This window comes from Petromyzon marinus, chromosome 42 (genome assembly GCF_048934315.1).
Source record: "Petromyzon marinus isolate PM22_M1 ecotype Great Lakes invasive population chromosome 42, UKy_Petmar_22M1.pri1.0, whole genome shotgun sequence".
Taxonomy (NCBI): domain Eukaryota; kingdom Metazoa; phylum Chordata; class Hyperoartia; order Petromyzontiformes; family Petromyzontidae; genus Petromyzon; species Petromyzon marinus.
Genome location: NC_133708.1, coordinates 3,680,360 through 3,734,579, shown reverse-complemented (window position 1 = coordinate 3,734,579; position 54,220 = coordinate 3,680,360). Strand labels below are relative to the sequence as shown.

The following is a 54,220-nucleotide window of genomic DNA, read 5'->3' as shown; positions in this document are numbered from 1 at the left end:
TGACGTGATAGTGTTCAGTAGGCCCCTGTCTGTACACTGGTCCGGGTTGCGGGAGGTGTTCCAACGACTTCGAGCAGCCCATCTCAAGCTCAAACTGCGTAAGTGTTATATTGTGCAGTGCGAGGTGGGGTACCTCGGACACCGCGGTAGCGAGGCAGGGGTGCGTACCAACCTGGAAAAGGTCGGTACGCACCCTTGTAAGTGGAATGGCTGCAGCCGAAGAACCTAATGGAGATCATCTCATTTCTGGGGCTAGCCACTTATTACCATCGATTTGTGAAGGGATTCAGCGAGAATGCACGTCCCCTAACCCAGCTCACTTACCCTAAGAAGCCTTACCATTGGACGGAGGCCTATCAGACAGCCTTCACCACCCTCAAGGACCACCTCACCCATACCCCCACCCTGGTTTTCCCTGACTTTTCCACACATTTTATCTTGGACACCGATGCATGCAGCAGTGGGATGGGCGCTGTGTTGTCACAGGTGCAAGATGGGGTGGAGCGGGTCATCGCATACGCCAGCCGGACCCTGAGCGGGGCCAAATTGAACTATTGTGTGACCCGTCAGGAACTGTATGCCGTGATTTTCGCGTGAAAGCAGTTCCGGCAGTATCTGTATGGCCGACGATGTTGCGTGTGCACTGTGCGACGCTGTGAGTACAGCTACGAGGTACATGGTAGGGCGTTTGAGTATCTGGGAACTTGGGCAGCAGTAGGCTAGGCTCTTCTTGCGCCGAGAATAAAAGTTAGCACAGAGCATCGGCGTGGTGTCTGTGATTTCTGTGTGGAGCGACTGCGTGGGGGAATGCGCGGCGAAAGTGAACGCGGAGCCACAGCGTGTGCGCGCGTAAAGAGGTAATCGCCCGCAGGTGCGAGCGCGTTCGTACCCCCCCCCCCCCCCCTGCGTTAACGATAGCTGTGTGTGTGGTTTAACTCCGTGTGGCTACGAGCCAGCAGCACAAGTATGTCCCTCAGAGAGGGGCGCTAGTGCGGGGGGCCCGATCACTCGGTCGGCGGGGGCCAGGAGGGAGCCAACCGACGCGGTGGAGGAGGGAGTGGAAGGGCGGACGTCGCGCCCCATGCATTTATAGTGACTACTGGGTCAAGGGAATGCATATTTGTTTAGCCGTGTTTTGGTTGAAAAACTCAAACGTTTATGTTGTTAATGTTAAACAGTGGCAGCCCGCGTGACACTGGGTGTGGTGCATTGGAGCTGATTGGCGTGTGATGGAGAGAGCACGTGTGTGGCGGCGTGGCGCACACCGGGAGGCTCGTCTGTCCGTGTTCATTTGCTGTGCGCACCGCTGGCCTGGCAATGGGAAGACATTACCGGGGGAACTCATAAATTATCCCCCCCCCCCCCCCCACTAGATCGGAGGAGGGGGAGGAGGGAACAGGAGCATCACTCCGTGCGTGGGTCTCTGTGCTCATATGTGGGTATCTGCGTGTCTGTGGATCTCTGAGCGTGTCTGTGGGTAACTGTGTGTGTCTCTGAGCATGTCTGTGGGTAACTGTGTTTCTGTGGGTAACTGTGTGTGTATGAGGGTCTCTCTGTTCACCTCGGGGTCTATCTGTGAGTCAAATAAAGACAAAGATGAAACCTTAATTCCTTCCGGAACACAGTTGGGTTCACATTCCCACTCCCACCATGGTGTTCCAGGATTTTCCGGGGTATTCCAGTCCATTTTCACCAATGCACCTCTGATTAGCATGGTTGGCTACGTACGGTGCGAAAAAAGTTCAACATACTGCGTAGGGCTCGTGCTGAAGGTCGCACATACAGATCCCCCACTCCTGTGGACGTCATCACGTGCTGTCACAGTGCTTTCCCCGGCGCCATCCGGGAACATTTTAAAATATATTAAATAAATGTGCGACCACTGGACCTTGGACCCTGCCACATCAATCTAGAAGTGCTACTGCACTTGCATTGTTGAGGAACACTCGGATAAAAGCGAAATATAACTACACAGCTTGTATTTTAACGAACACTGCCCGTTTATTTGCGCAGGATGTAACTTAAGTGAATCGCACGCGATTGGATATACAGAGTGCCTAAAAAAAAGTTAACACTTCTGAGAATTTGCAATAATATCGCAAGAAATGTGCCTCTGGGCTCTGGAGACCACCTGGAGAAGATTCCAGGCATCAGTTGACAATGATGGCGAACAGGGGCGGAGTCACAGTCTAAGCCCCCCCTGAAATTTTGAGAAAGTCGTTAATCGGGATAACCGGATGTCCGGCTGCTGCAAAATGCTGGCTGCCACCTTGTGCTACCCTGCAGGCTGCTTGAGTGGCAGCCTTTTGAACTTATCGAACTTATTAGCCACATCAGTGGCTCCGACCTATTTATAAACTCCACGTTCAAATCCAATAAAATTAGTTTTATACATTTGTGGCGCCCATTGGAAAACATTACACTGGATATCTCAGAATATTGAAGTCAGCCCCCCCCAAAGACAAAATCCTGGCTCCACCCCTGATGGCAAACAAGTGGAGACTCTTGGACTTTTTGAAGCCATTAACATTACATTTGTTATCATGTTACAGTGTATTATCCGTTCTTATTCCATCAAAAACGATAGTTCCATATAAGTGTAATGAGACGACGCCTTGTGTAGCGTGAAAAGCAGTTGAAAATCTTTTCCGTAATATGCAAACTGTAAGTAAGGTCTGTTCTGTAACGTGCATTGTATTCATAACGCGAATTGGATATAACGCGATGAATGTATTAGGGAACACATTTTTTTCCTTTACAACGCACATGCGAATTGAATATAACGCAATCGAGTAGGAATAATATGCGGTTGTAACGGCTGCCTTGGCGTAGCATCACACAAGGCGGGATGCTACTGAATGCTTCCAGATGCAACCCACGCGCCTAAGTGTTTGTTAAGCCTGCGTAGGCATCTCAGGCGTTATCGCGGACTGTGCTTTACCCTGCATTATTCATGATAACGCGCTTTTTTCCCCCAACCCGGTGTTCTTCAGGAACGCAAAAACTGCTACCGCATTATAGGAGAACAGACTGTACAGTAAAGCAGACAAAAATACAATTGCAAAGTTACGGGGAACTGTTATGTCATGAAATTTTATATCGCCGAAAATTATATCACCGCAACCATACATCCCACTTATATATCTGCCCACCAAAAGAGGTTCAAGAAAAATGCATTCAAATGACATTACCAATTGCTTTGAGATGTAACTTAGATACCAATTTCAAATTATGTAATGCAATGACATACTTCAATTAGATATAATTTAGTTGTCATTAAACATAATTTGTGCTATTGTGTCCCAAGAGCCAGATAGTTGTGTCGGTGATGCAACACTGTACTCCGAATGACACGTTTTTTTTACATCAGCATCAACTGAAGATACGTTTTGTAATCAGTTATTACTGTGAGTGTATTAACAGGTCATCATGGTGGCCAGATGTTAACTACCTCGCCTGGTGACATTAACCAAGCAATCCTGTGACATTAACCAAACAAGAGTAAGCCACGTGTTCCGGTGCCATGGTCCGAATTTTCCAAATTTGCAAATGACTCAACATAATTACTTAATTGGATGAAACCACACGGCAACATCACATCTGTGAATAGGACGGAGGTGATGGTGGGTGGTGGGGTGGGCGGAGAGCGGGGCCCAGTTTTCTGGGGGCCTTTGGGCCACTAGACCAACGAGTTGAGAACTATTGTGGCTTTATGTCACGGGGTTGGTGGGATTGGAGGTCGTCTGCAGTATGGCCTGCAGGCTGGCCCAGAAGATGGCCCGCTTGCTCTCCTCCGCTGGCCACTCCAGGTAGGTTTTTCTGTTGAGGAGCCGACGCAGCCTGCAGAACTTGTTCGGCAACGAGCTTTTGGGCAGCGACTCGAGCAGGACCAGCACGAGCGAGTCCTGGCGCTGCTCCAGCATGCGGTGCTGCGCAAAGTAGAGCTCGTAGTGGCACCACTCGCTCTTCACAAAGTTCGTGGAGAGGACGAAAAGTGTCTTGGAGGACCCCTCGATGCAGCGAATGATATTGTCCACGACCCACTCCCCCGGGGTGAAGTCCCGTTCGTGCATGCACAGCTTCAGGTTCGAGCCCGACCTCTCGAGCTTCGGCACCAGAGTTCCCTCCACCCAGTCCGAGTCCATGTGGCTGTAGGAGATGAACGCGTTGTACTCAAAGGGGGGTGCTTCCCCACTAGTTACGCGATTGTAGCCCCTCCGCTTGGCTCCCACCCATATCCAGCCCATCTTTATGTACCAGAGGGCGTCGCAGTAATAACCCAGGCCCAAAATCAACGCTACGACCATTGCCGTGATTACGACGCTGAGCCCGATCGTGATCCTTTTGTCGCAGGAAACAATGCTCGGGTTGAAACAATCCATAGTCTTCTCTGCCAGATTCTCTGGATAACTGCAGACGTAATCTTTAGGCCAATCCACCAGGAGAGATTTATCAAACGTCTGGCGGAACCAGTAAAGGTCGCACATGCAATAAAAGAGGTTGTTTCCCAATTTGAGGGCCCTGATTTTCGGAAGGAGTTGAAATGTCCCCTTAGTTATGATTCCCAGTGTGTTGTAGTTAATGTGCAGGACCTGCAGGGATGAGGACTGTATTTCTGGCTGGATGTAGTGGATGTTATTGCCCGTCAGGTACAGCTCTCTCAAGGACTTTGCATCATCGAGGATGTAATAGGGCACAGACTCCATCCGCGTGTAAGAAAGATCTAGCACCTTCAGCTGCGGTGATGTGCAGATGCGGGAATCTTTGCTGATGTCATTGTTCCGCAGGATCAGTGTTTCGAGAGTTGGAGGCCAACTGCAGTCGTCAATGTCAGTGATATAATTGTAACCAACGTCCAGCAACTTAATGCTTGGCATTAGAGACACCATGCTGGATATGATTTGAAGATCCGTGAACTTGTTATTGCTGATATAAAGTTCAGTGGCACGTGGAAGGATGATTGTATATTTGCAGTTTGTCCACCAGAGGCCTTCCTCGTCGAGGAGGTTGCTTGAGAAGTCGAGCCAAGTGATAAATTTGAGTTTCATGAAAAAACACTCCACTTTGTTCATGCCAGTGTGGGATATTTTAAGTTTGGAAAAGGATGGAAAAAGTGTGAAATTGATAGCAAACTTTGGGTAGGTCATGTTCAGGTGAAAAATCTGATTGATTGTTACTTTCTCAAGAGGCGATAGTTTGGTCACATTCTCAACGTTGAAGAATACGACGACGTTTTTATCCGTGTACGACGAGTTTGTTATCTCGACAGACGTGATCTGAGACAAGTAGATGTTTTTCAGTAGGCTCGTTATTTCGTGGTCTGTGAGATTGGCAGCCACGAGTGTGAAGTTTCTGAGCAGAGAGCACTTTTCAAGGCCATAAAATAAATCGATGGACGTATTTTTCACAGGATTCAGCAGCACTCGGTCTGTCTGAAACTCGGAAACCTTCGTTTTATTTAAATCGAGGAGAACCTTGGAAAATATGACCGGGTCATCATCGACGGTAAAGTTCATTCGGAAGCTCTGGAGCATCTTAAACGGGGCGAGCACTCCTGGTTCGAACTTAATGAGCGGGGAGCCTGTGTGGACATTCAGATGCGTCACGCTGACGTTCTGCAGTGCCATGAAGTCCGACGTGTTGAGGACGTCCGTGCGAGTGGTGCCGATAGTAAGCGACCTGAGGCTGTGCAGATTTGCAAATGCTCCGCCCAGAGAGAAAGACGTGTAGTTGTTCATGGAGATATTGAGGACCTGCAGCAGGCGGAGGTTGCCCACGGCTTCCGCAGGAATCTCAAGCAGCTCATTGTGATAGAGGTCCAAGTGCTGGAGAAGAGCGGTGTGCGCCAGAGCCCCGGGATGTATGTCGCGAATGCAGTTGAAGGCCAGGTTGAGGACGCGAAGCAACGGCACGTGAGAAAAGTCGTTGGCTGACAGCGATTCAATGCGGTTGTGAGACAGGTCCAGCTGGGCGATGGAGGGCGGTAGTCTGGCCGGCACGGCCGTGAGGCCACGTCGCGAGCAATCGGCCACGTCGCCGACGACGCTGCACTGGTGGAAGGCCTCTCCGCGTACCCAGGGGCCCGGGTGCATGAGGCAGAGCAAGACCGCGGCGGCAATGAACATCCCCGGCCAGCCCGCCATCCCAAAAGCTCCTCTGGAGATCTGTGAGGTTTAACAAGGTGGTACATGAGACATGGGTTTCACATGAATGAATAACAGAAGCCTCAAGTAATTCAGGATCAGAATCAGAAGTTTATTTTCCGAGTAATGCCCATTGAGCTGTGACGCTCTTTGCCAGGGTGACTTGGCCGGTTGACAACTTAATTCTGCATGGCTTTTTAATTTGTAATCTTTCGGATTGTGTTGTTTTGGTGGGGAAATGCTTGACAGATTTCCAATCCAGGGGTCACCGATTCGATCTCCTGGCGCGACAGCTGAAGATACAATGTGGTGCAACATTTCTTAAACCCCCCGCCCCATTGCCCCCTCTCTCCAAACTCCGCCCCATGAACACAATGGATTTGATACACGTGGGTGGACTAATTCTCGTTTTGCTCAAATTTATGGCAAAAATCACACCATTGTCTCCATTACCAAAAGAAACTGGTGGTAAAGTGCCGAGGTTTGGCAGGTTGCATTGAAATGAAACGATGTGAATGGGGACCTCGGTCCATACAGCGGTGCAAATCGGGGACAACCACAGATTGTCGATCGGCAGGAAAGTCGTGTGTGGTTGGGTAAAGTGTGGGTACCCCAGAAAAAGTGTGGGATTGTTCCAAAAATATAGATGTAACTTCTATTAATGAGAATAGGTTTTCCCTTTTTTTCTGGCAACAAAACAGGTGTTAAGATATTAAAATACCAAACTAAAACCTTTTACAAGGAATCATGTATTTATTAACCACGATACTTGTGGTCAGAATGCAAACAAAAAAATTACTCTGATAATGTATGCATTGTCTTTGAAACTGATTGGTCCACACCAGAGACAGCTTTCTTTGGAGCCTAGTCCTCTGGTCTAACGCCGTTTTGAGACTAGGCTCAAAAGAAAGCTGTCTCTGGTGTGGACCAATCAGTTTCAAAGACAATGCATATATTATCAGAGTACGTTTTTTTGTTTGCATTCTGACCACAAGTATCGTGGTTGATGCAGACATGATTCCTTGTAAAAGGTTTTAGTTTGGTGTTTTAATATCTTAACACCTGTTTTGTTGCCAGAAAAAAGGGGACAACCTATTCTCATATTTTGGTACTGGCAAAGGAGGTCCCATGATGTAAAACTTATCTTCATGTTCTTAATTTTATTTTTTTTAACATGTTAAAACTGTTTAAATTTCGATTTAAAGCTTTCGTGACTGCAATGATTCATCTTCTTTGGTTCTTTCGGTAAAGTCACGTAGAATGAGAATAAAATAATAAATTGATAAAATAAAATAACACAATAATATTCTCACGACGTTTCGGCCACAACACAAGCGGCCTTCATCAGGTGAAGGGGGCGAGACTGTCTGGTAGGACAGCGCTGGAGTGAGAGAGCCACGTTCAGATCACGGCTTTTAAGCTGTGTGAGAGGAACAAAGAGCCTTGACAAAGGAATTAGCATAAAATTTAGCATTGAAATGGCTGAATGATTAGCTTGTGACTGGTCACAGAAATAGCTATGTTAAAAGTTAAAGCATACACATCCGCAGAGGCACCCATTGTTAAAAGGAATTAGCATAGAATTTAGCATTGAAATAGCTAAGTTAAGGCATACACATCCGCAGAGGCACCCCTTGACAATGGGATTAGCATAGAATTTAGCATTGAAATGGCTGAGTGATTCGCTTGTAACTGCTACAGAAATAGCTACGTTGAAGTCAGAGCATACACATTCACCGAGGCACTTAGTACAAATCAAACAGGAGAATTTAGCATTGAAATAACTAGGCGAATTTAGCATTGAAATAACTGGGTGATTTGCTAGTGACTGGTCACAGAAATGACTACACATCTCGTCCGTCTGAACGGGGCCCGTAGCTATCCGTGGTACGGAAATTTGAGGGTAAGAATCTACCCATTTTTTCGCCATATAGCATTGTGATATATAACGACTTATGGTTGGTAGCTTAGCTGATTGGAGAATATAGAGTTTATTGATAACATGAAGGTAATTTATATTTTAGTTTTTATTGGTTCACTATATAGTACTGTGAATAGCTCAGATGTGTAGTCATTTCTGTGACCAGTCACTAGCAAATCACCCAGTTATTTCAATGCTAAATTCGCCTAGTTATTTCAATGCTAAATTCTCCTGTTTGATTTGTACTAAGTGCCTCGGTGAATGTGTATCCTCTGACTTCAACGTAGCTATTTCTGTAGCAGTTACAAGCGAATCACTCAGCCATTTCAATGCTAAATTCTATGCTAATCCCATTGTCAAGGGGTGCCTCTGCGGATGTGTATGCCTTAACTTAGCTATTTCAATGCTAAATTCTATGCTAATTCCTTTTAACAATGGGTGCCTCTGCGGATGTGTATGCTTTAACTTTTAACATAGCTATTTCTGTGACCAGTCACAAGCTAATCATTCAGCCATTTCAATGCTAAATTTTATGCTAATTCCTTTGTCAAGGCTCTTTGTTCCTCTCACACAGCTTAAAAGCCGTGATCTGAACGTGGCTCTCTCACTCCAGCGCTGTCCTACCAGACAGTCTCGCCCCCTTCACCTGATGAAGGCCGCTTGTGTTGTGGCCGAAACGTCGTGAGAATATTATTGTGTTATTTTATTTTATCAATTTATTATTTTATTCTCATTCTACGTGACTTTAAAACTGTTTGTTTAATGAATATTTCAATGATACATTTTCATCCTTAGAAGGGTTACCAATTAGTTTATAAACAATTCAAGTTATTAAACCGTAACACTTTAGTTACATTTTTCAATGAAAATATTCAATTAAATCCTAAATTGAGCCTTAAAAAAATCTGTGATATCCAAACAAATTATAAATCTGAAACTAGTTGCCAGTTCAGAGCAATGAGCGCAGGGCCAATGCTGAATGATCATACGACACGTCTCAGAGCGCAGGGTTGTTTTTTCTCTCTCTGAAGCCGAGGATACGTCCCCTCATGACAGGCAGCTCGTCCCGGCGTGGCACGGGACGTGAACACCGCAGCGGTCTGCAGGTGGAGCATTTATCTGCCGGTAGGAGGGCGATACTAAAGCCAAAGGCCACGAATATGGTCCATGTAGCACGGCGAGCTATACCGATCTATCTGTTCGCACATTTTGAGTGCTAGTCCTCTCGTTTGATTTCAATGAAACCTACCAAACCTCGGCACTTTACCACCGTTTTTTTGTTATTGAGACAATGGTGTGATTTTTGCCATAAATTGGACCAAAGGGAGAATTTGCCACACACGTGTATCAAATTCGTTGTGTTCATGGGGTGAAGTTTAGAGGGAGCGGGCACGGGCAGGTAATACCCCCACCAAATAGGACACCTTCATTTAGTTTCAGTAGTTGCCGATTAATAGCATGAAGTTATGATTAATAGAGTTTTTTGGGGGGTTAGATCGCGCAAAAAAAACTCTATTATGGATGATATCGGTCGCGAAAACCTACGTGTTAAATTAATTAATTATATGCACCCGCGATTCGTAATGTGAGGGACAAAGCGAACCCCCCCCCCCGCGCTAAATATAGAAGTCAAAATGCGCCTCTAGGTTGTGTTCGTTCAGCGCCAACGTTTCTGCATAATATTTTCAATGCTGGTATTCCAGTGGCAGCAGAATGTGCTCGTCACAGCAAAGACAAAGATCCCCCCTATAACCTGCACAGACTGTTCGGGCAAGTGCTGTTAGCGAGCACCTATGAAGGCCGGCATGGTACACGGGGGAGTGGGTGGCCAGCACCAGTGCAGGATTAAGCTCGTGCGGGGCCTGTCGCATATGTTATAAAGGGTCCCTAAAAAACATTAAAATACGTACATTTTTAAATGGCATAGTAAAGTAATTGTATTTTTTTATTTGCTATTCAGCCAGATAATACAAGAAATCGCTAACCTTAAAACAGCCAGTCGTTAATAAAAGCTGAAGGCAGTATAGTACTATAGTAATAGACAGTGCCGGATTCAGCTAGTGCGGGGCCTGTAGCATATGTTATAAAGGGGCCCTAAATAAAAGAAAAAACATAAATATTAAAACACACTTTTTTACTTGCATAGTAAAGTAATTGTATTGTTTCACTTGCTATACAGCTAGATAATACGACAAATCGCTAACCTTAAACACTCAGTCGTTCATAAAAGTTGAAGGCGGTATAGTACTATAGTAATAGAGCAAGTGCGGAATCACTCAACCGGAGTTGATAGCTTGAAAGCATTTAGCGCAGGGTCCTTGAAAGTGCGGGACACGTAGCATCTACTACTTTTACTATTAGAATACTCAGGCACTGGTTAGTACCACGCCCGGCCGCCTTTGTTTCCCTAGTCACGATGTTTACACACCACACCCAGGGGAGGCCCAGGACCTGTCCAGATATTCGTCACCGGGGTTGGTCGTGAGCAGGAATCGAACTCGGGTCACCGGATTACGTAGCCCAGGGCGCTAATCGATACACTACCGCTCCCCTACACACGCCCACACAACCGGTCAGTATTACATCGCGGGACTTTCAGAACGAGCAAAATTTGCATGTCATTTCTTGTTTAAGCCACTTGTACCGGTTAGTTTGGTTTAGTCGCATTCCACGTGACCTGGGGCATCATGTGTGTCTGGAATGTGTCCAAAGCCGGCGGGGGTTGGGGGATTGTTGCAGCCAAATTGCCATTTCGAATGGACTTTTGTCGTTCGGAGAATTCAAGAATGGTTAAAAAGAAAAATGTCAATTGCCCACTGCTACGATGTATGTATCATTTATAACTGCGGCAGATTGAGCAATCATTGGAAATATGTCATCAGCGCCACATTAAATACGCACTACAATAACAATAGTTTAAAGCGATTTGAAGCATGTTATATTTTTTTGTGGGGGGGGGGGGGAACTTTGTGACGTCATATTTGAGGGGGGGTCTGACTTTTTGTGACGACCGTGTGACAATGGTGGGGGGGGGGTCAAAAATCGTCCAAAATTGCGTGACGTCATTTATGGACGGCCCCTTAGTGCACTGCGCTATAAACCTGGTGACCCACGTTCGATTCCCATGCATGGTTCACATCAGAGGCAAGTGATATCTGAACTGGTCCTGGCTCATCCTCACCAACTGCGCTGACCGATGTCGATACGTCTAGTCAAGCATGGCATAGGGAGGTAATCATCCAGCAGTGGATTGACAGAGGGCTATACGTGATTATATTATCTCTTCTGCTTCCTATTGGAAACGCAGGTTAGACTTATGACCCGAGAAATGTGGTCATTCTTGGAGACTTTGCAGGACGTGTGTTGACTACGACGGCCGTTGGATGTGACAGAACTGAAGGAGGCGAAGGCAAGACGTGGTGGTATCAACGATACTCTTTGGTTCTGTTCGGTAACTTTACCGAATAGAACCAAAGAGTATGGATCCTTGCAGTCACGAAAGCTTTAAATCTAGGTATCAACGATGTTGGGCATGGGGGCTAAGAGGGGGGGGGTTTGGGTGAATGGGTGAAAGAGGTGTGGGACAACTAATGGTCAAGAGTCGACACATGGGCTCCCCCAGGCTTCCCCGTAGCATCATCACTACTACTGCGATAAGGGGCCGTCCATAAATGACGTCACGCACCTAGGGGGGTGGAGGGATCAGACATTTGTGACGATGTGTGACGAGGGGGGGGAGGGTTGAAAAATGTGACGTCACATCAAAATGCGCAACTTTAAATAAGTATAAAATTATATTCTTAGCTCTTTCGGTAAAGTCAGAGCTAAAATATGAATTACTGCAGTCACGAAAGCTTTAAATCAAAAATATAGAATTGTTATAACAATACTAATTGTTATAACAACACTCCTACAACATCAAAGTGCAGTGCCACATTAAATACGCACTACAATGACAATAGTTTAAAGCGATTTGAAGCATGTTTTATTTTAAAAATGGAAATATGCTTTGGGGGGGAGGGGGGGCCGAGCTTTGTGACGTCATATTTGAGGGAGGGTCAGACTTTTGTGACGCTGTGTGATAAGGGGGGGGGGGGGGGGAATGGGGACTGCGTCCTAGGTTTCACAGCGGAAAATGGGTGATTAAATTAGTTAATTTGCAAGAGTCAGATGGCGTTCGTCCAGAAGTGGATCGACCATGGCTGACTCTTTGCTGTCGTGTGAGTTGCCCACGACACTGCAGTACTGCAATATGAGTATACATACCTGAGGAGCAAACGGCAACGTGTTTACATGTCGTCGCGGAGTTTAAATTACATCAACGCACTCAAGTTACCCCCCACAATTCCTTAGCAACATACAGTACAGTGCTGTAATATGGAACCTTTCTTGCCAGCATCAAAATATAAGAATACGTTTTACCCTTTCTGGCAATAAAACAGTTGTGGTAAGATGTTAAAACACCAAACAGATAACCTTTTGCAAGGAATCCTGTTATTGTCAGAAATGGTAAAACCTATTCTTATATACAGTGATGTGTATAAGCAATCCTGCAGTGTCTCCACTGTCAGTTACCGGGGACAGTTCAGTTTTATTCAGTTCAGTTTATTTATTAGGTATAGCCCTGTAAGCCATTCGGCTCTTGAATCGGGTGCAACCGCAACAAACAAAAACGTGAACAAGAAAACATCTTAAAATGACGACGCGCAACAGAAAAATCCAGGAAAAAACAGCGAAGTCTTCCAGAAAAAAACACCGTATATCAACGCTGTGTGCAAAAATCCCAGTGGGATGCAAGTCAAACAATAACAACCATAAGACAATTTAGATTAAAGTTATCAGTCTAACTCTGTACTTCAACAAAGAGGCATCGCGAGCGTGCTTGGCCTAGAGCAGTGGTTCTCAGCCAGGTGGCACGCGGCCCATGTGGGTTCGTGGGAATGTCCCAAGGGGGTAATGTGAGGTGATTTATAAACGTGTGAAATTATATCGTGCGTGAGAGTCATTGGTGAATAATTATGTATGAATTTGCCAATATAAAAAAAATAACTACGATAAAATTGAAATCCACATGGTAGCTTCGAACGATATAATAGGCTTTTATAAACTCGTTGATCATAAACAATGTGGGTTTTTAAGATTATTCAGCGGAGGGGGGGTATTGTAATTATATAATTACAATACCCCCCCCCCTCCGCCTCTAATCACTGCACCTGATATGAGTTAAGTGAGGACGTCACCCTGCTGCTCTATATAAAACCGGGAGCAAGCGAGGGCTTTACCATTCTGGCGAATTGCCCGATGATGCTGGATGTATTTACCAGCGAAACGTCATACTCAAACTGTAAATGTGGATTCACTCTTCAACACACCGGTGGGCTAAAGTAGTGAATTATTTGTCTTTTGTCAACGTGACACTTTTTTTGCTGATTGGCCGTGTCGGGTGGTGGAGGGTTACAACACATTTATAAATAAACGCGATCTAACCCAAAAACCTTTATTATGAATAATATTGGTCGCGAAAGCCTACGTGTTAAACTGAGCACAGACAAATTACACCACGCGTGCAGAGCGTCCGTTAAAATGTTTTTATTCGCTTGCAGTTACTAGCTGGTTAGGATACCTCACTAAATGGACATATTATTAAAATATGAATGTTCATTATTCATACATTTATTTCTCAGAAACATGTTGAGTTAGGCAAGGGGGGGCGGGGGTACTCGTTTGAAATCAAAATTCAACAAGGGCGTCGCAATAGTAGCCAAAGAAAGGTTGAGCTCAAATGCTTTATAGTGCTTGAGGCCAGCTGTGCCCAAGCCTTCCTCTGAAAGGCACGTGGGTGCCAGAGTGTAAGAACAGCTAACCCTGGTCAGAGGTGACACTGACCACAGCTGTTGGGACTGTGGCATCAGCCAGTTCGGTTTCATCGACGCAATATATGAACCTTATGGCGGGACCCCGGGGTCCCATAAGCCCCCGGTTCTCGCATAAACTGCGTTGCGACGTCATTTTATGTCTGAAGGCGAACGATAAGGCAATCTATTCCTCTCGACGAGTTCTACACGATGCGCTAATCAAAGTTTTGTTTCTTCTGCGCATTCGTCCTCGCTGCGCTTGGACGACATGACAACAGAATGATCCGTGCCAGGTGGGTCGCAGCATTTATGTGTGCGGTGGGACGGAGTCGCCAAAAATAAATTACCATTTTGACTTCCGTTTATTCGGGACCCCTGGGTCCCGCCATAAGGTTCATATTAACATCGTCGTCGTTCGTTTACGACAGACTACCAAGAACACAAGAGATGAAGAACGTGTATATTAATCATCGGCTTAGAGTATTGGATTTTCAAACCAATGTTATTGCACACCATTTGTTTAAGCAAGCAATCTCTGGACTGGTTTTGATCCTTCTACCTTCCCATCAGTAGAGTCGTATGTATGTGTAGTGGAGTATGAAGGTGCGTTGTGGAAACAGCGTGATTACATGATAACAAATACAGTACAGGTTATGTGAGGGCAATTAGGTTAGGAGAGCCAAGGACGGCTGTGATTGGTTGGTGCTGTTGCCGGGGCTGGAGAGGCGTCTTGAAGTCTGGCGAGAAACAGGTGTACGGATCACGAGGGGTGCCGTTGGGACGCGGGTTAATTAATTGGGGTGTGATGAGAGCATGGATAAATTGGGGGGTCGGCAATTGGAGAGAGAGTTGGAGTTTAGAGAGCTTGGAGTCAACAGGGGGAATTGAAGTATGGAGAGTTTGAGAGACAGAGTTTGGAAGACAGAGTTTGAGAGACAGAGTTTGGAAGACATAATCGTGGGGAGTAAGCGAAGTAATCGTGGGGAGTGGAGAGACAAAGGTGGCGAGTGAGTCGAATGAAGCACGGCGAGCGAGCCGTGGCGACCAGGATTCTGTGGAATGTGGAGGACATGCTGAGAGTAGTAAATAAAGCGGTGTTCGGAGAAAGATAGAAGTTGTCCGAGTGAAATCGAACACTACATATGTATGTGTCGTGTCTTCCTCGGTGTGTGTGTGGCGCAGACACTCAGTCGGAGACGAGATAGTTGCAGGAGGCACCGTCTCTCTCGCTCTTTATTCCTGTTACACCAACTCCGGCCTCCTCCCTCTCTACCATGCTGCCGTAGAGCCCGGCCTAGACACAACCCTGACCGCGTTGCACCGACGGCGTCGACCGACACAGCCAACTACTGTCCAGCCAGGCAATTATTGGGCGGAGGCGGCAGCGACGACGAGACGAGTCCACTCCCAGAACCGGCAACCTGGAGCTCGAGCTCTCCGCTGCTTTTATTCTACTCGGTGCAGCCTGGTTCCGCCCGAGCCGCGCCTCCCTTCTTGAACCCACTAGAGGAGCGGTCCCCAACCTTTTTGACACCTGAGACCGGTTTCGTGGAAGACAATTTTTTCACGGACCGGGGTGGGGACGGGGGGTTCATCATTGGGTCTTTCTCCCTTTTCAAAGAAGCTCTCCAGCGACGTTTGTTTTTTACTCATTTTGGCTACTAGGGATTAGCTTGTGGGCTTACCAACACTGTGACTGAGACAAGTGCGCAGTGCGGGAAAGAGGCGCGGACGGAAGTGGTAAATAATATAATAGGAAGGCCACACGCGGACTCACCGCTCACCTCCTGCTGTGCGGTCCAGTTCCTAACAGGCCACGGACCGGTACCAGTCCGCGGCCCGGGGGTTGGGGACCCCTGCACTCGAGGGTTCCAGGGGCCTCTCTATGAGGTCTTCCATGACCCTTGCCCCAGTTCCTCCGCCCTGCCGGTACACCCGTGTATATGCTTGACGGCGTGTGCACTAACTGTCCACCGCAGTTGCCGCTGCTGGAGAGCAGTCGGCGCTATGTCATTACATATGTATGTAGCTGCTTTTGCACTGTACATAGCCAACCGTGCTAATCGGAGGTGCGGGGGAAGTACAACAAACTAAACACAAAAAGCAGTTCTAAAGAAATTTTGTTTCCAAATTAGATTTGAAATGGCATAGCTCCAGTGGCCTCCTAATATCGGTAGGAAGAGCGTTCCAGATGGCCGCAGAAGCGCTTCTTTGGTCGATGTTTTAGCTAAAAGCCAGTTATCGCAGTGCAAGCTTACACGTTGACTTATATTCATTTCTACTGCAGTGACAACGTGCTACTGTGCACTAAGAATACAGCAATTTGCACTTAATTTGGAACTGTACAAAGTTGCGATGCGGTGACCATCTTCTTAAGCAAATGTTGCCGGGTTTCCAGAAATGTTTGGCAAGAGCACTCTAAAATGGGACCTTTCTTGCCATTATCAAAGTAAAAGAATAGGTTTTACCATTTCTGGCAATAAAACAGGTGTTAAGATATTCATATTCTTGGTTCTTTCGGTAAAGTCACGTAGACTTTACCGAAAGAACCAAGAATATGAATCCCTGCAGTCACGAAAGCTTTAAATCAAAATTTAGGTGTTAAGATGTTCAAACAAGAAACCTTTTGCACGGAATCATGTCTGCTTTAACCAGACATATTTGTGGTGAACATACAAACAAAACATGTTCTGGTAAATTTTGATTTAAAGCTTTCCTAACTGCAGGGATTCATATTCTTGGTTATTTCGGTAAAGTCACGTAGAAGAGAAACAATAAAATAATTAAAATATAAAACAATAAAATTATCACAACGTTTCGACTGCAACACACGCAATCGTCATCAGGTGTGAAAACAAATTTTCTTGCTGTGGTTTGCACACCTGATGATGATTGCTTGTGTTGCAGTCGAAATGTCGTGAGGATTTTATTCATTCTAGATTTGAAGCTTTCGTGACTGCAAGGATGCATACTCTTTGGTTTTATTCGGTAAAGTCACGTAGATAAAATAAAACAAAATAAAACAATTAAATCACGACGTTTCGGAGGCAACACAAGCTTCCGTCTTCAGGTGGAAAAGTCAACGCAGAATATCTGTGTCAGGAGCACAGTTCAGAGACGACCTTGGATTATATACAGGTTAAGGGAGGGGGGAGGAGTCAGTAAGGGGGTGTGGGTGGGTGCGAGGGCTGGGCTAAGCAGCCTTTTGATAGAATGCTGCGGGTAACACCCACTTCTCAAAGCTCACATCAAAGGATCCCCCGGTGCGAGCTCACATCAAAGGGCTCACGTCAAAGGGCCCCTCGATGTGAGCCCACACCAAAGGGTCCCCCGGTGCGAGCTCACATCAAAAGGGCTCCCCGATGCGAGCTCTCTGTGAACGCGATCAAAGGGCACTATGATATATAACCACTGAGGAATGGCTGTACACATTTTTGAAAGACAACTAACGTTTGACTTGATTTAAAACATCTATCCAGTGATTACTCAATTTGAAACCATCCTCTCGGTTGAAGTTGTGTCTATGTTTGTAAATCTGGATGGCCTCGTGGACAAATCTCTGATAATAGCCTGTAGGTTTGCAGAGCACCTTGGTGTCGGAGAAGACAATATCATGATCACCCACAGCGTTGTAACAATGATCAGCTACGGCAGAATAATTCGTTCTGCCGTGTTTCAAATCTGATTTGTGCTCGCGGATTCGGTCAGGGATATGTTGTTTCGTCTCCCCGATATAACAGTCCCCGCAGGTACAACTCAATTTGTAAACACCGGGGTACTGTAGGTCAGGAATCACATCCTTTACTGACGGGATCAGATCACGGATTTTGTGCACTGTGTTGAACCGGACCTGGATTTTGTGTTTGTTTAGAATTTTGGAAATCTTTTTAGTAACGCCTGATATGTATGGTAACGTGATGATTTTGATCGGAGTGTCAAGTGGTTGTTTCTGTGTGGTGGGAGAAACAGATTGGCGGATGGTACGGTCAGAGTAGCTATTCATCTTGAAGGCCAGATGTACATGTTTTAATTCACTAGTCAGGTGGTGTTTGTCAGAAATGCAATGACCCTATGGATTAACGTTTTGATGAGAGAATTCTTCTGAGTCGGGTGGTGGTGGGAATCAGGTTTCAAGTAGGAGTCTGTGGGGGTGGGCTTCCTGTAAACAGAATGTCCCAAAAAGCCATCAGGCCTTCTCTCAAACAGGACATCCAAGAATGGTAGCGTGCCATCTTTCTCCACTTCCATTTTTACCCTTTCTGGCAATAAACAGGTGTTAAGATGTTCAAACCCCAAATAGAAACCTTTTGCAAAGAGCACTCTGTCGGGCCAACTTGCCTATGACTAAAATATATTCAGCACGGAGGTCAACTTATGCTCATTTTTCCACAACAACACAATGAGTTTAATACGTAGGCTTTCACCACCGATATTATTCATGATTATATCGTGGGTTTGCTGTCTAACATACAACAGATGTGCACTGAAGCAGTAACAGATTGGCAGATTTTGTTCACTTAACAACCTTACCGATTGTGTCGAGTGGAGATGGGTGTAAGACACATTTTTTTACACGATCTTACTAAAAAAAAACAGATTATAAACAATGAGTTTATAGTGTATACACCATTTCCAAAATGGCTTTTTTCAGAACAATTAAACTGCACATTATTTATTTATTTTACCTACTCATTTTCATTACATTTCAATTTTACTATTGGTGTAATTTGGTGAGATGAAGATAATTTCATTTGGAACTGCAGATGACATCAAATAATTATCACTTCAGTCGCTTTAATATACCTGTTGTCCACACTTGGTAAACACCTTTATATGCCGTGCAAATAATATTTTTCGCACGTCCATCAAATCAAGTTACAAACTGAATTTAATACAATGTTATTTTGTGTATGCAGACATTAGAGATGGTACTGGCACCTTGAACTCATTACTGAAAACTCCAGTTTAGTCTTGAGCGGCTGTAACCCCGGTTTAAGCCCAGCATCTCGGCAGTGCTGGCTCAACGCTCCGACAGGGCCATTGTGAACCCCGTAAAATAACCGAACACTGGAGACGAATCTCAAATTTCTAACGACACGAGAAATGAGTGATCCTTGGGACCAAGATGAATATGCTGTGGGACTAAAACGCCCCGTGCTTGTGAAAAGGGCCAATTTTGCAAGACGGATAATAAACAATGCGACAACAACAAAGGCATCAACGGAATTATTCTAGCTGCTTTCTGTGTCCCCAGCGTGCTGGTACTGTACGTGTCATCTTTCTCTACGTGTGTTCAGAGAATTCCTGTTTAATGTGTGCGTGCACAGCCCATTTGGAAAATCCGTTTCTGATTGGTGGTCTCCCTTACACCATGCTGAATGGTCCTGGGGGTTGTTAGACCATAATTCCCCCATGCCGGGTCAGCGTATGTTGGTCGAGGCAAGGGACAAAGATGCGGGAGAATAGAAGAGCAATACAACAATAGACTACGCTGCCCTCCCATCCGATGCCCCACCACATAGGGTATTTAACAACTTTCTTGTACACGGTGGTCATCCGTCCAAGCCTTATCCAGGCAGAAGCCTGCTTATTAGGTTCCGGGATCTGGCAAGATCAGGTGCGTCGTAAAAAAGAAATGCACAAAACCTCTAGACCAGTGGTTCTTAACCTTGTTGGAAGTACCGAACCCCACCAGTTTCATATGCGCATTCACCGAACCCCTCTTTAGTGAAAAATAAAATGTGATTTTTTTCAAATTCAAGACATAGATATGTTTTTTACTGGTACACAAAATGAGCCGTGCATGAACATTACCTTGTTCAAAGAATAAAACCAACACAATGCATAAACTCACAACAAATTACATACCTGGAAATCAATGTGACTTCTGCTGTTGCCTGTTGCCTTTGAGAGATCAGTTCAGATATGCGTGGCTTCACCTTGGCAAGTGCCACTCTCATGTCATTTTCACAGCAAAGTCTGTTCCTTTTCTTCGTTTTTATGTCCAGCATCCTCGAAAAGGATTGCTCACAAAGATATGTTGTAACAAATGGTATAAAAAAAATCCAGGGCTTTCTTAGCAATAACTGGATACTTGTTCATTTGTCGACACCAAAACGTTGAGAGCGTTGTTGTTCTGAAGAGTTGCTGTTGAACCTGGCTCTGCTGAATTTCAATGATTTCGTCGAGGAATTCATCATTGACATCTGCTGTTTCAACAGCAAACGTGAACGGCTGTCTCACCCATGCTGGATATGACTCTCTTGTAGGGAAATATCCGTCGAGAGACTTTGCAAGCTCATCTAAGTGCGTGGCAATTGTTTGCTTCAGTTCCGTGGATACAGAAATATCTCCGATTCCAGACACATCTTCGATCTTACTTGCACAGTCGTCCAGAAGCGGGAAGTTTGCGAAGTTATTGTTCTCTGTTCGTCGTTTCCATAACGGTAGCTTTTTTTGAAAAGCCTTCAGGTGTTCTTCCGCTTCCATGATATTGACTCCACCACCCTGCATCTGCTGATTGAGATGATTGAGAGCTGCGAATATATCAGCCATGTACGCTAAAATGAGAATGAACTCAGGATTTTTGAAGCAATCTGCATGGCAGTGTTGGTGCTCTTGCAAAAACAGGGCTAATTCCACACGCATGGCAAAAACACGATTCAGCACCTGTCCCCGGGATAACCACCGAATATTAGAATGGAGCAGAAGTACCTCAAATTCAGAGCCCATTTCTTTACACAGCTCACTGAAGATGCGGTGCCTCAGAGCACTTTTTCGCACATAGTTCACACATTCCACCACAGTTTTTAATACTTCTGCCATTTTTGGAGGTAAGGTTTTTGTTGCCAACGCATGCCTGTGCAGAATACAATGCGTCACAATGATGTGTGGTGCATCGGCCTTTACTAGCGCACCAAAACCAGACTTTCTTCCCAGCATGACTGGAGCTCCGTCCGTACAAACTGCAAAAACCATATCCCATGAAAGATTGTTGTCTCTGAAGAAGTCATCCACAAGCTTCTTCACATCGGCTGCCTTCGTTGTTGTTGTAAGAGGCTTACAAAATAAAAACTCTTCTTTTATCATGTCGTCTTTCACATAGCATACAAAAACAGCAAGCTGGCTTAGATCAGAAACGTCTGTGGTTTCGTCGAGTTGAAGGCTGAATTTTGCCGGGCTTGAAATCAGATCTGCGACTACTTGAGCCAAGATGTCTTTACTCATGTCTTCTATTCTGTCACTGACGGTGTCATTTGAAAGGGGAATTTGGGATAATTTACCTTCGGCCGCTGTTCCGAGTATCAGATTCGCCATCTTTAATGCAGCTGGTTTCACAAGTGTTTCACCAATGGTGTGTGGCTTGCCCTGCTTTGCGATCAGGTAAGCAACTTCGTACGATGCTGTCAGGATCGGTTTGTTAACAGGTACAAATCCAAGAGCAGGCAGAGTGGCCCTTTCATCGAATCTGGCTCTCTTCACCCTGAATTCAGCAAGTGTTGTGTTCTTGTATTCCCCGTCTCCATGCAGCTTCAAGAAGTGTTCCTTTAGTTTTGCCGGTGCAAGACTAGAGTTGCTCAACTTGGCGTTGCAAATCATGCAGATAGGACGCTCACTCTTATCACGTTCCGTGATACATGAGAATCCATGTTGTACATATTCGTCCGACCACTTTCTTCTTTTGCCCGACATAGTTAGTATGGATAAAATATTAAAGAAATCACACGACGTACGACAACAACAGTCACACGTTGACTACTGAGTACGCACTAAATTCCCCGCAGCGCTGATTGGCCAAGCAGTGTAGCATGATCATCTGCAGCCAGTGATGGCCAAGCGGGCCGTGTGTGTCATCACAAATTTACACAATAATTCAAGTGTGTCCGGACCTCCGTGGCGGGGGCTCTGCCGAACCCCTGAGATCGACTCACCGAACCCCTGGGGTTCGATCGAACCCAGGTTAAGAACCACTGCTCTAGACGCAATATAATGTGGGACATTTGTCCCCCGCATCCACGCATATGAGTTCTCCTTTTACGTCGTTTAAGGTCGTAACATCGTTCAGACTCTCAAACTGTGTCATAATGGAAATGAAAAAGGGTGAAATTGGAATTAAATTATTAACAGAAAAGTTCTGCATGATGGTAAAACTATTTTTTTATTCATCATTTCGAAAAACTTACACTGTAGAACTCTTTGGTTCTTTCGGTAAAGTCACGTAGAAAGAAAATAAATTAAATAATAGAATACGTTTCGATTGCAACACAGTCATCATCAAGTAGAACTAAATTTGAAAGAAAGACAAAACACAGACACACAGACAGACACACAAGCAGAGAGAAACAACACAGAGACACACAGAGAGAGACACGTCTCTGTGTTAGGTTTGCTGGGTTTGACAATAGGCTTTATTAATGAGCTAAGGATAATTAAGATTTGCCAATAAGGATTTTGTGGTTGAAAAATCCTGTATATATTTATTCTTGCATCAAGTGATGTCAGATTGGATTTGAAGTAAGAGGTCACAATGGTGGGTCCTGTATGGTACATCCTGTGTAAACGAAGAGCAGAATGATGAAATGGGTTTCGTCAGTTTAGTGATTCATTAGGAGCTGATCTGTAAGCAGCATCACAGAAGTCAAAAGTGGTAGAATGAGAGGGTCAACAATTTTCAGGTGCAATCGAATGCTAAAAGTATTTGTATCTCTATCAAACAAATAAAAATGTTTGTTGATTTTCTTTGAGATGTGATCAATATGGGGTTAGAATGAAAGCTTTTAATCAGTAAACCCATCCATTTCTGAAACTAGATTTTTGTTTGAAGAAAAGAGCATGATCTTCGTTTTTTGGTGATTCATGAGCAATTTTAGTGATGACATTTGATATTGAATAAAGTCGAAATCATGTTGGAGATTCTGTTTGACTTCGTTTGGAGAATTACCCGATACTAGCATGACAGTGTCCAATATTGCTTAACTATAAGAACAGAATTGTACACAATTTGCGACCTTGTGGAACACCCTTTGTTAATTTAATATTTGTGGACAAGATGGTATCGCTCTTCGTGTCTTTCTGAGAATAGTCTGAGAGGTAACTCTTAAACCAGTTTATTGCACGGTCTGAACATTTTAGTTGACCAAGTCTTGTGATTAATATATCACGGTCAAAAGTACCAAAGGCTTTTGACAAGTCGAGGAATATTGCACAGCAGTTGTGGCCTTTTTACAGGTTACTGAAAATCAATTTTAATAAATCTATCATTGGTGTGGTGGTGCAGTAATCCTCTTGTAAACCAGACTGTTTACCGTGCAGGAAATGGTGGCTTTTTAGGTTGCATTTAATTTGTGATTTAAGCATTTTTGCCGAATATTTTAGGAATTGGTTAAAGAATATAGATTGGTTTATAATTGATTATGAAAAAACCCGTTAAATCTAAAACTGTGTGTGGAGGGGAAGAAGTGAGTGATGTGAACGGTGGTGTATTTGTAAAATAATTATTCTGGTATGTTTTGTCCCAGATATGTCCTGCTGATACAAAATGAGAATTAAATCCATTAACAATGTCTTGTTTTGTGAACAGTTCTTTGCCATCCAGGAAGGAGTTCTTGTTTGCTAGAAGATTTAGCTTTTCTTTGTTTTCAACTGAATTGAATGTTTTCTAGAAAAGTATTGGGTGTTTTTTTTAACACGTAGTAGGCTTTCGCGACCAATATAATCCATAATATAGTTTTGTTGGGGTTAGATCGCATAAATATAAATGTGTCGTTAAACCCGCCACCACCCAACACAGCCAACTAGTACGGTTTGTCACGTAAACAGAACATCCCAATTCGTTACTAGTACAGCACACCGATGTAATGGAGAGCAAATCCATAATGTTGTAAATGTTGTGTAAATGTTGTGAATTGTAAATGTTGTGGATTTGCTCTCCAACACATCGGTGTGCTGTACTAGTAACGAATTGGCATGTTCTGTGTACGTAAAAAACCTTATTAATTGGCTGTGTTGGGTGGTGGCAGGTTTAACGATACATTTATATTTACGCGATCTAACCCAAAGAACCTATATTTTGGGGGGATTTTTTTTGTGAATTTAGAATAGTTTGAAGATAGAATTAAACATATGCCTTTCTTACTTGGTGAGTACATCACAATAGTACAGCGCTGTGCATCTGTGATCACAAAATACCACCAGGGAACTATTTTGTCGTAGCTGGGACATGCCCAACCTCCAAAGTGTGGTATGAACAGTCAGACACATGCGTGACTGGTTTAAACCGGCGCTTTTTTGGAATGTTTTGTTTGTTTTTGATGTCAGGGACTTTTCTGGTTTGTCCACTGGGCCGCTTTGGCACACCTCGTGCATGAAGTCGCGGCGTCTGTGACTATACCTCTGCCTCTGTTTACTCTGTCATCATTATCATGGACGCCACGGTGACGAGATGTTTACACCCTCGTCTGGTGTGAAGGAGGTCGTGGGTTCAATCCCGACCCCGACGCCTGCTGTATATTTGGAGTTTGCATGCTCTCTGTGGTCCCGTGGGTTTTTATCCGGGTCCTCCGGTTTTTCCCTCGACATTTAGAACCATGCATTTAGAGTATTTGGCTGCTAAACATTTCCACATGATAAACCACTTCGTTGAGCTATCATTTGTGGCCAGGTCGCTTCTGAAACAGAACTATATAGCTCGGTGGGCCTTACCTGGTAATACAACAATAATTGATAGTTGATCATCAGCCATGATAAATTCACTGCTGGATGAACGCCTCCCCAATGCATAGTCATCTCTAACGATGTAACTAACCACCGAGCACCTGCACTCCTGCACACATCCCCTTTGGTGTATTCGCTTTGGCTTTCACTTCTTCATTTGTCTCGACCACTGGCCACCATTCCTTCTAGAAACGTGTCCCAACCAAACCCACTTGTTTTTTTCTTAACAATTATAACGATGTCTCTAACATACCTAAATACTCGAATTTGTGTGTTCCTCCTTCTGTCTCTCATAGTAATTCAAAGTATGCATATCTCTATACAGTACTTCTTTGTGGACTTTTGAGCACATTGGTATGTTGCTTTGCATCATGAAGTTCAGTTTGTCAAACTGCATTTTTGTAATCATCCTTCATTCTGCTTCCTACAAGTAAGAAGTTCGTGCAAGGACAGGAAAGGTTAGCTCTACCAGGAATATGTGTTCACGTGACAATTTTGGATCATATTTCATATGCATGTGTAATGCGGTGTGAGGGGACTAGTGGCCACGGGAGGTAATGACAGGAAGTTATCTTACAGTACGAATGCACTAGTGGCCACAGGAGGTAATGACAGGGGTATCAGTTGTGAGTGCGAAGGGACTGGTGGCTACGGGAATGATTGAGAAGGGGAGCGTGGTCAGGTGATGGAAGAGGACGGTGGAGTCTGCCGCTAGATCGAGGGTCCAGAGTCAGCGAGAATGATCGAGAAGGGGGGCGTGGTCTCGTGTTGATATATAAGGGAGATGCACGGGAGACTCGGGGCTGTTGCAGTGGGGTCTCCGCCTGATGTCAAGTGAACGTGTCTTCAATAAAGTGTCATCTCAAGAGAAGTGTGTCAAGTCGTAATTGCACTTGTATTGGCGGCTAGTCTGTACATTTCATAGCCCAATCAGACGTGTTCGCAATAATTAAACGTGTCTTAAAACATAAACCATATACTGGCCCCTTATGGCACGATGCGACGGACAGCACATGTAGTTATGGGCATTATGGATTGTATCGTACAACGATGCCAAGGCCTGTGGCAGGCTTATGTTGAGTCAGTTGCATTTGGATAACTTTTAAGTGGATCCTTATTCGAACTGAAAGTACAGCAATGCACAAATCATATAAAAGTGAAATGTAAATTACAAAGTCGTGGGAAATTCGTCTAGCGATAATCGTCATATCGTGAAACTTGACGTTGGATCATCACGTGATTAATAATATCGAGGCAACTAAAATAAAGCAAAGGATTTGGTAGATAACACGTTAATAAAAAAAATTGAAATCCCTCAAAACGTAATCAAGAAGAATGCACCTCACAGAGGGAGGTAGTTCAGTTTTAAGGTGGTTTATAAGATGTTTTAATTGAAGCGTAAAAACATCGTAACTGCCTATTTTTTTTACAGACCTGTTGCCTAAGAACGCCGCTGTAGGGCTGCACAAGAGTACAATGATTTTCCCACTTGCTATTTTTCTTCAGGCAATGACCGAAATAACGTGCGGGTGCATTATATATCAACACAACGGGGCACAGTTGCAGCAAAAATTGCAGCCGGATTGTTTGCGTGCAGCAGAGGGCAGTGCTGAGGAAATGCATCGTTGTACTGCGCTTCTATGCTCCCACCGAATATATGCCTGCCACCTTGACCAAACCTGCACTGACCAGTGTGGTGAAACCCCAGAAGCTATAACCACAGCGTTGAGACGAGACAGCGCTTGGATGGGTAACCACCGTGCATGCCAGGTTGCCACAGGCTGCTTCCGGGGCTAGGCAACATTGCGGGCAGCAGGGGGGTTATGTGCAGCCAACTCCATCGTGGGGGGTTCCCACATCGGCGGGTTTACATATTCGCAACTGATTTATTGTTTTGATTTAAAGCTTTCGTGACTGCAGTAATTCATATTCTTAGTTTTTTCGGTAAAGTCACGTTGAATATATTGTTTTTTATTGTTTTTATTTTTTATTGTTTTATATATATTTTATTATTTTGTTGTTTCCCTTCAACGTGACTTTACCGAAAAAACTAAGAATATGATTTATTGTTGTGCGACTCGATATTTAGACATTTTAGATATTCGCGGCCATAGTACGCGACGACCCCGACACGAAGTACAGTACAAGGATTGGTCCAGATGTCTTGTGACCCCCATTTCATTCTCTAAAAAATATTTTTGTATTCCAAATGGGTATGAAAACAGAAATAAATAAGCAAAGGTAAAAAAACACAAATGTTAGGGATCCATTAATTTGGGGGGGGGGGGGGGTGGGTCACAAGACATCTGGACTTCCCTGCACTGCAGGGAAGCATGGCCTGGATCGTGAGACCGCGAAAGTTGAAATCGCGTGATGGCCGCTCTGTCTCCTCTCCCGGTCTTCCTCTGCCTGCTTCCCTTCGCAAACGCTCCCCTGCCTATGCTACCCAGGATGTTGCACAGTGAGTGAGAGCTGATAAAATGGGCTTGCGGAAGTGTTCATCTTCACTGCAAGGCCATCCGCGGGCAACTGGTGGGCCCCTGGTGACCTTTAGTACGGCCCCAATCGACAATACACAAAATATGAAAACACCCCCCATCATCATCATCGTGCTTCTGTCAACCCCCCAGTGATTTCAAATGGTGTGGCGGTCCTCACACTGAGCTAAACTATATGCAATCTTTGACCAAGGATCGATTGTTTCCTTCCCTCGGTAACATTAACTTCGAGTTGAAGCTATTAACATAAATTTGTTATCATGTTACAGTGTATTATCCTGTCTTTATCCATTAAAAACGATAGTCCCATATATTTTACCAGGTAAGGCACACTGAGCTGTATAAGCTCACTTTCACTGATGTCTTATCGGGCAACAGTGCCCACCCCTCTGAAAATTAGTGACGAGCGCTGACTTACACCAAATCACGCTCACCAGCGTGGTGAAATATGGTCAAACAATCCCCCCATATCTATGGGACCTTTTTGCCACTATCAAAATAATGGGAAAAATAAGAATAGGCTTTACCCTAAACTCCGGCAACAACACAGGTGTCAAGATATTCAAACACCAAATAGACACCTTATTGCGAGGCATCAAGTCTGCATTTAACCGCACGTTCTTGTGGCAAAAAATGCAAAACACAAACTTGGCCAAAAAATCCCTGGCCAAATAATCCCTCCACAACAGATAGCGCGTGAGGAGGCATTGAATGCATGACGTCGCCTTCATTTGAGATACTGTATGTACTTTTTAATAATTAATATTAATTACAAAAATTTGCCTGTTCACGCAGGAAAACCTCACCCAGTCTCAAGACTGTTTTTCAGCAATGTCATGTCAAGTAAGGGAGGGGGTGGGGTGAAAATAGGAATTGTCAATTTGAAAAATATTCCGATTAAGATGTTTGTTAGCACATTTTCAAAATTGTGTCTCAGACAAAGTAATCACAACTCCACTCCTAACCTAACAGTATACACATATACCACGTTTCACGATGCAAACATAATAACAAAGGACGTAAATATGAAAACGATTGAATGAATAATAATTAATTAAAAAATCATTCACCATCTCAGGGAGTTCACCACAACACCTCGCTGATATCGTCCAGAAGCATAAACCATCACGCAAACTACAGTCCATCCTCGCAGCAGCACCAGCTTTTGGCTAAACCATCGAACAAAGACGGTGTGCGCATCGCGCGCTTTCGAATGCGCTTCTGCGGCCGTCTGGAACGCTCTTCCTTCCGATACTAGGAAGCCACTGGAGCGACGCACTTTTAAATCTACATTGAAAATTCGTTTATTTAGAGCTGCCTGTTGTGTTGAGTTTGTTGTCCTTACCCCAGCACTTCTGATGAGCACGGTTGGCTACGTATGGTGCGAAAGAAGTTCTACATACAAACTACCGTACACTACACCACACTCCAATACTATACACTACATCACTATGCTAAATTGAAAACGAATTTCTTTATAAATGCTTATGTTTAGTTTGTTGATGAGCACGGTTGGCTACGTACGGTGCGAAAGAAGTTCTACATACATACAAATTACCGTACACTACACCACACTCCAATACTATACACTACATCACTATGCTAAATTGAAAACGACTTTCTTTATAAATGCTTGTTATGTTTAGTTTGTTGATGAGCACGATTGGCTACGTACGGTGCGAAAGAAGTTCTACATACATACAAACAAACTACCGTACACTACACCACACTCCCAATACTATACACTACATCACTATGCTACATTGAAAACGGATTTCTTTAGAAATGCTTGTTATGTTTAGTTTGTCGATGAGCACGGTTGGATACGTACGGTGCGAAAGAAGTTAAACATACATAACAACGTACACCGAGTCTCGCGTCCTCCATCGGGAAGATTGGCCACTCGCAATAACGAGCGGTTGGCTCTTTGCGAGAGAAAACTCAGAAAAACCGGGCAAACCCCCCACGACGCAGAGCAGGACGGATGAGCACTTAAATAATCGCATACGGAGAGACTTGATAATCAATTTGCTGTTACAGTATTGTACGTCCATCTCCGGAGCTACCGCGATCGCCAATTCGCACTGACGATGACCATTCTTATCCTGCGATGATGTCGACAAGACTTTCATCCTACAGGGGGGGTGGTGGACTTGTACACCCTGCATTGACCCCCCCCTCCTCCCCGCGCTCCCGACAGACTTAAATTCAGGAAGACTTTCTGAATACGCGCCTCTCGTACGAAGGTGGCAAACCAAAAAAATATATCTTTGGGTTCCAACCGTGGAAGTGGCGGGATTCTGTCTCTCTCTCTCGCCCACTCACGCCAGCTGTGGACCCCCACGCTGAACCGTCGTTCCACGAATGTTAAATAAAAGGATTCGCCAATCCGCGACCGTGGCGAAGCCCCCAAACCACCAGGTGCCCCACCGACGGAGGCGTGCACCGCGCACCGCGCACAACCACGGCGGTTTCGCTGCAGTCGCGACAGCGTCCACCGCCGCCGCCGATTGGTTGAAGGACCTTAACGTTCAACTATGACGACGTCTATCACGACAAAAGTGTTGCCTACGTGCACATACGAAAGAAGATGTAGGGTGCCAGAAATAAATGAAAAACCCAGCATCTATTGCGGCGGTGATCGCTCGCCCCAGTAGAGATAATGGTGGTGGTTGGGGGCGAATGTCAACACAAATATTTAAACTCACCAGGTTCAAGGGTTGTCACCTGTGCTGGCTTTCCAAGGGATGCCCCCTCTTTAAGGTGGTCGTCACCGGCACATCTGTGTTTCCGGCACGTTACAAGTTTGAGTTAATCGCAGTTGCATTGCATGGCAATGCACTTAGCTCGAGACGATGCATTGACACGCAGTAGTCCTACCACCCCACCCCCCTTTTTTGTCGGAATTCTGAGATTACGTTATTCACACGCTATGTCCCGATTCGTAGTTACTTCCAATAGAGGTGGCAACCCAACCGCTGTTGAACGCGGGCAAACATTGGCAAGTCCCAAAAAAAACCTCGCTCTTCATAGCCACTTCGGCGTGACCCTGCTTAATCAAGAATGCGCTTACCTTGTACAAACAGCAGCGGCGACGGCGGATAACAACGACTACTTCGAGACGGAACTTAAATGTCGAAGGAGAAGTGAATGACAACTTCGAGGATGATGATGGGGGTGTGGAGGGTGGAGGTTGGGAGAGGGAGGTTGTGGTGTTTCCGCAACACCGCCATCTGTGTTTAAGTCCCTGTGCAAAACTGGACAGGCGTTGCGCGGCAGAAGGAAATATTAAAGTTATTTTCACACACACCCTGTTGCATGCATTGTGCGTTTTGGAATGCTGTATTCTAAACTAAGAGCAGTGAAATGATATTCGAGCTTCACAAGGCGAGCAATACATTTATTGTCACGTCCCTTTTGCGTGTGTGTACGTTTTATGAGTGCTGTATTCTAAGTCAAGGGCATTTAAATCATGATTACAAGGCGAGCAGTAATATATTTCGCACACCCTTTTGTGTGTGTTGTACGTTTTACAGTGCTGTATTCTAAGGTAGCCGTCCATAAATGACGTCACGCGATTTTTGACCCCCTCCCCCCTCGTCACACGGCGTCACAAAAAATCAGACCCCCCAGCAAATATGACGCTCTGCCCCCCCTAACCATATTTTCTTTAAAATAAAACATGCTTCAAATCGCTTTAAACTATTGTCATTGTAGTGCGTATTTAATGTGGCGCTGCACTCTGATGCTGTAGGAGAAAACATTTATCAAAAAGTATATTTAATTAAGTAGAACGTGTTGTCTATATTTATTTCAAGTTGCGCATTTTTATGTGACGTACATTTTATCAACCCCCCTCCCCCTCGTCACACATCGTCACAAATGTCTGACCCCCCCCCCCCCCCAGGTGCGTGACGTCATTTATGGACGCCCCCGAAACTAAGAGTTCTTCAATTATATTCAGGTATAACAAGACTAGCAGGAATACAGTATATTGTCACACATCCCTTTTGTGTGTGTGTATGTTATATAACTGCTGCATTCTAAGCTAATTATATTTAAATGTTATCATTACAAGGCTAGTAGTAATGTTTCACAGACCCCCCTTTGGGCGTGTGTATGTTTTTTTAGTGCTGTATTATAAGATAAGATAATTTCAAATCAGATTAGAACAAGACTAGCAGGAATCCGCGGAACTTCGCGCGGTAAAGGGATGGCGAATCTGTCCAGAGACTGATAATTCCACTTCACCATCCCATCATCACCCCCTCTCCTCACCACTTCACCCCAATCTCGCGTGACGTCTACCCTCTACGTCACAGAGAGACGATCAAGCGAATTATTATAAAAGAGATTAAGGCTGCATACATTTGGAGTCACAATGTAACTCTACGGAGTACATGTATACTCAATCTTAAGATAATTGGATAACTCTATAGCAGTTTAACACGCAGTAGGCTTTCGCGACCAATATTATCCATAATAGAGGTTTTTTTGGGGTTAGATCGCGTAAATATATAAATTTTGTGTCATTAAACCCACCACCACCCGACACAGCCAATTAGTAAGGTTTGTCACGTGAACAGAACATGCCAATTCGGCACTAGTACAGCACACCGATGTGTTGGAGAGTGAAACCCACCACATTTAAATTCGAGCATGACGTTTTGCCAGTAATTACCACCAGCATCATCAGGTGACAGAAAATTCGTACTCGAATTGTAAATGTTGTGGATTTACTCTCCAACACACCGGTGTGCTGTACTAGTAATGAGCTGGCATGTTTTCTTTACTTGACAAACCTTACTAATTGGCTGTGGCGGGTGGTGGCGGGTTTAACAATACACGTTTATATTTATGCGATCTAACCCAAAAACCCCTCTATTATGAATTATATCACATTTTATACAATTTTAACACTTTCCAACTGAGGCTGACAGCATTAATGCATTAGCCGAGTCCGTCCGCCCATCCATCTGTATTGGAGAGGCAGTATAACTCGTAAGATTGATCCACATACCTGTCAACCCCTTAGTGCCCACCTTATTGCAGACCAATTCAGACCTTATTGGTCACCCCGTGCCCTTATAAATCTCATCGTTCATCCTACAAAGTCCCATCACAAGGGAGAAACACAAAAAAATAGTTTAACACGTAGGCTTTCGCGACCAATATTATTCATAATAAAGGTTGTTGGGTTAGTTCGCGTTATTTATAAATGTGTCGTAACCCTCCACCACCCGACACGGCCAAACAGTAAAAAATGTGTCACGTTTACAAAGGACAAATAGGTCACTACTTTAGCCCACCGGTGTGTTGAAGAGTGAATCAACATCGTTTTAAATTTGAGTACGACGTTTCGCTGGTAATTACGATTTTTTAAATTTTATTCAGTGTCACAGCGGAGAAACAAAACAAAGCAAAGATCGAGGGGCCGCCCCCTCCCTCGCACCGCGAAGGCCCCACTCGGTCACCGACCCATCCGCAGGACCGGAGTCGCCCCCGACACAGCACTCGCCACATCTGTGCATGGAAGGGCTGCCTCCCCTCTAGCCACGCGCGCCCTCTCCCCCCGGGCGCCAGTAAAGGCCCGCCCCCCCCCATCCCTGGCCGCCCTAACCCACCCTGGGTAGCGGCCACTTCCACTTTTCCCTTGTGACTTCGTGTCCCAGCCTCACCCGGTCCACCTCCACCACCCTCTCCAACAACCTCCTTGCCATGTAGCATGCTTCCAATGGGGACATCTGGGACCCCTCCAGCTCCTTCTTGCGCGCCTTCCACAAGGCCTCCTTTGTTGCTCCTATTATGGCCCACGCCCAGGCCCTGTCCTCCCTTCCCACACCCCGCAGTTCCCCCCACATAACGTCCCATGTTGTCACCCTCGACAGTGTGAACTGGGCCAACAACGGCTTGCTCCGCCTCCACACCTCCTGGGCAAAGGGGCATGCCACCATCACGTGTACTGCGCTTTCGTCCCCGTTGCAGCCCCTCGGGCACTTGGGGGTGTGTGCCATTTGGCGGGTGTACATAATACCCCTCGTCCCCAGTTTGTCCCGGACCGCCAGCCATGACAAATCCCTCTGTTCCTTTGTGAGTGCCGCCGACGACATGTTTCTCCAAATTTGCTGGTGCACCTCCCTCCTCGCACCTGGCACCTCATCACAGGCCTCCCCTTTCTCCGCCTCGGCCCGCACCTCTCTGGGGGTCCACCGGCCCCCCCACCGGTTCAGGCCGTGCTGCCCAATGTAGTCCACCACCACGTCACTGATCCAGCCCCCCGGCCAGTCCAAGGGTATGCTCTTCTCTGCCTGGGTCATCCCGAGGCCCCGCAGGCGCCACGTCAGGCGATACCTCATGTAACACGCCGCCTTGCCCCACGGCTCTGCGGAGAAGAACAGTCTCAGCACGTTACATACAAAGGTCGAGTTCAGGGTGTACTCCACATTTGGGGCGCCCCTCCCCCCGTTCCCAACCTGCATATACAGTATGGCCCTCCTCACCCTCTCCATCCCTCCCCCCCAGATAAACCCGAAAAGCGCCGATGTCAAAGCCTTGACCTCCCTCTTACCAGATGGGAATACCTGCGCCAGGTAGCTTAAAGTTGGCAGCATCTCCACCTTCACCACCATGATCCTGCCCGCCATCGTGAGCCGCCTCCCTGCCCACTTACCCAGACGACCCTTCACCTTCCTTATCCTCTTCTCCCAGTTATGTTCCCCCGACCTATCCCTACAGAAGGTCACCCCTAGCACCGTTATCTCTTCCGTCTGCAGCCTCAGTTCCGGCGGCCGACCCTCGAACAACCTCGAGTCCCCAAAGGCCATCAGTTCGCTCTTTCTCGCGTTGACCTTCAAGCCGGAGGCCGCACAGAACCGCCCTGTAGCCTCCATTGCTCTCCACACCGACGCAACGTCCCTGCACAGCACGGCCACATCGTCCATATACAAGGTCACTTTTCCTTGCTCCTAGTTTCTCGGTATTGTCACCCCCCTAATCCTTTGTTCATCTCTTATTACCTGCGCTAGAGGCTCCATACTCATAACGAATAAGACCGGGGGCATCGGGCATCCCTGCCGTACCCCGGACCCTACTTGAATTACCCCCGAACGTTCCCCGTTTATCAAAAGTCTAGCCCTGAGTCTACCATAGAGCCGTGCCACCCACTCCACCAGGGACCCACTCATTTCCATCCTCGTCATCACCGCCAGCATATATTCATGTGAAAGACGGTCAAAAGCCTTGTCCAAATCCAAGCTCAGAATCCCCAGCGGGCACCCCCTCTCTCTTTCCCCTTCTATTGCCTCCCTCAGCACCATCAGGGAGTCTGCGATCCTCCTTCCCGGGACCGCGCACGTCTGATCCGGCCCTACCACCTCCCCCACCACCTTCCCTAATCGCGCCGCGACTATCCTTGCCAAAATCTTGTAATCCGCGTTTAGGAGAGTTATCGGCCGCCAGCTTACCAAGTCCTTGCGATCCCCCTTCCCTTTATAAATATATCATCTGGCACCCGGCCCTCCTCTAAAGTTTTCCTACAAATTTGCAGCATGTCTTCTTTCAGGAGCTCCCAGAACTTGACGTAGAAATCTGCTGGGATACCATCCGGGCCTGGGGTTCTATTCCTGTTCAACCCCTTTACCGCCTCTTCCACTTCTCCCTGCCGAATCTTTTCCCCCCGCACCTCCGGGTTCCCAATCCTCTTCCCCAATGCCCCCAGCAGCTCCTCCCGCTTCTCCCCATCTGTCCCCTTCCTCCCGTACAACTCCCTATAGAAATCCTCCGCTACGCTCATCATCCCTACCGTCGTCGTCTGCCTACTTCTGGTAGGGCTTACCAATTCCCTCATTGCGTTATCTCCCTCCCTACCTGCTTTGAAGAAAAACCTCGTGCACCTCTCCCCTTCCTCCGTTGCCCTGACCCTCACCCTGTACAATAACTGCCTAGCCCTTCTTTCCAATACTGAGGCTATCCTCCCTTTCAACTCCTCTATCCTTCCCCCATCGGGAACCCTAGCTCTAGCAGCCTGTACATTTTCTCCATACTGGCGTTCCACTGCTTCAATTCCCTACCCACTCCCCTCCTCCTACTATGGTGCTGGAAGAGCGTTTTTATCCTGCCCTTTATCTGGCCCCACCATTCCACCCTCGTGGGGAACCAGTCCTGCAAGGTCCTCCAGCTTTTGTATTTTTGTACGAAGTCCCCCACCACTTTCTGGTCCTCCAACAGACCCACATTCATTTTCCATACCCCTTTCCCTCTCCTCGCCCCACCTGGGATCGCGAGCCCTGCCACGACCATTTTGTGGTCCGAGAGGGGGAATGGCTCCATCCCCGCACTTTCCACTTCTACTTTGGCAGAGGCGAAGATAAAATCTATCCGCGACTGCATTCCCCAGCTCTTGTCCGACCACGTATACCCGGGCCTTGCACCATGCACCCTCCTGAAAGCGTCTACCATGCCAAGTCCTCCATCAGCTCTCTCAGCTTTCCGGAGGAAGAGTCCAATTTCCTCCTCCCGTTTGCCGACACCAGGTCCGCCAAGTATAGCGGGCAGTTGAAATCACCCCCTACGATGACTTGTCGCCTGGTGGCAAGTAGGGTCGCCAAGCTCTCCCACACCTCTACCCTTTACATGCATTGTACCGGGGCGTACACGTTCACCAGCCGCAACTCCACGTCTTGGTAGGATACGTCCACACAAAGAAGTCGGCCTGGGATCACTTCTTGGGTCCCTTACACCCTCATTTCCCTCCTACGTAGGAGGGTAACTACCCCAGTACACCGGTTCCCATTGCTACCCGACCATAAGTAGTGGCCGTCCCAATCTTCCAGCAGGTCTTCCGAACCCAGGGTGTACGGTAGGTGGCACTCTTGAAGGAAAGTCACGTCTCTTCTGGTGGCCTCTAACAGTTGCATGATTGCCCCTCTCCTTCCCTTCCCCTTCATTCCTCTCACGTTTATAGACGCCACCGAGAGGTCCATGCCGGAGTGATTTACCATGGAAATCGAAAAAGATGACAAGCTACCTTTTTTGGATGTCCTAATTAAAAAGAGACCTGATGGTTCAATGAGCCACTCTGTCTACAGGAAAGCTACCCATACGGATGCTTATCTGAAACCGGATTCTCACCAACATACATCACAGAAGAATTCTCTCATCAAGACTCTGTATCATAGAGCCCAATGCATATCTGACCAGGAACACATAGGCAGTGAACTCAAGCACGTACACCAAGCTCTTAAGGCTAATGGTTACTCCGACTATACAATCCACAAAGCTATCACTCAAACCATGAAGAAGGACCCTCTTGAGGAGCCTTTCAAAACCATCACTTTACCCTACATTGCGGGGATCACAAAAAATATTTCCAAAATCTTGAATAAACACAAGATCCAGGTCCGTTTCAACACATTACATAAAATCCGTGATCTGGTTCCGTCTGTAAAAGATGCGATTCCGGACATACAGTACCCTGGTGTCTACAAACTAAGTTCTGTGGTAGTAGTTACATTGGAGAAACCAAACGCCATGTCTCGGACCGCATTCGTGAACACAAAGCAGACCTTAAACATGGTAGGACCAACACCTCGGCCGTGGCAGATCATTGTTATAATTCAGTAGGCTCACATGACATTGACTTCTCCAAGACAGAGGTTATCTGCAAGACATCTGGCTACCATGAGAGATTCGTTCATGAGGCTATCCACATATACAAACAGAGACAATTTCAACCGAGAAGATGGATGCTGGCTTAGCAATCATTGGAAAGATTTGATAAACCATTTCAGGTCTTAATTGATTGTTCATGCTTAGTGGCTTTCAGACAGCATACATTAAATTTTCGTCTCCCCCCTCCTCTTTTCAGAACATAGATGGACTCGTCCTTCTAAATAAACTGCCAAATCGCTGCGCGTGGCGCTAACGTTTTTATAAATAAATAAAGCGGCTAAAAATAAATTAATTAATGCAAACCGACACACCTGATGACGACCGTTTGTGTTATGGTCGAAACGTCGTGAGAATTTTTCATTGTTTTATATATATTTTATTATTTTATTGTTTCCCTTCAACGTGACTTTACCGAAAGAGCTAAGAATATGAATTACTGCAGTCACGAACGCTTTAAATCAAAATGTACTTTATTCCGTTTCCGATTCCGCTGCACGCTCCCCGCATCCGCCCTTGTCCACCTTCCCTCTCACTTTCTTCCTTCCCTTCGACCTCCGGGGTTTCCCCCGATTCAACCGCCCCCCCCCCTTCCGCCCTCCTCCACCCAGACTCCTCCGTGTCCGGCGAGGAGCCTGAAGGGCCCTTGTCATGCTGGGGGCCAGCCCCCTGTAGGGCTCTGTCCAATTTCCTCTTCCTCCCAACTGTTTCCTCCCATGCCCCTTCAGCTCCTTCCTCCACCCGTTGCTCCCTCTCGCCCGCCTCCTCGCCCATTTCCTCCGCCCAGTCCCCCACGGGGGTTCCTGGGTCATCTCCCCCGTCTTCCCTCCCCTCCTCCCCCCTCTCCCAGTCCAGTGGTGGTGTTGCTTCTCTCCCCACAGGTCCCCCTCCCTCACCCCCCCCCAGGGGGTCGTGGTTCCGCCGCCTCTCCTTCTTCCTCCCCACCAAGCTCCCGGCCCGATCCCTGTCCGGCCGCCTCCTCCACCACCTCCCCTACCTGTCCACTCTGATACGCCCGCACCCTGTTGGCATATGATTCCGGGCAGGACCTATAAAGGTGCCCTCTGCTACCACAGAGGTTGCATTGGACCGGCTCCCCGCACTCCTCCAACGTGTGATCCGGCGCCTTGCACCTGGAACAGATGCGTGCCTCGCATGCTGGCGCCAGGTGCCCCCTTCCCCCACACCTCCTACACAGTTTAGGCTGGCCCGTGTATACCACGTACCCCTTGTTTCCCCCGATGTTCAAGGCGCTCAGGATATGCTTCAGAGCCCCCCCCCCCCCCACGTCTTCAAGGGGAACCTTCCATTGCCTGGCCCCCGTCCATATCCCCGCAGAGTCATGCACCCTCCTGCAGTTGGATAACAGCACGCAGTGCTGTCTCAACCACACCTCCACGTCCTGGTCATGTAGTGCCTCGTTGTACAGGAAGACGGTCACAACCTTCGTTTCCAGGTCCGACAGCAGCCGCGTCCTCATGGATGTCAGGGGCTTCTCCCCCACCCTCTCCTCGAAGCGAGTGAGGAAATTCTGCAGCAGGAGGTTCGAATTAAAGCTCACGTCAAAAGCTCTCCCCCCCGGCAGAGCAATCAAGCAGTAAAGATCCACCACCTCCACCCGCAGCATCCTAAGCATCACCGACCTCACAAAGGTCGTTCTATCCAGTGTCACCTCCTCCACGTCGTGCTTGAACTCCACCCTGACGCAGTTGTGCCTCCTGGCGTGCGTTGGTGTCAAGCCTGCCCCGGCTCCACTGCGCCCACCTCCCCACTCCTTCTCTGGGTCTCCCCGCTCCCACCGGGCCAGCGTCCGCTATCCTCTCCCTCCACTGTCCCTCCCGCGGCCCCTGGCTTGCTGGCACCCCTCATGCTTCTTCCCCTGTGCTCTGCTTGGGGGCACTTCTTCCCCAGTCTCCCGGCGCTTCCCCTCGTCCTCGTCGCGCCCCCCCCCGTCCCCTCCGGTCCATCCACCATCTCCACACCCTTCCCTCGCTGCACCTCCCCCATCACCTCCCCCGCTCCAGACGGGCCCGTCCCGTCCCTCCGGTCACTCTCGGCCCCACGGGCACCCTCCATGATCCGTGGCATACGCCGCGTCTCCGTCTCCATCCCTGCCGTCTCCATTCGCTCGTTGCGGTGAGATCACCTCCCCCGCAGCGCGTGTGGCTCCCCCACCCTCCGGCAGCAAGGCCACCCCAGGCCGCCCGGCCTGGGGCCCTCGCAAACCCAGGGGTGGCTGAAGAGTCCACGGGATGCCGACGTGTGCCGCAGTGGCACCTCAGGAAGAACGGGTTCCGCTGGTGATTACCTCCAGCCTCATCAGGCAATAGAGCAACAGGGTGATGTCATCAGTTAACTCAATCAGGTGCAGTGATTTGAGGCGGGGGGGGGGGGGGGTATTGTAATTATATAATCGATTGGTAATCAGTCAATGGTTATGATTAGTAATGAGTTGTAGATTAGTAATTAGTTGTAATGTGTGTTATTGTGATTATATACTACGTTAGTAATCCGTTAATTAGTATGTGTTTCCCCTATAAGGAATTGTACGTATTATTTAATAATACGCTTCCAAGCCGCACTAAGCCTGTAGCTTCAGAGCGATTAAAGTTATTTCTATTTCTCTCAATTTCAATGGATTATCTAATTAGTCTTTGCCAGTAATAATTAGTTTTACACAACACTTCAACGTTATCGAAATCAATTGAGTGTCCTTGTTGACAAGCATGTTCTGCCACTGCCGACAGTTGTATTTGAGATAATTTAATATTTCTTTGGTGTTCTTTTAGTCTTATGCTGATGTTACGTCCCATCTGTCACAAAAACAGTTAATCCGATATACACCTTCTGTTGATAATTTAGGTAATTCGTCTTTAGTGCAAGATACTAGGTTTTGAATTTTGTGTACTGTACCAAATCTTACTGTTATGTTTTGCTTTTGCAAAACACGGGCTAATTTGTCAGTTACTCCTGAGATATATGGAATTTTAATTGTATTAACAATCTGATCACTCTTCTTTGGTTCTTTTGGTAAAGTCAAGCAGAATGAGAATAAAAAAATAAATTAATAAAATAAAATAACACAATTAAATTTTCACGACGTTTCGGCCACAACACAAGCGGCCCGCTTCAGGTGAAAGGAACAGGCAGCTTATGTTGTAGCCGAAACGTCGTAAGAATTTTATTGTGTTATTTTATTTTATTAATTTATTGATTTATTCTCATTCTGCGTGACTTTACTGAAAGAACCAAAGAAGATTAATCCTTGCAGTCACGAAAGCTTTAAATCGAAATCTGATCGCTTTCAGCAGTGTTGCTTTGCGATCGTGATTTGGCATTCAGTGCTCTGTTAATGAGTATTATTGTAGCCATTCTGTCGTAATGCTTCTTTAACGTGTTTGATCTCTCTCACTAGACTTTCACCATCTGACACTGTTTAGCCCGATGTATGAGCGTCTTGATAAGAGAGGATTTCTGAGCTGGATGATGATGCGAATCTGCATTCAGATAGGCATCATTGTGCGTTTTCTTTCTGTAAACGCTGTGTGTTATTTTACCATTTAGGCCATGTCCAAGCAAAATATCTAAGAACGGGAAGGTGTTATTCACCTCCATTTCCATGGTGAACTGGATGGTCGGGTTTTGTGCATTGAGATGATTAAGAAAATCATTAAGTGTATCTTTACCATGTGGCCAGACAACCAAAGTGTCATCCACATATCTAAACCAAAAAGATGGTTTTAATGTGCTCGAGGCAAGTGCTCTTATTTCAAAGTTTTCCATGTACAGATTTGCTATAGCAGGAGATAAAGGAGAGCCCATTGCTGCTCCTTCCTTTTGTTTAAAGAATTCCCCTCTCCATAAGAAGTAAGTGTTATTTAAACAATGGTCAGCAAGTTTCGGAATATATTTTGGCAAACCTGCATTCTTTACTAGTGTATCAAGTAATTTAAGCGATTCGTTCACTGGAACCTTAGTGAATAGAGAAATCACATCAAAACGTACCAGTATATCATTAGGATTAAGTTGAATATCTTTAATCACATTCACAAGATGTTCTGAATTTATTATGAATGAAGATGTCCTACGATGTAGTGCTGTACTTGTTTAGTTATATATTTTGCTAATTTATATGTGGCAGAGCTAATTGTACTGACTATGGGTCGTAATGGTATGCCAATTTTATGAATCTTTGGTAGCCCATACAGTCTAGGTGGTTTTGATGCCCTTGGCGTAATTTGGTATTGCTCATTCTTAGGGATTAATGAATTTGCAATTATTGCAGTAGTCTTACATTCTGAAGTATTAGTTGGATCTCGTTTAATTTTAATGTAGATACTTTCCTCTGGTAAATTTCGAATTTTATTATCATAATCGGCTCGTGACATCACTACAGTAGTGCGGCCTTTATCAGCTGCCAGGATTTGGATATCTTTATTTACACGGAGCTCTCTTAAGGCGTTTGCTTCGTTAGAGCTAATGTTTACTTTTGGAACTTTTGCAACCTCGTGTCTAGTGCGACAGCTGAACTCAAAGAGGGCATATAATCACAAGAACACACATTAAAACGAATTACTAATCTACAACTCATTACTAATCATAACCATTGACTGATTACCAATCGATTATATAATTTCAATACCCCCCCCCCCTCCGCCTCAAATCACTGCACCTGAATGAGTTAAATGATGACGTCACCCAGCTGCTCTATTTAAGACCGGGAGCAAGTGAGGGCTTTACCATTCTGGCGAATTGCCCGATAATGCTGGATGTAATTACCAGCGAAACGGCGTACTCAAATTTTAAATGATGTTGATTCACTCTTCAACACACCGGTAGGCTAAAGTAGTGAACTATTTGTCCTTTGTAAACGTGACGCATTTTTTTACTGTTTGGCCGTGTCGGGTGGTGGAGGGTTATGACACATTTATAAATAACGCGATCTAACCCAAAAAACATTTTTTACAACAAAAATAGACGAAACATTTTTCTTGCCCGTATTGAAACGGCTGCACACCGTATGTACCTGAACACTCAATTTACCTGCACAATAATACGTGTAACGTGTATGAGTTGACAGGTATGGATCCTGTACGAACGGAGCTGCAGTATACATTTGTGATGCTATTCGAGACCCACCCTATATTGAAAACCGGCTTCCATGCTGCTGATAAAATTCCAGAAATGAACGCTTGTCAGAAATTGTCACGTAATTCACAGGTATGCGTGTTTTTAGTTTTCAACACGTAGGAGTTCGTAGCCTTGATGATTCAACAATGTTGTTTAGGGTCAGATCGTTTATTCATTATTACATTTGTACAGTGCGAAAACTGAACTTAAAGAGGGCATTTAGAGGCACGGGGGAATACATTAAAGGGCGAGAAAAGTCTCAAGATTAGAACATCCGCACCTCCGACTAGCGATTGGCTATGACTCACATAGTCACTCACCGACTCACATAGTCACTCACCCACATGCTCGATTATACTCTGAGTAGCACGGTTGGATACGTACAGTGCGAATGAAGTTCAACGTACATATGTAGTGTCAGTGAGTCGGAGACGAGGTTTGTAAATGCACCTTCTTTATTGAACACACTATCTCGCCTGCACACTCTACAGTCGCTAGCCTATATACAACACTAGCCGTCTAACACCGACGGTGCTGACGGAGACAGCCAACAACTATCTAGCAGCAAAATATATAGCGAAGACGGCAGCGACAATGGCGACGAGGCGACAGCAATGACGAGGCGATCCAATGCCCGAACCAGCAGCCTCAACCTCCCACTCTTGACCCCTTTTATTGAAAACCGACGGTGCTGACGGAGACAGCCAACAACTATCTAGCAGCAAAATATATAGCGAAGACGGCAGCGACAATGGCGACGAGGCGACAGCAATGACGAGGCGATCCAATGCCCGAACCAGCAGCCTCAACCTCCCACTCTTGACCCCTTTTATTTTACCAGTCTCCCTTCTCGAACCCACTAGCAGGTTCCAGAGACTTCCAAATAGGGTCCTCCATGACCCTTGCCCCGGTTCCTCCAGCGCTGCCGATACACCCGTGAATATGCTCACCAGCGTGTGTACTGGTTGTCCACCACAGTTGCCGCTGCTGGTCACCAGCCGGCGCTATTACACTACACAAATGTAGTGTACTAATTCAGAGACACTAGTAGGAGGCGTTATCCCTCTTGTTTATTCCGGTTCTCATAGCCATAGGGGATACCTCCATACTGGGTCGGGACAGCCAACATGCTTCCAGACGCACAGCTTGAAGAGGCGAAGACCATGACGACAGCAGCATGATGAGTTCCATTCCCGATGGTAGCCGGCCCCGACTGGAAGTCAGAGCTCGCCTTTTATTCTCCCCAGCATGGCCAGGTTCCGCCCTCGGCCACGCACCCTTCTGGATCCCCCAGAAGGGTGTGGGCTTGGCCCACATGTCCAACTGGTAGAACGGGCTGCTACCCCTAATTCCATTGTCTACCACTCTCCCAGCGCCACGCGCTACAGTAACTCATTTAATGTCACTACACATACTCACCCACACACTCACCCATACTCCAATTAGGACGGTTGGCTCCGTACAGTGTAAAAGAAGTTCAATGTAGAGTACACACGGGCATAAAGGTCGACACCAATGGTGATCGCGGAGTGCATTTCAGATGACTGGGAGCTGTGACAGCGAAGTGATGATGTCTCTTGTCTGACTCAAGAGATGAGCTTGACAAAGGGGGGTGCCAGCGTGAGACAGATCGGAGGTTTCGATATGCAACATATGATACAAGACCGGAGTGAGCTAAATGCGCCAGATGACCCAGCCAGACCCCGTGTGCTTTGTAAGAAGATAGCGACTTTTGTGGAGGAGGAAATTTTCCGATCCGGAAAGCAGGTGAGGTCGAATTCATTCCGAGGAATGGATGAAGGAGTTGCGTCGAGTGCCGAGCTTTGAATGCGCCAGAGACGGATTGAATTGTTTTGTTTTTGAATAGACAAAGCTGGGGAAGAGATTGAGAGACCATTGGAGTACAGTAGCCCAGTCTAGATCTGGCAATGGAGCAGACAATGGCGTTTGCCAACTCAGTGCTCAGGAGGAGGACATATATATGATGACGCCCCATGAAGTGGAAAGTGGAAATGTGAAAAATTGATGAAATGTTTAAGTTGAAGCTCAGGTCCTGATCTCCCGGGACACTAAGAATCTTGAGATGGGTGGTCGGTGCAATGAGGCAACCAGTTATTGGCCAGGTCAGGGAGAGATGGCATCCGGGAGAGCGTCTGTCGACTGCCTATGATAATTGTATTCAGAGTTTGATGGATTCAACAATCAACAGATATTTCCTAGAATCATTGTTCAAGAGAGAGAGCTAGAGAGTGGAGTAAGACCAGGAATAACGGACGGCGAGCTTCAGGGGTGGGTTGTTTAATGTTGAACGTCATCAACATGGATGTAATGGGCGATGCCATATAATTCTCAATGAGGCGACAAACCGGGAGAGATGCAAACAGTGAACAGGAGGAATGACGAGGACAGAACCCTTAGGAAACACCTGAAGACACTGTACAGGTGGTGAGGACTCTTGGGCTTTAATGCGGAAAAAATACCAAAGCGAGTTTTGGCCCAAAGTGGGCGCCACGGTGGCGAGATGTTAACTACCTCGCTTGGTATACGGGAGGTCGTGGGTTCGTACCCACCACTGACGCCTGCTGGAGTTTGCATGTTCTCGCTGTGGTCGCGTGGATTATTCTCGAGGTCCTCCAGTTTTCCCCTCGACATTTAGAATCAACGTACGCTTAAGAGTATTTGGCTGCTATAAATGTCCACGTGATAAGCCACTATTAAAAAAATTAAGTTTCAAATCTCAATGGTCCTCAAACTATTTGTGATAGCCAGGTCACTTCAAAAAAAGAGCTACATAGCTCAGTGGGCTTCACCTGGTAAAATAATTTAGTTTCAGGTTAGTTTAGTATCAGCAGTAGGATGGACTCGGGAGAAGAGATGGGATTTGCGGGAGGAGAGGAAGCTGGTTGTTCTGGCAACGATGATTGCTCCGCGTGTGGTGGGAGTTTGTTCCCAGTGAAGGGGAGCCAGAAGGGACAAGGGACGAGAGAGCGAGACTGGGCGCAGGATGGCGAGGGCGGCACGGAGAGGGACCGCAGTGGCTGTGACCATAGAGGATTGGTTGGAACAAAGTAGTAAAAGACGAGAGAAGCAGGCGGGGCAAGACCATGGTCAAATAAAATTTAAGTTTAGTTTATTTGCCTAAAAATGCTGTGGCTTGTAGTATTAGAGGCCTTGCTAAAATGTCACGACCTGGCGAGCACTGCAGAGCAGAGCTGCGGGCAAAGATGGTGAGAATAAAGGTCATTACTTTGAACATAACAGTTTCAGTTGAATGCGTAGGTTGTTATGGTCTGTTCTGGATGGCCACGGTCGGAGGCTGGGAGAGTGTTTACTTATTCCAATTGTACATCAGGCATCTGCCATGTTTCGTGCAGTGGATGTGGTTTAGGGTGGACTATGAGCTTCGTGGAAGGTCAAACCCAGGGATCTTCTTGCGTTGGGTCTTTCACAATACGGCTTTTGTCTGTAAGTTATTTTGAACCTTCATCGAGCGGTTGAACTTGCATGGTTGAAGGTTTAAGCTCGTGGGGTCCAAAAGGGCTCGCGGCATGACTTCAAGCGACGACGAGGCATGTCATTGAGGTCCCGGTGAATGGGAAGGAGGCGACTGTCTTCCGCGATTCGCAGGACTTCCCATAGAGTTGCAGCGTTGCGGCAGCTTGGTTGGGGAGTGACAGCATGGGCAGCTGGGGTGTTGGGGTCGACTTGAGGGTTCCAGTGACACACCGCCGCATTGCGGTGTTCAGCTGGACGTCGACAAGTCGAGTGTCGCTACTTCTGATCTATAGTGGGTGCGTAGCATCCAGCTACAGAGTTACACAAGGGTCATCGTTGATGTCCCTACCACTCACTGGTGCAGTGGTTCTTAACCTGGGTTCGATCGAACCCCAGGGGTTTGGTGAGTCGATCTCAGTGGTTCGGCAGAGCCCCCGCCACGGAGGTCCGGACACACTTGAATTATTGTGTAAATTTGTGATGACACACACGGCCCGCTTGGCCATCACTGGCTGCAGATGATCATGCTACACTGCTTGGCCAATCAGCGCTGCGGGGAAATTAGTGCGTACTCAGTAGTCAACGTGTGACTGTTGTTGTCGTACGTCGCGTGATTTCTTTAATATTTTATCCATACTAACTATGTCGGGCAAAAGAAGAAAGTGGTCGGACGAATATGTACAACATGGATTCTCATGTATCACGGAACGTGATGGGAGTGAGCGTCCTATCTGCATGATTTGCAACGCCAAGTTGAGCAACTCTAGTCTTGCACCGGCAAAACTAAAGGAACACTTCTTGAAGCTGCATGGAGACGGGGAATACAAGAACACAACACTTGCTGAATTCAGGGTGAAGAGAGCCAGATTCGATGAAAGGGCCACTCTGCCTGCTCTTGGATTTGTACCTGTTAACAAACCGATCCTGCCAGCATCGTACGAAGTTGCTTACCTGATCGCAAAGCAGGGCAAGCCACACACCATTGGTGAAACACTTGTGAAACCAGCTGCATTAAAGATGGCGAATCTGATACTCGGAACAGCGGCCGAAGGTAAATTATCCCAAATTCCCCTTTCAAATGACACCGTCAGTGACAGAATAGAAGACATGAGTAAAGACATCTTGGCTCAAGTAGTCGCGGATCTGATTTCAAGCCCGGCAAAATTCAGCCTTCAACTCGACAAAACCACAGACGTTTCTGATCTAAGCCAGCTTTGCTGTTTTTGTACGCTATGTGAAAGACGACATGATAAAAGAAGAGTTTTTATTTTGTAAGCCTCTTACAACAACAACGAAGGCAGCCGATGTGAAGAAGCTTGTGGATGACTTCTTCAGAGACAACAATCTTTCATGGGATATGGTTTCTGCAGTTTGTACGGACGGAGCTCCAGTCATCCTGGGAAGAAAGTCTGGTTTTGGTGCGCTAGTAAAGGCCGATGCACCACACATCATTGTGACGCATTGTATTCTGCACAGGCATGCGTTGGCAACAAAAACCTTACCTCCAAAATTGCAGAAGTATTAAAAACTGTGGTGGAATGTGTGAACTATGTGCGAAAAAGTGCTCTGAGGCGCCGCATCTTCAGTGAGCTGTGTAAAGAAATGGGCTCTGAATTTGAGGTACTTCTGCTCCATTCTAATATTCGGTGGTTATCCCGGGGACAGGTGCTGAATCGTGTTTTTGCCATGCGTGTGGAATTAGCCCTGTTTTTGCAAGAGCACCAACACTGCCATGCAGATTGCTTAAAAAATCCTGAGTTCATTCTCATTTTAGCGTACATGGCTGATATATTCGCAGCTCTCAATCATCTCAATCAGCAGATGCAGGGTGGTGGAGTCAATATCATGGAAGCGGAAGAACACCTGAAGGCTTTTCAAAAAAAGCTACCGTTATGGAAACGACGAACAGAGAACAATAACTTCGCAAACTTCCCGCTTCTGGACGACTGTGCAAGTAAGATCGAAGATGTGTCTGGAATCGGAGATATTTCTGTATCCACGGAACTGAAGCAAACAATTGCCACGCACTTAGATGAGCTTGCAAAGTCTCTCGACGGATATTTCCCTACAAGAGAGTCATATCCAGCATGGGTGAGACAGCCGTTCACGTTTGCTGTTGAAACAGCAGATGTCAATGATGAATTCCTCGACGAAATCATTGAAATTCAGCAGAGCCAGGTTCAACAGCAACTCTTTAGAACAACAACGCTCTCAACGTTTTGGTGTCGACAAATGAACAAGTATCCAGTTATTGCTAAGAAAGCCCTGGATTTTTTTATACCATTTGTTACAACATATCTTTGTGAGCAATCCTTTTCGAGGATGCTGGACATAAAAACGAAGAAAAGGAACAGACTTTGCTGTGAAAATGACATGAGAGTGGCACTTGCCAAGGTAAAGCCACGCATATCTGAACTGATCTCTCAAAGGCAACAGCAGAAGTCACATTGATTTCCAGGTATGTAATTTGTTGAGTTTATGCATTGTGTTGGTTTTATTCTTTGAACAAGGTAATGTTCATGCACGGCTCATTTTGTGTACCAGTAAAAAACATATCTATGTCTTGAATTTGAAAAAAATCACATTTTATTTTTCACTAAAGAGGGGTTCGGTGAATGCGCATATGAAACTGGTGGGGTTCGGTACCTCCAACAAGGTTAAGAACCACTGCACTGGTGCTTATGCTTGCCAGCTTGTTACGTAGCATTCATCGCCATCTACTGGAAAAAAAAATATTTGCAGGACCCTTCTGAAAAAAGAATGAGACTCGGTGAGACTTTCCTGAGTAAAACAAGCGTGACTCCATGTCCACGCGTGTCGACTCTGGCTGTGTATTATTATTATGATCACCTCTTTTGTACTCGACGTTTCTGGCAATGCACCCATGCGATCTCCCACTCTGCATCTCGAACTAAGCCTCTCTCGCCGCGTGTGAGCCCGCAGTGGCGCGAGTCGCTGTAACGACTTGCATGATCTCCAAGATGGACGCTCGCAGAGACTCGCAATGGACGTTGCCAGTGACACACCCTGGGAAATCGCAGCGATGGCACACAGAAGCTTCCCCTTCCTGCCTCTCCACTCACTTGGGGCTATTTTTGTTAGCCCCGAGCTGGCTACGTGACCTGCCGCTTTTATAAATCCGGGTCACTGCTAGTGGTCCGGATTGCCCCCTCAGTAAAAAAAAATAACTCCTTTAAAAGTTTTTTTAAACAACAGTTTTATTCACAACTTCGTTTAACTCATTCTCGAGAAGTACGTCAATGATGCGGCACCTTCTCCCACATCAACGCTTACTTGAAATAATTGGTTATTTTATAAATAAATCTTAAATGTACTACTTTTTTGTGTGTGGAGTGATGCTGCCCGTAACTGGTTCACATGGAGCAGACGTGCCTGAGACACGCGGCGCCTAATTTTTGTGCGAGGCGATTCGACAGTTTAGGGACCGGGGAGTTTTTGACCTACACAAAAATATATCATTAATACGGCGTCCATACTAAAATTGTAATTGCTTGAAAGGAGCCAATAAATTGATAAATTGGTGCCGATTTTGATACAGACATGCATTGTCTCTGGATCTGAGTACGTGTGCAAAATTTGGAATTGATTGGACAAAAGGAGGTAGACTAACTTTTGATTACAAGATTTGACCACGACAAACAGGAGTGAAGTTAAATAAACTCCCTAAAGTCACGTTGAAGGGAAACAATAAAATAATGAAATATATATAAAACAATGAAATTCTCACGACGTTTCGACTGCAACACAAGCAGTCATCATCAGGTGTGAAAACCAACAGCGAGAACATTTGAAAGAAGTGGCGGTTTGTATTTATTTATTTTTTAGCGTTAGCACCACGGATAGCGATTTGAGAGTTTGTTTAGATGGACGAGTCCATCAATGTTCGGAAAAGAGGAGGGGGAAGACGAAAAATTAATGTATGCTGTCTGAAAGCCACCGTAAGCATGAACAATCAATTAAGACCCGAAATGGTTTATCAAATCCTTCCAATGGTTGCTAAGCCAACACATTACATAAAATCCGTGATCTGGTTCCGTCTGTAAAAGATGTGATTCCGGACATACATTACCCTGGTGTCTACAAACTAAGTTGCCTCTGTGGTAGTAGTTACATTGAAGAAACCAAACGACATGTCTCGGACCGCATTCGTGAACACAAAGCAGACCTTAAACACGGTAGAACCAACACCTCGGCCGTGGCAGATCACTGTTATAGTTCAGTAGGCTCACATGACATTGACTTCTCCAAGACAGAGGTTCTTTGCAAGCCATCTGGCTACCATGAGAGATTCGTTCATGAGGCTATCCGAATATACAAACACAGAGACAATTTCAACCGAGAAGGTGGATTCTGGCTCAGCAATCATTGGAAGGATTTGATAAACCATTTCGGGTCTTAATTGATTGTTCACCCTTATGGTGGCTATCAGACAGCATACATTAATTTTTTGTCTCCCCCCTCCTATTTTCCGAACATAGATAGACTCGTCCATCTAAACAAACTGTCAAATCGCTATCCGTGGCGCTAACGAATAAAAATAAATAAATAAATAAAATGATACAAACCGCCACTTATTTCAAATGTTCTTGCCGTTGGTTTTCACACCTGATGATGACTGCTTGTGTTGCAGTCGAAACAAACGAACATTTACATTTTTATTTATATAAATATATATAGATAGATAGATGTAATATGGACTTAGTTTGTTTCACATCGGTTTACTGTATGAAAGTTGGGTAGTTGGAGGCCTTTAGCGTCCATATACTAAATGCCTCTGTTGATAGGTAAATTCTGACTTTAACATAGCTATTTCTGTCACAAGCTAATCCCTCAACTATTTCAATGCTAAATTATCCTGCTTTGATACTTAAACTCCTTTGTCAAGAGGTTTCACGCCTCTCACCGAGCTTAAAAAGATGCTACGAATCTTAACAAAGCTCATTGGAGCACTGTCGTCCCGACAGTTCTGTTCTTTCACCTGATGAAGGCTACTTGTGTTGTGGCTGAAACGTCGTGAGAATTTTATTGCCTCATTTTATTTTATTATTTTATTCTCATTCTACGTGACATTACCGAAAGAACCAAAATAGATGAATCCTTGCAGTCACGAAAGCTTTAAATCGAAATTTAACCCATGTGGTGTCCGAAAAGCGATCTTGGGTCTAGACTCCTCATCCAGGGGCAATTGCCAAAAGCCTGACAACAGATCGAGGGTCGAAAAAAAATTCACGCCGAACAGGGCGTCTAGTGAATCATTAATACGTGGGAGCGGATACGCTTCCACCACAGAAACCTTATTTAGTTTTCGGTAGTCAACACAAAATCGCATGGCCCCATCACGCTTTTTAACGAGTACAATAGGAGCTCCCCACGGGCTGGATGAAGGAGAAATTATCTCCTGTTCTAACATCTCATCAACGGCTCGCCGAATACAATCTTTCTCCAGCGGACTTACACGATGGGTATTCAATTTGATTTGGGGTGCATTCCCAGTGTTAATGTGATGCCGCAACAACGACGAACGACCCACGTCATATTTACCTGAACTGAACACATCTTTAAATTCCACGAGCAACCCATGAAGACGCGACCATTGCACAGGCGTTAGTTCGGGGTTTTGCATATAAAGATCTCGCAACCAGTCCGGATCATCTCCATCACCCGACAACATCTCACTCTGTCCCGTTGCCAAACACGCCTCCCCTTCCGGACCCGGCGCTGCTGTTGCATGTGCTAACGTGGTACCCTCCTGAATGACGACCGGTTCGTGTCCCGCGTTTACAATTTGTATGAAAGGGTCGCAATTTGCCGGTACAATAGTCAAAGCCCCTACCAAAGTGGGCATCCGTGATACAGCATTTGAGGGTGTCAGCAATATACCCTCCTGTTGCTTATCGAAAGGCAACTGTTTTTCAAAGCGCAGCGGCACAAGCATCTGCGTGGCAGGCGGAACGCGAACGGTGCGGCTCACCACGGCCTGCACCATGGTGTTCGCAACCGCGAACTTAGAAGGCGTTCCCAAAAATTTCAGACATTTCCCTGATGGCAATTCCAAACACCCCTTCTCTATCGAAATTTTAAGCGGCATCCTTTGCAAAAAAATCCGTGCCCAGCAAACACGGTACCGCCAAGGCCGTGGAAACCAAAACATTCCCCATAACGCTCACTTCCCCAATTTGAATCGTCGCGACCATACAACCTATAATACCGAGGCTGCCACCATTTGCTGCTATGCACGGCCCGTCAACCGGTTCTAGGGCCTGGGGCGAAGTTGGCAACGAGCGAAAAGTTTGTAACGAGATAAGGGTCGCAGAAGCCCCTGTATCAACAATAACCCTGAACATCACCCCTTGAATAAGTGCCATCACATCTGATGACCCCGGCGCAGCTCCCAAAACACAATGCACCAACACGCCCCACACGTCCTGACCTTGCGCAACATATGAATGAGATGTGAATGGGTGAGATGACGCAGATGGGTGATGTGGAAAGAGCGGCCGTGTATTGGATGTATCGCGACTCACCTGGAATCCTCGGTCCTGGGGGAATCCTCGGTTGTAGCTGGTCGGCGCCCTTGGAAGGCCACCCCTGCGCCGCCAGCAGTCGCGGGCGAGATGTCCTCTCCATCCACACTCGTAGCACGTCCGCTGCGTGCCACCTCCATACACCGCGGGACGACGCAGCATGCCCTCGGGTGGCACCCCGGCCACCGCTGCAATCGGCGGCGCCTCGCCCACCACCACCGCGCTTTCGGACGCGGCAGCGCTCATCAGCAGCGGCTGCACACCCACCACCGCTGGCTCGTCGCGGAGGTTCAGGTTGACTTGGATGTTCCTGGCGATCTGTAGAGACGGCATGTCGTCGTCGTTGTTGCTGTCAGGAAGCGAAAGGACGACTCGTAGCCCCTTCGCCAATTGCAAAAGCTTCTCCTGCAGCAAGGAATCTAGGGCCTCCTGGTCCATCGCCGGGTATGCTACTTGAGCGAGGGCCAACAGCGTGCTGCGGAACGCAAGAGGAGATTCCGTGCCCTCCCGCTTCCTTTGCTAAAATCTACGTTTGGCGAACGACCGCGGCTCGTACACCTTTCTCATTGCCGCAAATGCCCCGTCCAGCATTGACCTGATGGCAGCAGGGAAACCATTAAATGTCGCCAAAGAATCATCATTGAGGGCCGTCGGCAGTGCCCACAGCGCGGCACCCTCAGTCCACTCCAGAGATTGATAAGCCGCTCGGAACCGTCGTGTAAATGCCGTCCAATCACCAACTTTGGACTCGAACCGCTGCACATGAAGTTGTCGTGCTGTTCCCGACGGCTGCGCTTCATCGTCGTCGGATTTCTCCAATCGCCCCGACCCCGCGGCAACATCTGCTGGTCGACTTGACACCGTCGGTTGTACGTGGTCCGATGTCACAAAGCGGTTGAACGCCTCCATCAATGTCGCCATCCTGGTCTCCCACTGGGCCATGAGGACTCTCCAATCACCCGACGGTCACGGGGTCTCGGCCCCGCTCGAACCGCCGTCTCGTTCTGTAAATTCTCGTTCGACCAGGCCCTCCGGAGGAGTATCGGCCACTTGGCCGGACACTGGCAGCACGTCCTCGTCGTTGCTGTCGTCGGACGAGTCCACCGGCACGTTCTTCTTATTGGCCGCCTTCTTCGACATCTGGGCGTGGTTCATAGTCACTCTGACACCAAATGTAGTGTTCGATTTCACTCGGACAACTTCTGTCTTTCTCCGAACACCGCTTTATTTACAACTCTCAGCATGTCCTCCACATTCCACAGTATCCTGGTCGCCAAAGCTCGCTCGCCGTGCTTCACTCGACTCGCTCGCCACCTTTGTCTCTACTCCCCACGATTACTTCGCTTACTCCGCCGCTAACTTCTTCATCTCCGCTCTCCGCTATCACCGTCGCTATGTTCTCTCCACTGCTAACTTCTTTGTCTCCGCTCTCTGCTATCACCGTCGCTGTGTTCTCTCCACTGCTAACTACTTCATCTTTGTTCACCGCTATCACCGTCACTATGCTCACTCCACTGCTAACTGCTTCATCTCTGTTCACCGATATCACCGTCACTATGCTCACTCCACTGCTGGCTATTCTCGTCTTCAGCTCCGCTATCGCTACGCTCTCTCCACTGCTGGCTATTCTCGTCTTCAGCTCCGCTATCGCTATGCTCTCTCCACTGCAGGCTATTCTCGTCTTCAGCTCCGCTATTGCTATGCTCTCTCCACTCTCTCCCCTCTTCAATTCCCCGCTGTTGACTCCAACTTCAATTCCTCCGCTGTTCACTCCAAGCTCCCCAACTTCAACCACCTCCGTCTCCAAGCTCTCCAAACTCCAACTCCCTCGCTCCAATTGCGACCTCCCAATTTATCCCCGCTCTCATTACGCCCCAATTAATTAGTCCGCGTCCCAACGGCACTCCGCGTGACCGTACACCTGTTTCTCCTCCAGACCTTTAGGCGCCACTCTAGCCTTGGCAACAGCTCCAACCAATCACAGCCGTCCACGGCTCTCCCAGCTTAATTGCCCTAACATAACCTGCACTGTATTCGCCTGCACTACAGGCTGACCCAAGATAACCCGTACTGTCTGTGTGATCATGTGATCACGCTGTTTGTACTACGCATCTTCCTACTCCACTACATATGCAACAATCATGACATTGTTAATAGCAAATAGAGATAGCCGCGCTATAATATTAGAATGTTATAGTATTTTGTTATGCTATTTAGTAACATTTGTTGTTGATAACTTTCATTAGCTATTCTT

At 46.5% G+C, this 54,220-nt stretch overlaps 1 protein-coding gene across 1 annotated transcript; it reads right to left on the bottom strand.

The window, feature by feature from the left end:
* Positions 1-1,976: 1,976 nt before the first annotated feature.
* On the bottom strand, positions 1,977-30,951 carry LOC116951226 (toll-like receptor 2). Its single transcript, XM_032969715.2, has 2 exons — positions 30,204-30,951; positions 1,977-6,164 (listed from the first exon to the last, which is right to left on the bottom strand). Exon 2 carries the CDS (start codon positions 6,141-6,143, stop codon positions 3,711-3,713), a length of 2,433 nt encoding a protein of 810 aa, XP_032825606.2. The 5' UTR covers positions 6,144-6,164; positions 30,204-30,951; the 3' UTR covers positions 1,977-3,710.
* Between the last annotated feature and the right edge of the window lie 23,269 nt (positions 30,952-54,220).

Excerpts from the sequence above, each read along its gene's own strand:
- LOC116951226 (XM_032969715.2), bottom strand. The coding sequence starts at position 6,143 with ATGGCGGGCTGGCCGGGGATGTTCATTGCCGCCGCGGTCTTGCTCTGC.